Source organism: Triturus cristatus, chromosome 9 (assembly GCF_964204655.1).
Source record: "Triturus cristatus chromosome 9, aTriCri1.1, whole genome shotgun sequence".
Classification (NCBI taxonomy): Eukaryota; Metazoa; Chordata; class Amphibia; order Caudata; family Salamandridae; genus Triturus; species Triturus cristatus.
This window is the reverse complement of record NC_140592.1, coordinates 887543602-887615690: the sequence shown is the minus strand read 5'-3', so window position 1 is coordinate 887615690 and position 72089 is coordinate 887543602.

The window sequence follows — 72089 nt, the reverse complement described above, 5'->3', positions numbered from 1 at the left end:
AATACACGGCAACGAGACGCACCAGCTTGCAGTGGGTATGAGACGGAGCAACAAGCAGCGTGTACGACATGAACACATCTTGCAGCCCATCGCGCAGGTCATACCAGTACTCTACATCTATGACCGGCTCAGGAACCGATGCCGACGACGCAGGCGGTAAGTCAGACACCTACCACATAAACAAACGTCACGTACCCGCAAAATGGCACACACTCACACAGGGGATCCACATCCTGGTCACTAACAACAGCCCACCATAGGGATTGCATGGCCAGCACCACTAACACCCCCACCCATAGGGGACCTGTTGCCCATCACTACTGCCACCCCCAGCCATAGGGCACATGTTGCCCATCACCCCTGCCACCGCCAGCCATAGGGCTTATGTTGCCCATCACCCCTGCCCCCCCCACCCATAGGGGACCTGTTGCCCATCACTACTGCCACCCCCAGCCATAGGGAACCTGTTGCCCATCACTACTGCCACCCCCACCCATAGGGACTATGTTGCCCATCACTACTGCCACCCCCAGCCATAGGGACTATGTTGCCCATCACTACTGCCACCCCCAGCCATAGGGCTTATGTTGCCCATCACTACTGCCACCCCCACCCATAGGGGACCTGTTGCCCATCACTACTACCACCCCCACCCATAGGGCATATGTTGCTCATCTCTACTGCCACCCACACCCGTAGGGGACTTGTTGCCCATCACTACTGCCACCCCAGCCATAGGTACTATGTTGACCATCACTACTGCCACCCCCACCCATAGGGGACCTGTTGCCCATCACCCCTGCCACCCCCACCCATAGGGACTATGTTGCCCATCACCCCTGCCACCCCCCGCCATAGGGCTTATGTTGCCCATCACTACTGCAACCCCCACCCATAGGGCATATGTTGCCCATCACCCCTGCCACCCACACCCATAGGGGACCTGTTGCCCATCACTACTGCCACCCCCAGCCATAGGGCTTATGTTGCCCATCACTACTGCCACCCCCAGCTATAGGATGGGTGATGCGCAACACATCCAGCATACTCCAACATCAGGTATGTCAGCAAAATACAGCCCCCTAACATCATGACAACAGTGTGTAGTCTGTGACAAATGCCCACAACAGTGTTTATGACTACGGACATAAAATGTAAGTAACAGCACATGTGTGACCAACACATGAGTGTGACATACACAAGGCAAACATCACCATAGCACTGTGGCAATGTAAAAAGAACACCCCCTCACTGTGTGGAACAGAAGTTAAGTGGGGGCTTCCAAAATGCAGCAGATGTTGAGCATTGTGGTGATGGGGACTAAACCCCCCCACATCACAGTGACCAAAAGGTAAGTGCCATCATGGTCAAAGCTGCAAATAACAAACAGCATGTATGATCCCTGCTCCCAACACATTAAACACTTCTAGGGCAAACTAGTGGTTGTGTCCCCTTCCCACAGAGATGTGGTGAGGCTAACAGTGCTGTGAAAACATAACACACTCTCGGCCATGTGCAGACAAGCACCACACATGGGGGCTGACAATGCATACAGTGTACAATAACACAAGAGCAGAAGTGACCATCACCAAGCATGCACACATCTCGAAAATAGACACACCAATCAAAACAACATGTGTAGACTGTAGGTGTCAGCTCACAAACACACATTCCATGCCAGCAATGGCACCTAACAACCATGATGAATGTGCACAGTGATGTGATATGACTCACAGGGACAGCAGGCAAAATCACAGAAACACCATCCAGACAAAGGCCCACAACAGCAATACCAATGCACTGGTGCAGATACACAAACACAAACATGCAACCTCACACTGCACATCTGACACAGCATGTGTGTGTGTGTCACAGTATCCCCAGGCAACAACACAACACATGAGGGGGGCTGAACCACAGTGGCACAGATGTGGACACAGTGCCACACAAAAGTAAACCATCATTGGGACACCCTCAGTGGGCAATCAGGCATTGGGAGATGAGAGGGAGCACAACAGACACATGTGACACAAGCTGGAATGAACACAAACGTACACAACAAGAGACTGACACACAACACCACTACCCCCAGGGACCAGACATTGGGGTGACACAAGCATGCATGACACCTCCACTGTGATGACAAAGGTAGATGTCGTACAAACTGGGAAACCCAGACATGTGTCCTGTGCCACAAATGTACATCACACATACACAAACACAAATCACTCAGCATGGCCCTTCATCCATGGACAAACGGGAGCTAGGGGACCATCCATGCAAACATTTAATCAGTCCACCCACAACACCACACACCATGAACTGCAACAATGTGCATCTGTGAAGCTCACATGGACAGGTGATAGTGCACATGCACCTATGACAAACACAGGAATGTTGGGAGGAACTAAGGTGCACAGACACATCACACAACGACCGTTTACAACCATGGGGAATGACAGACATACTGCACAGTATGCGGTACATGGCCATGACCTCAAAGCTCACGTAACTTTCAGAATCCCTGCCACAGTCCCAGGACAATGCAGAAGCCAAGGAGAACCACAAGGCACACATGCTGACACCTGCCAGCATCGCAGCCATGAACCCGACAAGTAGGAGCAGTCACACACACATACAAATGTCTCAATCACTGAAAGGTACCGCCCAGGGACAACTACATGATTTAGCAAATAAACAGGTGCCTTGGGGAACCCTGACTGTGTCCCATCTGTGTCTGACAACATCATCACCACTCAGGACTGACAAATCCCAATGATGATACACCAATTAACAGTAGTGTGTCATGCACCCACACATCTGGTAGCCCATTGGAAAAGTAGTGGGATGAACCCAGTACCACTCAGCAAGCATCAACAACAGAAACATATCAAGGGAACACTGTCTGTGCATGAACAGGGATGTGGACACACACACATGCTCATATAACACACACCATGGGCCCAGGCCATGTCACTGGACAACACACTTACCTGAGGGGACCCAGCACCTGTGGAAGCCCAGCTGTGCCAAACATATTCCCCGCACGTCTCACTCATGTCTGCAGAAAACTTGGTCAGTCAGCCATCAGTTACCACACAATGAAGGCTCTGGTCACAACAGCCTGGGTACGTGAGTCTCCCCTAAGTCATCTGCACATACCCAAAACATATGTCTAGCAAGTTGCAAAGAGGACCCAGTTGCTCCCATACCAATGATGCCCACACCTGTAGGTCCAGTGTTGAGGAGCACAAAGTCTGTTGAAGTGACAAATTGGACAATGGGAAGCACATCATATGTGCAGGGGTGCAAGCCACAGATGTGACCATGCAAATGAAATGTTCACAAAGATGTCCACAAATAGTTGATCCTGACACACCCAGGTAGCTGCAAAGTGTGACATGGATACCCACCAGAATAGGATACATATCTCATGGACCACAGGGAGTACCTCACAGCAACACATCAGTATTCAACATTGGAAACCAAGCATCACAGGTGCAAGGGCATGTTAAACATCATCAACATAATGTACAGCTAAATCAAGTTCACAGGGATAAAGAAAAAAGCTTTATTCAGCATATTAAAAGTTAAACGTCTGTTCAAACAAAAGGCCAATGGCCAGTCCATGTCCAAATGCCAAGGAGTGAAGTAGAGTGACAACTGTCACACCTTGCTTGCCTGCACTACTAAGGACCGGGGTCATCCCCTCGGAGGGGCATGCCAGGCACCGCAGGCACAGGATCAGGGTGCAGCAGAAGGGGGCAGTGAAGGGGTGATGGATGCAGGCGAGACACTTGCAACTGCAGTGGAGCTGACTGAAGTGGTGGGTGCTGTCACAACTGTGGGGCACAAGTCAGATGAGGTGGGTGACGGCACAACTCCAGTGGGCAGGTCAGATGGAGTGGATTGGGTCACCACTGCAGTGCCCAAGTCAGAAGGGGTGGTCAATGACTCCAATGCAGTGCCTACATCCATGGGAGTGGAATGGGGGGCAGGTGAGGTCGGCAGGGCAGGGGGGGGACACGGTCCCCATATCAGTGGCACTAACTGTCTGACCAGGTGTGGAGGAGCAAGTGCCAGGGAGGGAGGGCCTTAGCATTTTGGGGATGGTGTATCTGTGGGTGGGGGAACCCGGGGCAGGGAGTGGTGGTGGAACCTCTGGAGTTGTGGCCTGGGGGATGGAGGACTGAGACTTTGCCTTGGAGCTGCGTTGTGGCAGGGGGGTCTTGCTCTTCTGGCGCTGGGGGGACTTGCGGATGGGGGTCTCTGTCTGACTGCCCCTGGGGGAGGGTGTCCAGGTGTGAGGGGCACTCCCCTCTGTGTGTGGGGACTTTCTCTTCCCCTTGTAATCAGGATCTGCTGGGTCAGTGGGGAAGAGGCCAGGGTCACAGAAGAAGAGCTTCTGGGGAGGTTGGCTTGTAGGTGATGCAAGGGAAGGGGGCTGGGAGGGAGAGGTCTCAGAGGACTGCAGAGTGGTTGTGGATGACTGTGTATGTGTCTGCAATCCAGCCCCTGTGAGTGTGTCATCAGTCCCCTGTGCTTGCTTGTGTGCACGTCTAGACATTGGTTTGGGTGTTTCTGTGCTTGGGACAGGTAGGCTGCTAGAAATCGTGGGTGGTGCAGGGGTAGGAGGGGTGCGGGACTGTTGGAGGAGGGACACTGCTGCCGTCAGGGAGGAGGCTCCGGCCTGATTGGTCCTCTGTAGGGCAGACATGCCCGAGGAAATGCCCTCCATGAATGACACCAGTTGTGTCAACAGACCCGTGTGTGCATGGAGGACCTTCAGCATTGACGCCTGCCCTACATGGATCTGTCCAAGTAAGTCCACAGACTCCTCACTCAGGGCAGCAGGGGACACAGGGGCAGGGGGTGCGGTGCCGGGCACGAAGGAGACATGCTCACGAACACGGGAGCCCACAGGGACCTCTGGGATGTGAGCCGATGGGAGGGTGGTGGTGGTGGCGGTGGTGGCGGGGACAGCCTCACTAGCTGGGGTTTGGTGGCTGCTGACACCCGCCTCCACAAGGGAGTCATCCTCAGAGCTGCTGTGGCCCTCAGCTGGGGGGGATGGTGCTGACGACTCCTCTGTGTGACCCCACTCGCCATCCGCGCCACTGGGTCCACCTGACTCCTCTCCTTCTGTGCCTGTAAGGCTCTGTGGCTCCTTCTGGTCCGTGGAGCTGTCCCCTCCTGTGGCCGTGGATGTATCTGGATAGGAATAGGAAGTAAGAGAACAACATCAGTCACCTGCACCGACTGCACACACCACAGTGAGTACATCACATCACAGAGCAAGCCCTGGCCTCATCAGCTGAACACAGCTCAAAGTGCCAACACTGTTTAGGATAAGCCAATTGTCATTCTCAACATCAATCATGGCACACATATCCCTCCTTGACTTTCACACATATGTCTGTTGCATGTTGGATGCTAACACCCCAATGTGCTAACATGCACCACCCACACATTAGTTGGACATGCAAGTGAACATGTAGGAGTATGTCACTATACACACAGCACATCTCTTGCTACTGACTCAGTACAGGTGTCCGGATGAAGGGATGGGCAGAGACTCATTTCACATACTTGTGATGCATGCCAGCAACACACACTATAATGTTCTCATGTCCTGATGGGCAATTCCACAATGGTGTGCATGGTGCACACTTGAACACAATGCAGGATCACTCATAGCAAGTTAAATTCCATGGCACTGGGATGCCCTGAAAGTCAGTCAACACTGTCCCCTGTCACAGGGGCAGGGCATCCAGACAACAACAATATGCACTGACTCACAATCCTAGCTCATCGGTAAAGCTAACTCTGCAGATGACCGGTGCACTTGCCCATCCCATGCAAACAACATGTCCAGGAGCCAGAAGACCCCACATCATGCAAATCAGACATCTGAGTCTCTGCAAACACAAATCCCTGTACATTAACACGTCACAGTCTGCCATGCATGTAACCCAGCTGCCTGAAGGACACAGTTGCATACACATTTATGTGCTGTCAGATGATCACACACCTATATGTCACGCAGGTCTTGTCTCTCAAAGTCACATCTCAGATGTCATGCTGACCCTCTCAATCATGGACACCCCTGTTGTATGTAACAACAAGCCACACCCTAATGACACAGAGGCAGACACCTGAGGGCACATGTCACTAAGCACAACCTGCAATTTCATACACAGGAGTGGGATTACAGAGTGTTTCTAAATGCCCTTGAGGAGGCATGACTGGCAAGGTCTACGTGAAACAGTGTTTAGCCCTGGACAGTAGTCAGGTGGCTAAGCAAGTGTGACATACTCGATATACATGCTCCTGAAGCCCAGAAATTGGAGTCCCCTGCTGCATGGGTTTGTTTGTAATACCCCAGTCACATGTTGCGAGGCAGACCAGCAATTGGAACACATCTCAAGGGCACACACATATCACATGTCAGATCTCAGGCATTGTGTAAACATTTGACCCCCCCCATGAAACACACAACAGAGTCACAGGAACAGATGCTGACCGGTAGCTGAAGCATAGCTGACTGCAGGGACACAGTGCCCTAGTGACACAAGCAACAGACTGTAGGGGCCACACCTGTGGAACATATGAGGAGGGTGCATCACACAATTGAGGGACATGAGTATTGGACTTCAAGACCTACGTAATGTGGAAGTGTGACCAGGCCAAAAGACTGCTATTAGCATGTCAGACATAGTACACAGATCAGGCATGGACTTACCCCCTTCCTGCTGCTGTCTGGACTTCAGCTGCCTATCCAGGTATGGGAAGACCACCGCAAGTATCCGGAGCATGTGGGGAGTCAGGGTCCGGTGTCCGCCCCTCCTGCGTGGAGGTGACAGCTTCAGCTGGACTCTAGCTATCCTCCAGGACCAGCCCCGAAGGTCCTGCCACCTCTTCTGGCAGTTGCGGATCCGGCGCTTGTAGACCCCCACCGAACGAACAGCCCGGGCGATGGTCAGCCAGATCTCCTGCTTCTGGTGGGCATCAACCTGTGAGGATGACAAAGTGAAAAGTACATTAACACACATGCCCCAGATTTGTGCAGCACACATTTGGATATACATGTCATCATCACAAAGGGAAATGAATTACACAGGTAGTGCAACCATGGGGAAGGACAAATCACCTGCATGTCTGCCATGTTAACAATGCCTGGATAGTTTAAGCTTGTACTAATGCACTTTAGCAGCAGGAAACCTATTCATTACATGTACCTACACACTTTGGGTGATGAAAGTATTCAGTGAGAATGCTTGCCACTGGTGTACACACTGCTAGTCCTGCTAGTCAGACAACATGCATGATTAGGAAGACAGTGGACAGCACACTCACCTGCTCCCCTGGTTTCCCATAGAGCTTGCTGTACTGTGGAAGGAGCCCGTCCAGCAGGGCCCGGTTCTCCTCCTCAGTGAAGGCTGGGGCCCTCTCCAGAGTACATGCCATAGCAGGAGCCAGAGGATGCAGAGACAGCAGCAGTGGTAGCAGGGATGTGGTCCAGTAGTACGTAGTGCAGGCAAGTGAGCTCCCTGGGGGCTAGCCAGCCTTATATCTGTGCTGCAGAGGCAGACTCTGTGCCATGTGTCCCAAGTGATAGGTCCAACACGGTTGCATTCTATGAATCTGGCCAATCCATTTAAATGTACGACTCGTACATGCCTTCCGCATTGTTCAAATCTTCACCTTCATGGAACACTTGAAATTGCAACATTGTTGTAGGCATCCAACTGAATTTCCAGTGCACAACTCGTACAGGTTTTGAATCCGCATCCGTCTCCATGACAGTCCGGAGCCAATGGGTGCGCCCGGCTCGTTCAACTGACTGTACAACGTGTATTTTGAATATACACATGCACCCGTCTCCATACGATTCAATGACGCACGGCTCGGACATGACCCGTGCAACGCGTACGCATTGTCACCCACATCGTACCTCATTGCATTCAATGACAAAGCGTACGCACGGCTCGGACATGACCCGTGCAATGCGTACGCATTGTCACCTGCGTTGGACCTCATTGCATTCAATGACAAAGCGTACGCACAGCTCGGACATGACCAGTGCAATGCGTACGCATTGTCACCCGCGTCGGACCTCATTGCATGCAATGACAAAGCATACGCACCGCTTGGACATGACCCATGCAATGCGTATGCATTGTCACCCGCGTCGGACCTCACTGGTGTGACTATTATACGGCTGCAACACACATATACTGGCCAGGGACACCTGTTCACACCTACCACATTACAGCATTGGCCACACAGTGTCCCATGGCATGTAAGGCTGCATTCCCTGCGTGTTTGGGGGGGGCCACATCTGTTTTTTTGGCTGGCACTTTGTGCAGCCACTCCCAGGCTGTGCACGTGTACATGGGGGCAGAATCCTTTGTGTGTTGTGCACATTACCACTGTGATGTGCAATTGTACAGTAATGGGCATGAGTCACGGACACAGTGTCAGGTTGGATATGTTTAGGACATGTCACATACACCCTGAGTCCTGGGGGTGATGGCATGTACGTCACAGTGAGACCTGTAGCCACAATACTGATATGCACCCACAGTCTGTGTGCATGTTGTGTCTCATATGTGTCTGATCAAATGTGCCCAATGGGTGACAGTCTCCACATCCATGTGGTATATGCATCACCCTTGATGGGGTGGGTATCTAAGAGACGTACATGTAGGGCCGGCAGGAACAATAGTGGCTACTACCTGTGGGACTTCTGCTTGCCTTGTGGTGTGTACGTGCTACGCCATGTCCATTGCTGTGTTGATGTGGCAATACAGGGACCCTGGGTTTCTGCATGGCAAAGATCTGTGATGCCTGGGACACATGAGGCCTCACTTGTCACTGTGGTGTGTGGTTGGAATGTTGCAGCAGCACATAAGTTGGGTGACACAGCCAGATGATTGGCCATTGCACTACATGGGACTCATGTCAACATATGGAATTGAGATGTGAGGTGGTGGTCTTGTAGGTGACATATGTGTCCATGCCCAATAGCACACACCTCAGTACATTGTATAATGTAATGATCTAGCAGGTGATATTGATCGTGGTCATGGCCACATGGGTCAATCTTCCTTTGTGCATCTCTGTACTGCAGGGTACCAGCTGTCCATCGGCCATTCCCAGACCTTGCAACCATGCAGGAACGTGACTGCATCAGACGGTACCGCTTCACCAGGCCACTGATTGCGGAGTTGGCGGAGCAGTTGGCGCCACATCTGCTACCTGGCCGGACATACCCTACAGCACTGACCCCAGAGGTGAAGGTGATGGCAGCCCAGCACTACTTTGCTACTGGTACCTTCCAGCACACTGCGGCTACTGCTGGGGGGATGTCGCAAACAATGTTTAGTCGGGTGCTACGCGATGTCTTGGAGGGGATGTTGCAATTCCTAGACCTGTATATCAAGTTACCTTGCCCAGCTGAACTCCCTGAAATAAAGGATGCCTTTTATACACTGGGGAGGATGCCGGACGTCATTGGATCTATTGATGGGACACATGTTGCCCTGATACCACCACAGGCACATGAGCAGGCATACCGTAACAGGAAGCACTACCATTCGATCAATGCTCTGGTGGTCTGTCTTGCCGACATGTCGATCACACATGTGTGTGCACGGTTCCCTGGTTCTGCACACGATGCCTACATTATGAGGAGTAGTCGCATTGCAACGCTGATGTCACAGATGCCAGCTCAGCATGCCTGGCTTGTCGGTGTATACTGACTGTTTCTCATTGTGTGTGTTTGTCAATGTTGTATTCCGCACTCCTACAAAACTCAGCTACTTGTTCATTTTTGTGTGTTTAGGTGACTCCTGATACCCCAACATGCTGTGGTTGCTGACACCCCTCAGGAACCCTGTGACACCAGCCGTGCTGCGCTACAATGAGGCACATGGTCGGAGCAGGAGGGTGATTGAGCAGACATTCGGCCTCCTGAAAAGGTGGTGTGTACTCCACAATAGGGTAGTACTGCTAACTAGTGTTTGTGTAGGTGTCTTGCAACATGTTTTGTGCATGTGTGTTGCATTTCTCTCCTGTTCTTCTGTGCTTTTGACTGTCTCTTGTCTGTTCTTCCCAGGGTACTTTGCCTGTTGTGTGGTCAACACTGACCCCCAACACCCAGAAGCCAACACCAGTGTGGAAGTTGACAATTCCCATCAACTGATGTACCACACATCCCTGGACTTCCATTCTCCAACACATTGAGAGTGTGTGTCCACTGTTACGTAGAATTACCGTGCAACTATTGTGAAATAAACGTGTTGGTGATGTGTAATGAACCTGGACTACGCTTTGTTATGTGCATTGTCTGTCTTCCCACATCTGAGTGACATCTGCTTACCTCAACTGTGGACTTGTTACCACTGACTGGGGTTGGTGTTGTGTCTGTGCATGCCAATGCATTTCAGGTCAACATCATTGTGTATGATGAGTAACATGGCCATGGTGAGTATGTTTTGTGTTGCCATAGTGGTGTGTCTACCTCACATGTGTCACATCACCATGACTCACCTTACTTTGGTCACATTGTTGCATTATTTGGCATGCACTGTGTTGTGTAGCAGATCGACATCTCCCTGAATATGACTAGTTGGAATCACAACAGAGGCAAGTATGGTGTACTGGTGAGTTTATTTACAAACATGTGTGAGGGAAGTGCACAGGATGGTGGGTGCTGTACATTGGTTTGGGAATCCAAAGTTCACATTGGAGTTGGAAGTGCTGGTAGATGAAATGTCCAGAGTAAATTCCACAGTCATCTGATACATTGGCCCAACATGAACCCTCCATGTCATGTGGGCGAGTTGTGTGCGATTGGACAAGGTGAACGGGTTGCGCACAAAGGACATTGTCCAGAACAGGTTTAGAGGCCCTGGGGGATGTGCTGGGACATCTGCCTATCACATGTCCTTCTTCGGACGACCCCTCTTCTTCCGGGGGGGGGGATCCTCATGTGCAGGGGACTCTCCACCAGAGTCCTCCTCCCTCCCTGTGGTGCTGGCAGATGGTGTTGCGACAGATGTTGTGGCCACACAGGGGGGTGTGGACAGGTTGGTGTTGAGCTGTCGGAGGCATTGGAGTATGTCCCGATGCACCGCAGTAATGTCATCCCACTTGGCCTCCATGCGGGCATGGTGGGCGACCTGCTCGTGGTGCAGGTCCTTGAGGATCCCCACTACATGGCCAAATCCTCCGGTGCTATCCTGGTACTCATCTAAGATGCGTGCCAGTTGGGGGTCATCATGCAGCCCAGACCCCTCTGCAAGGTGCGCCCCTGTGCCTCCCACCCCTCCCAGCACCCCTCTCCACACGGGCAGGACCAGTGGCGGGACGCACAGGTGACACTGGGACCCCTTGGGTGGTGTTGCTGGCGGTGTTTGGTGTAGCTTCCGGGGGTCCTGTGTCCCTGTGCTGTGGGTGTTGATTGGCCTTGGTCTGTCCATGTTGGTGGGGGTGCCCTGTCGGTGTCCAGATGCTGGAGGCATGGGTACAGGGGCTGCAGATGTTGATGCTGCTGGTGCTGCATGATGGCTCACACCGGAGGGGCCAGGTTGGTCGTCGTCATCCGAAGAGGACAGAGAGAGAGTCAGACCAGAGAGCTCAGTGTCCGCCAGAGTCTGGGACTGGTTATCCTCATCGTTTGGTGCTGGGTGCTTAGCACCACCTGTGTTTGAAAGAGACACACAATGTGAGTTATGTTTCTACATGCATCGATGGTTCACAAACATGACATTTTCTACTTTTCGAACAGATGCCTGCATGTACGCTGCTTTTCCCTGCTTGTCACGGACAGAGTTTGATATTGTTGTTGGCCATTTCCCAGCATGTTCTTGTGCTCCCCACGACAGAGCCCAGTGTCATACATCTTGTCAGTCCCTTCCCACTCCCTGTGAGGTGAGTATAGTTCAGTGTGAGCTTGCTGGGCAATGTGGGTGGGTGTAGATTGTCTGTGACTGCGACTCCCATCATACTCTTGGCTACACCCCCTTCCCAGCATGCCCATACTTCCTCCCTCTTGACTCTGCTTCCCTGTGAGGGGGTGTGACAGCAGTGGCAAGATGGCTGACTGTGTAGTCCTGGTGTTTGTTGTTGGCCATTTCCCAGCATGGCCTTGTGCTCCCCACAACAGAGCCCAGTGTCAGACTTCTTGTCAGTCCCTTCCCACTCCCTGTGAGGCGAGTATGGTTCAGTGTGAGCTTCCCTGTGAGGGGATGTGACAGCAGTGGCAAGATGGCTGACTGTGAAATCTTGGTGTTTGTTTGGCTACAAGTCAGGAGGGGGAACATTATCTGTGACTACAGGCCCCATCATGCTTTTGGATACACTCACTTCACCTGCATACCCACTATTCCTTCCTGACAGTCAGCTGCACTGTGAGGTGGTGTGTTTGTGGTGGCAAACCGTCTGGCAGGGTCTATTTGGCTTTGTGCCTCTGGCTTGCTATATTTGTTTGTAGGTTGGTGCATGTCATGACACAGTTCCCAGTCACTATGAGATGGCAGGTATTGTGTTTGTCTGACTGGCATACACATCTTGGGCTGTTTATCTATTGGTTAGTGTAGCTTTGCTTGCGGTGCATGGTTTCACTGTCCCCTTGCCACACAATCTTGGGTATGTTGTTTGTGTACTCACCAGGCTCTGGTATGTCTGTTAGGCCATGGACGCTCTCTGGTGGTAGGATGTCCCGCACCTTCTCCTCCCAGGTCCTGAAGTAGACTGGTTTGGCAGAAGGGCCACCGCCGGTGAACTGACTCAGGGCGTGATCTTTTTCGATGAGTTTCTTGACCCTCCTGCGCACGTCATACCACCTGTTCTGGATATCGTCCTTTGTGCGCCTTGCTGGTGCTTGAGCATTCACCTTGTCCACAATCCTCGCCCACATCTTGGTTTTCTGTGAGATGGGGGTCCTTTGGACCAATGTACCAAACAAATGTGGCTCTACTCTGATGATCTCGTCTACCAGCACTTCTAACTCACTATCTGTGAACTTTGGATTCTTCTTTGGGGGCATGGTGAAGGGTGGTGGTGGTGAGGGATGTGTGTGTGTGAGGGTGCAAGTGAGGGTGGTTTGGTGTTGGTTTTGCTGGGTGTATGTGTGTGTGCCTTTGTATGAGGTGCTGATGGTGTGTGAGTTGTGTGATGGGGGAGTTGTGAGTGTGTCTGTGGTTGCTGTGTACTGGTGTTTGCTGCTGGCTGTGTCTCCTGTTTGCAAGGGATGATGGTAGTGATTGTAGTCCTTTATATAGTTGGAGTTGTGGGTGTGTCTTTGTCCCATGTTTTTTTCTTTGGTATTTATTGGCTTTGTCATTGCTTGTTTGGTCCTTTTTTTGTCATTTTTACTTTGGGTTTTGTAGGCATGAAGGAGACGTTCATGTGACGGAAACGGACGCTGCTGTTGTCTCGTGCGGGCTTCTCCACCTCGTTCACGCTGCCTATCTTCTGTGTTTGGTACGCATCGGTCACGGCGGTCTCTATTGCTTGTGTGCCGGGTTGTCTGTGCGTGTTGGTCATGCGGCTTGGTCTCCGTGCGAGTCGGTCTGGTTTTACACGCATTGCATCTTACTGCGCAAATCGTACATCGTGGGTACGGGTCGGTCGGGTTCATTTCGGGTTCGTGTAGGTCGGTGAAAATCGCGTCAGTTTTCCGTCCGGATCACTGTTTTCCCTATGGCTCGGTTGTACGGCTTGTATTTCGTACGTGTCGGTTGAAATTCACACGTGTTGCATCGTACTACACGGGTCGTACGGCGCTGGTACGTGACGGTCGGTATTCGATCCGGGTCCGTGTCGGTCGGTTCGTTTTGCGTCCGGAATCGGAATCGGCCCCTTAATAGTTAACCACTTTTGTGCCCAATACAAGCACATTTTTAAAAGGTAATTTCTCAAAAACTACTACTGATAGGATTGACATTAATCCGAAAAAGCATAATCCGTGAGTAAAGGTTTACCTTTGTGTCAAGTTCCTTGCAATTCCGTTCAGCTGTTTTTTCTATATCAAAAAGCAAACTACCCTATGGGAATGAAAATGGGAAATCACACTTTTGGGGCCCTTTTCCTTGGCCCTTGGCTGACGGAAGACCCAACGTTTTTTAATTAAAAAAAAAGTTTCATGCCCCCAAAGTAATTTTTTTTTTTAAATTGATTTTCCTATGGAAAGTCTGACTTGACCATAACTGCATCTATTCCCACCAGCGTAAAATATACGTTTTGTTCAGATTCTTCGAATGGCCCTAAAGTTATTAAGAAAATAAAAACCCCTTTCCCATGGGAATTGTGACTCATAACTACATCGGTGTTATCACCCCTAGTGTAATATATATGTATAAAGCTGAAAACCCTAAATGAGGAGGCAATCGAGTTTCGGGGGTAAAAACTGTTAAATGTAAAAATGATAAATTTGTATTTATAAGTTAATATACTGTTGATGTTATTCATGTGTTGCAGTCATTATAATGGGTTTTGCTTATAACTTTAAGAGTGAACCTGATTAAACAGTGGTCATAAAAAGTACATGAAGCATTTGATGGGCGGGCCAAGCAAAATGCCTGGCAAATTTTTGGGGTGAAGAGGTACATACAGGAGTATGCAAAGTATTGATGTAATAAGTAAGGTTATAGATATAGGATTATAAATGTTAATTAAGTGCAGTATTCTTTTGCTAAATGTGAATGGGATCCTGATCAAACCAAAATATGGAGCTCTAATTAGATGGCTAGCCTCCTTTTCACCCCAAGTACTATTTCTTCAGGAGACACATTTAAAAACTAATTCTCCTAGATTATTCCTACCAAGATGGTGCTCGCATGCCTTTTTTGCTTCTGCAGGACTGGCTAAAAGAGGAGTTGCGATATATTTCTGCCGGGGTCTCCCATGGGAGTTTCGCCAAGTAAAGAGAGATCCCCAGGGGAGATGGATATGGGTTAAGGCTAAATTAAATGGCATGGTATTGCATTTTATCAACTACTATGGCCCCATTGTGGATGACACCACTGCCCAATGCAGAATTAGTGAGCTACTAAGGGGGGTCCCCGGCAAAATAATTATGGGAGGTGATTTTAACTTCATTCAGAACTTAAAGAAAGATTCCTCGAATAAAAATGAAAAAGAGCTTCAGCCCAAAACTAAAAAGGTGATAGAGGTTTTAAGACAGGAGCATATCTGGATGGATCCCTGGCGTGTTGCCAATCCATCAAAATTGGAATTTTCTTGCTATTCGAACCAATTCCATACGGCTTCTCGAATTGGTTTCTTTTTAATATCACAAACCCTGGGTTGTACTACCTCTGAAATAGCAAAACCAAAGGGGATGATGGACGGAGTGTTGAACAATGCAAGCACCTACCCCCAGTCAACTGATCTGGGTTTAATCCATCATCAAGCTTTAGCTCACTCCGCCAGAAATAGACATTAATCCATTCTCCGATCATTCTCTTATTAAACTTAATATAGAAATAGGGGTAAGCAGGAGGCCAAGATCCAGGTGGCAGATGGATCGACTCCTTCTGCAGGACCAGCAATGGGTGGCTGACACCAAAGAGTGGATTGTGGAATTTTTTAAGATCAATGAGAACACGGCAGAAATTTTCTCAGTCTGGGGGGGGGGGGTTTAAGGCCGCCCTTCGCAGGCGAATGATTGCACTATCCGCATCTCAAGTCAAATTGAGGAAAGAGAAAATTTTGAAACTTCAGCAGGTTGTAGTAGAAGCAACAAAATGTAGATATGTACAGTCTGCAGGGATGGGGGACGCCAAAGCAAAGCTAGATAGGGCCAAATATGAGTTAAAGGAGTTTTCTATTTTTGAATAGACTGCCAGCTCCAGAACATATCTACAGCGAGTATATGAGGAGAGTCAGATGGTCGGCAAGATGCTTGCCGGTAGCACCAAAACTAAACAGGAGGCAGCCACCATTACGGAAATTATTGACCCCAAAACTAGATTGTCTTTAACAGGTAAAGAGGAGATTGCTCAAGTCTTTCTTGACCATTACTCTCAGCTATACACCACTAGATATGAAGTTGGAGCGACTCAAATTGACAACTATTTTGATGGGGTCGAGCTCCCCATTCTTCTAGGGCCTATTGTGGAACAGCTGTTGCTAGACATATCTGAAGAAGAAATTGTGAACGTAATAAAATCTATTGTAGGAGCAAAAGCTTGTGGAGCCGATGGTCTTCCAATTGAATTTTATAAAACCTTTTGGAGATAGCTGACCCCTTTTCTGGTAAACCTTTTTAATAATATTACTCAGGGAGGCTGTGATCCCCCTAGTTTTAAGGAATCCATTTTGGTTAGTTTTGTCAAAAAGGGGAAAAATGGTAAAGACATTAATTCGTATAGGCCCATCAGTCTTCGCAATGCTGATTTTAAAATATTAATGAAAATTTAGGCACAACGTTTTACTCCCATCGCCCAGGAGTTAATTCACTGTGACCAAACCGGGTTCGTAGCGGGAAGGTCCATGTCCTCTAATACCAGGTTTTTAATTCAAGCCCTTGATTATGTGACAAATTATAAAATACCTATTTTTATTACCATGGTCGATGCTGAAAAGGCATTCGACCTGTTAAACTGGGACGCACTGTATTTTGGCTTAGGTAAATCTGGCATCCCGGTAAGTCCTAAATATGCTGAAAAATATTTACCAAGGTGCTCAAGCCCGGGTGATAGTTAATGGAGACTCAATAGGGACCGTGGACATAAATCGCGGCACTAGACAAGGGTGTCCGATGTCTCCCCTACTTTTTACTTTTTTCATCGAACCTCTAGCTGTGAGAATCCGTGGAAATCCCCTAATTAGAGGTCCATGCGAAGGGATGTCTAAGTTAAAACTATTCGCGGATGATATAATTATGTATCTCGGCCCGGATAAACAGATCGTAGAAGAAGCTCTTTTAGAATTTAGTAAATTCGAACAAATAGGAGGCTATAAAATAAACCAAAACAAAACTGAGATTTTAGTACTTATTACGGACTGCAACTTTTTACCCACGATCTTAAGAACCCAGGCCCTGAAAGAGGAGCCTATTAGATATTTGGGTATTTATGTTTCGAGTCACATAGATCAATTATTTAACTTGAACTACCTAGCTGTGCGAAATAAAATTAAAACCCTATTGGACAAGTGGTCCCTTCTACCACTGACTTTGATCGGTCGTGTAGCACTTTTAAAAATGTCAATTCTCCCGCTTTTAATATTTTTGTTTGTTAACGTCCCCTTAAAAATCAATGCTAAATATTTCAAGGAAATTGACTCTATGTTTGGGGAATTTGTTTGGAATAAAAAGTCGTCAAGGGTTAAACTGTCCATACTACCACTAGAGACAAATCAAGGGGGTCTAGCCTTACCAAATATCCGTTCCTACTATGAGGCAGCGTTACTAGATCTTACAGCACGTCTATTGGAACCCAACGACCAGATGGACACATATTTTTTTGAAAGAATGATCGATGAGTCCGATACACAAATTCCAGTTTTTCTAAAGACATCTGAATTACCCAAAAAGTCCCGTTATAAGACTGTTCGTAACTATTCCGATCGACTCTAGTCCTTTTTTAAACAAGCAAACTCGTCTGGGTTTGCTTTTTCAAAATTGGAGGAATGTAGGGGGTTTGGCCTGCAAACTCATTCCAGTCGTCTTAGGAGATGGAAGGGCATTGGCTTCGAAAATCTGGGCCATTTTTTCATGGTAAATACAGTGATTTCCTGGGAAGGAGTACTAGGTAGAGCAGGGAATCGAATGAAGCCAGGGTTCGTGGAATACATACAGATTATTAACTTTATTAAAAATATAATCTCCTGCCAAGCGGGGTTCCAATTGCCCTGGTTAATGCTCTATATAAAGTAAAATTAAAGGGAATAGGAAATTGGTACTCCTTAATAATGAAACAAAAGGTTCTCCCCCGGTTGATGAATTTTGGGGAAAAATAACTCGGGAGACTACCTGTTCCTTCACTCATCAGCAATGGCAGGCTATAGCCCGGGCAAGGCTCTGAGAGTAGCTAGTTTTAAAAGGATGCCTTCTTATCACGGTGGCTGGCCTATTATACTCCAAAAAAGCTAAACAAATGTCATGCGGAAGTGGAGAATAAATGCCTTTGATGTCTCTCACACGGTGGGGGAGACTGGCTTCATATATTTTTTACTTGCCCGAAGCTTGAAGCCTTTTGGAGAAACATTTTTTTAGCAATGAGTCAGTCTATTAAAAAAAAGATTGACCCCGAGACAGAAGTGGCTCTCTTCGGGCTCTCTAAAGTTGGGCCAGATTTGACTAAAGCCGAAGAGACGTTCATCTCAATTTGTTCTTCAGTAGTACGCTCATTAGTTCTCCAAAATTGGAGGTCGGAAGAGATTCCATCTTACCCGAAATGGATAAATAAAATGTCAAGGATAAGGAGATTTGAGGAAGTTTATGCTAAATGGGTTGGCGCATCAAAAAAGTTTGTGGTGGTTTGGAAGTTTTTTGATAATTTGACTGTATCGTTGGAATCTTAGCACTTTAGCACACTGCACTTTAGAAAACCTGGCACTTTAATGCACTGCACTTTAAGCCCCTAACTTAAAGGAAAGGAAAGAGAGGAAGAAAAAGTACTGTATTAATGCTAAGATTTTGTACATGAAAAATAAGTGGTAGATAATCCAACTGACTTTTATTGTAATCTTAATGATTATTTGGCACAAGACACTTCAAGGTTTTTTAGGATGGGGAAGGTGCAATGGCTCTTTTGATGTTGATGTAAATATGATATTCCTGACTTTTTTTGTATCGCTTTGATTAAGGATGTGTCCATCCCTGTTTTAAGGGTTTCAGATGTTACATCTATATATTGTGCATTTGCGTCAAAGACGGATTGATGATGGCTGTTGTTTGTTCTTTTGCTTTGCTCCTAACGATCAATGATTTGTTATTTTTGTTTCCTGCTCTGCTCACTAAAAATAAAAATAAAATAAAAAAAGAAGAGGTACATACTGAATAAAAGATTTAAAAAAAAGTTATTTCTGAAACAGTTTTGGTTTTTATTGATCACTGTAGCCAATAAAGCCTAGGACCTTGAATGTACATATCTGTTCTCCTGACAGGATAAAAAGGTATATCAGTGGAATGCGGGAAAGCACCAAAATGGCCATAGGCAAGGCAAGTGATAGGAACAACTCAAAGACATGTTTATCCCCCGGCATAGTGGAGCTAAAACCTGCTACCTCTCTCATGTATCTGTGAGGTGCCTTCTGAACGGGGCCAAATATTTCCATCCTTCAACAGCACTGATGAAGCCCTAAGGGCTAGGGACAGTTGCGGCTCGTAGTGGGAGTGCTGCGGGGTGGTGGGGCGGGGCGGGGAGGGGCAGGGTGGGGGGTAGTAAACTCCGGCATACGGCTGACCGGAGGTAAGTACATAAATAAATACATAAAACGAATTACATTGCGTGCGCTGCAACGCGTGGTCAAACCTGGCCGCCTCATAGCGCTTTATTTTTAATTACTTCAAGCCACCCTGTTGCACATCAGCGTGCGCTGCTGTGCAACATTGTGAAAAAATATTAACAAAGCCAAATAGCTTGTGCAGAGCTATTTGGCTTTGTTAATATTTTTTTAAGATGTTGTGCAGAAGCGCAGGCTGCTGTGCAACATGGCTTAAAGTAAACCAGCAAAAGCGCTATTATGTGGGCAACGCTGGCCACACCATAGCACTTTGTTTTTATTTACTTTGATCCATGTTGCATAGAAGCCTGCGCTGCTGTGCAGCATCCTTAAAAAACATTGACAATGCCATTAGGTCTCGCATAGGCGAAACTTACTGGCTTGCCAATGCTCTTTCTATGAATTTCTATGCTGACATCATCAGCATGCTCTATTTTAATACGATATATAGCATGAGGTTTTTTTATCCTTCACGCAATCCAGTGCTTCGGATTTTCATGCCCCCCTGTTCTGTGTGACACTTAGTAAATCTGGGACATGTACCTGTACTTGGAAGCCATAGAGTGGCTGTGAAATCGTTTATTATTTATTGGAATGTTTTGCTTTGCACCCACACTAGCTCTCGGCTGCATCAGAATGCTAGAGCATTGGAGGGATGGGGGTTGGCAGTGGAAAGACAGGGACAACAAACCAAGACTGTATGGGGCATATTCACAAGGAGCCATCGCCGAGTTAACGCACATTATCGCAGTCAATGTTGCGATAAAGTTATTGCCCCAATCACAAGCTGGTGTTAACAACCCACAGCACCAGTTTACCCACGATAGCAGCCGCACAAAACATCGGCACAGACGACCCCCGCAACCATCGCTAATGAGATGCAGAGTAGGCGTTCCCGTGCTAAAAGCCACAACAATACCACATCTCAACATTCTCAATGACCAGCCAGATTGGCGATAAGAACACAAAACAGGCGATAAGGCGCGTTAGCACCAAGAAACTAACACCTGCTCTGACCTGGTGCAAATTCAGATGGCAGCCCGCACCACAAAAGGGAGTACAGCCCACAGCCACACCTGAAGAACAACAGATGCACCCGGGCAACTGAACATGCAGCCCGGAGGGCCGAAAGGGCAACAATACCCCCGCAACCACACCCAGGACTCCCCCTCCTCGGCACCCCCCGACCACAGACATGCCACATCAGTAACACATAAACATGTACAAGATAATCCGCATGAAGTCGCACAATCACAACTGGTGACATGCATGTGTCGTCACAAAAATGAGCATCACACATTCAATTCCGAAGCAACAAATGAAACTTTATTAAAAGGAACACAGAACTGAAATGAAGACACATGGCGGCTCCCCTCAGGACAATCCATAGGTCACAGACTGCAAGACAAAAACCATGATGAGAAGGTGTGTCCTGCGCACATCAAATGACAGAGAGAGAGCGAAGGAGAGAGGAAGAGAGGGAGAGAGAGAGAAGAAGAGAGGGGGAGAGAGAGAGAAGAGAGGGGAGAAAGAGAGAAGAAGAGAGGGGAGAGAGAGAGAAGAAAATAGGGGGAGAGAGAGAGAGAGAGAAGAAGAGAGGGGGAGAGAGAGAGAGAAGAAGAGGGGAGAGAGAGAGTGCCGCCCCTGAGCACCCAGGCCACACTGCTCACCTGCTGCCACCGGTGTGTCTCCAACCACTTGCCGGTATGTATTGCAATCCACCAGGTCACACATACGAGACAGACCCATCATCTGAAACAGAGTCCAGATACATGATTGGCACAGTACACACAATTGCACAAGACAACATCGCCTTCCCGCCCCTGAGCACCCAGGCAGGTGCACCACAGCCCCTCCCGCCGCATATCGGAGCATGCCCGCCCATTCACACCCAGGCAGATGCACCCCAGCCCCTCCCGCAGCCCAGCGGTGCATGCCCGGCCATGCACACCCAGGCCTCACTGCTCACCTTCCACCACCGGGGTACATGAAAGAGGTTCCACCACATGCCACTGCAAGCCACAAGCCCGGGCCCACTGACATGGCACCCTCCACATCTTGCAACCCCGCTCTGCAGGCCACCAGGTCTAACGTTTGGTGCTGGGTCTTGATTACTCCATGGCAGAGGACATACCAGTGCACAGGGCATAAACGCAGGCTGCACACCCGCTCAGCCTAATAGGTGCCACTAACTCTGTGATCCCAGACGTGACACCACGTGGTGGTAGGCCCACGCTGCCCGCTTGCTCTGGCCTACACTGCGGTCCATCAGGCCACACAAAACCTGAGCTGTCCGGACCGCCGGGACGGGGCATCATCGCAGGCTGCACACCCGCTCAGCACTTCAGGTGCCCCTACCTCAGTGCACCCAAAGTCACCTTCCCGTGGCGGGGTGCCTGTGCCGGCTGCAAAGCTTCTGGTGCCACTAACCCTGTACAACCCCAGTCAGCACCACGTGGTGGTAGGCCCATGCCGGCTGCAAGGCCTCGGGTGCCACTAACCCTGTGCAACCCCAATCAGCGCCATGCGGTGGTGGGCCCGTGCCGGCCGCAAGGCCTCGGCTGCCACTAACTCTGTGCAATCACACTCAGTGCCACGTGGTGGTGGGCCCATGCCGGCCACAAGGCCTCGGGTGCCACTAACCCTGTGCAACTCCAGTCAGCGCCACATGGTGGTGGGTCCATGCTGGCCGCAAGGCCTCGGGTGCCACTAACCCTGTGCGCAACAACTCATGGGCTCTTTATGATTGAGAACCGTGAATCGTCTGTCATCCAGTCAACACTGGCAGAGGGGAATGTGACATCGTCTGCCCCTTATGTTGGCGGAGTCACATGGTCTGTGACGCCTGTGCCGGATGGATGTGGTGTGTGTGCAAACCTGCCCTCAGAGAGTGGCTGTGACATGCTGACAACTAGACCAGTGACCTGCACACCACCAACGAGTACGCCTGCTACGGGTAGCAATGATGGCTCCCCTCGGAGCGTAAGCGGAGTGGTCTGACCTGCCGTATGCCGGATCAGCGAAGGGCTTGCAACAATGACTTGCGGGCTCTGGACGTGGTTCAGTCCATGTTCGGACAAGGAAGTGACTGATGCGTGTGTCCCTGTTGTAGTGTCCACGGCACCCGGAACACAATAGGCAATGTATCACCCTCTGACTGGCATCCCACAGGATGAGCATCATTGACGCAAGGGAAATCATTGTCTCTACATTCATCCCCACATTCATACATGGTTGATGAAAGACATAATACAGCAGTTTGTTACTGAATGTTTATTGCACATCCAGTTTTCCAGCTGGAGCGGTACAGGGCCATGCCAAGCACACTACACAATATGGCCACATGGAGGGCCAGCCAGAGTCCATCCGGGGATGACAATTACTGTGGGAGAGGAAGGGTACAGTCCGTCATCAAACAGGATATGGCAGTACATGTTGATGTCCAAGGTGAGTGCATCGGAGTGTATCGGGGGTCAGTGGAAGGTCATTGGGCCATGTGCGGCACCAAGAAGAAACAGGCCAGGTGGCAGAAATGAATGCTAGTGCCTCCTTCTGAACACAAACCCATCCATGTCCTCGTCCCCAGATGTGTGCTCTGCCCCACCTGTGGGTGTTGCAGTACCGGCTGAAGCACTGTGTGCCACTGACACATCAGGGACCGGAGGAGGATTGTCGGCCGCACTGTGTGCCACTGACACATCAGGGGACGGAGGAGGATTGTCGGCCACACTATGTGGCATTTACACATCAGGTGCTGGAGTGGATGTGCTTGCCACACTGTGAGGCACTGGCACACCAGTGAGGGAGATGTGGATGGTGTGGGGGCAGCAGCATTCAACAGCACCACACCTTGTGGGAGAAATGCCATGATGAGGATCTGCAGGGCATGGTAGATCCCAGCTACATTTTGCTGATGTGCAGCGGTGGCTGCCATCCTTTCCACCTCTATCCGCACCATGTCCTCCATGAGCCTCTGCAGATGTGCCAGCTCACGGTTGGCATCGCTGGAGCCCCTCTGAGCAGACAGGTGTTCTTCTCTCTGCCGCATGACTCCAGCAATGTCAGTCAGGGCTTGTTGAAGACCATGGAGCGGGCCTAGACTCCCAAGGATGGCATCCATTTTGGTAGCCATGAGGTCGAACCCCACCTGCACCTGCTCAGCCGACTCCCTCTGGCCCTCCAGCACATGGCGTTGGAAGGCCGTGTGTTGTTCCTGGGGGTCTTAGAGACTGCCGGGGTCGTGGGTGCCTCCTGCTGGGTGGTTTGGGTGGTGGGTGGGGTGTCCACAATGCAGCTGGGCTGCCCTGATCCTGGAGGTGAGTCGCGGATGATGTCGATGTCTAGGAGGGCTTGTGCATCGATGCTGGGGTTGTCCTCGTCACCAGTGAAGAGTGGCTGGGACTGCTATGCAGGGGGTGTTGACGGTGGCCCTGCAATGTGAAGGGGAGATGGTATATTACAATGTGTCCTCATGTATGTGGCCGCATGGTACATGTTGACATTCAGATAGCATGGCATTGTACATTGTGACAGTCTGTAGATCTGGGCGATGACCCAGAGTCATTGAGGGTGTGCATTGTGCTCTGCTTGATTGTGCATGTGTGCCATTGTGGCCATCTCCACCCATCCCCCCAGTACCTGGTGGTCACTCACCCTGTTGCGGTTGTGTTGTGTCCTGTCGAGCAGTGCCCGATCCCCCGACTCTGGCCACAGTATCCACACTGATGACTGTCGACACCAGCTCCTCCATGTCATCCAGCACGAGCTGTGGCGCTGGGCTCCCACCTCCAGTCTGCATTGCTGCCTTCTGGTTGGCTGCGAGTTTCTCCTTGGTCTTTCACTTGATGTAATTCCATCGCCTCTTGACCTCATCCATTGTCCTCTTGTGCTCTCCGACGGCATTGACCTTGTCCACTATGTCCCGTCATATTCCATTTTTGGTGCCCAATGACACGTTGGAGGTGACAAACAGTTGTTGATGGTGTTTCATCACCTCCGTGACTATGATCCTGTTTGCCTGCGGACTGAACTTCGTCTTCCTCGTCTTCTTGTCCTTGCCCTTCCCTGTCCCCGAGGTCCTGGGCTGGTCGTCCGGGGTGCTTGTGGGGTTGCGCTCATCCTCTGCGCCTGCTCCGGCTGCCTCCATGGTGCTAGGGTGTTGGTCAGTTTGTGTTTGGGTGTTTTTTCTACTTTTATGGTGATTTTTCCCACCTGCCAGGTGTGTGTTGCAGGCCTGGTGCTGCCTATCGCTGATTTCCTCATCGCGCTTTGGCCCATCGCAGATTTTTTTGTGTTGTGGTTTGTGTTTTCATCTCCGAGGTAGTTGTATCGTGGCCATTGTCCGCGGTGTCGGTAGACTATCGCATGGTACCACCTTGTTGTGAATTCCACGTTGACACGGGGTTATTTTCCTGCGAGCCTGCGATGTGTAAAGTTGCGTTAATATTTTTGGTGTTGTTTAGCACACGTTCTTGTGAATATACCCTTATGTTTTTTAGGAGTAGACTGGCCTGTATGCTTGTGGATGGATAGTTTGAATACTTTTCAAAGTCTTAAGGGTCAGCAACGTATGGAGAAAGTTCCAGAGAGAAGAGCCTTGGGAGTGAAATGAGCACTCGCCGAAACGTGTGTAACACACTGTGAGGAGGGACAATCTGTTTTATGCTGTCTTGCTGTAGTTCCAGTATTTTATGAACTGGAGTATTCAGCGCTCTTTGTGATGTAACAATGTTGCCCACAGAGGTGTCTGTGAGTAGTTTGTTGGAATTAACTCAGGTTTGTGCCTTGATTCTTAACTGAAAACTCTATATAGAAGTCTATATTAAAATGCCGTGTGTTGTGAGAGGGATCTACTGTACACTTTCATTAAAACCAATCGGAAATCAGGAATGAGAATGGACCTCTAATCAGAACCCATTTGAGTTTTTTAAAGAATTTTTATTATAAACATGACTTCTTTAAAAAATATGCAGAAGTCTTTTTGCTGGACGTTTAAAATAAAAGACCGGTTCTCAAGACAGTGTCAGATTTTCATTTTGATAAATGTTTCCTCCTTTTCTGCTTTATTTCCTGGTTGGTATTTTTTCTCTGAAGCACGCTGGCCTGTTGCGTCACAGCGCAGGTCGCTAAATAACAGGGACGACGACCTTGCCCCACTTATTCCAGCTGAAAAAACACCAAAAAGATGAATGAAAACCAGGGAGCGTGGATTATGACAGGCCCAGCGCTGCAGTAACTTCAAATTTGGACATTATGTGCACAATTACAGGAGCACTTACCACATTACTCCTCACTATGGAGTGAATGCAATACTGCTGCCCATCCATCAGGCTGACTCCCAGAATAATGCAGTTTAAAGTCTACCTTATTTGCCAGTGTCTGAACGGTGTAATGGCAAGTGCTCACAGGTGTGTGTGCATGCATGTGTCTATAGGTACGTGTGTATACTTGCACATGCATGCATTGTGTGTCTGTGTGTGCGTTTGTGTGTGTGGGGTGTGTGTGTGTATGTGCATGGGTGTGTGTGGGTGTGTGTGTGTACATGCATGCATGTGTCTATAGGTACGTGTTTATGCTTGCACATGCATGCATTGTGTGTCTGTGTGTGCGTTTGTGTGTGTGGGGTGTGTGTGTATATGTGCATACATGTGTCCATAGGTACGTGTTTATACTTGTACATACATGGATTGTGTGTGTGCATGTGTGTGTGTGTGCATGGGTGGGTGTGTGTAGGTGGGTGGGTGTGTGTGTACATGCATGCATGTGTCTGTAGGCACGTGAGTATGCTTGCACATGCATGGATTGTGTGTGTTTGTGTGTGTGTGAGTGTGTGCGCATATGTGTACTTGATTGAGGTCCTAATGGCCGCTTCTCAGAAACAACGGCAGGTGTGTAGCACATTTTATTTAATTCATCTCCCTGCTGATCTTTTAAGGTTTAGTTTTTGGCATGTTAGGAGCTTGCTGTTAGTGCCTATCCTTGTTCAATGTTTAATAAGCTGGATTCCGCTTAATATTTTCTGCAGTCGATTCAAATGTTTTACCTGGTCTCCATTGGACATGGCTTACAGATGTTCTCAGCATCACTGTATCCAGCCTCGTTTTGCTGCGCTGCGCTGTAATAGGCACAGTCAAGGATACAAGTGTGGTGGAAGGGTTACAGGCACAGACACTTGACTGAGGTGGCTGGGGGAGATAAGTGCTTATGTCGTGTAAGAGGGAGCAATATGAAAGGTTAAGTGGGAGACACGTGGAGCTTTAGGGGAACTATAGAAGCCTTATGTGGAGAGAAGGCAGCTGTTGAGCTGGAGATGAAGGTTGCAGAGGGTTGATAACCACCGCCTTCATTATCTATACAAAACGTTATAAATAAATACGTGAATTTGCTAACATCATACAGTACAGCAGACATTTACATTGCATGCTTAGTGATGTTCATGTTTGTGATTCACATTATATTTCAGGGATCTGGTCATGAAGACAGGCATTTAAGAAACAAAACTCCCTTCATAAGTTCCAAGTGATAGTGGTTCTGCTTGCAAGAAGTTGTCACCAACAAAAGAAACCCTGCAGAAAGGAAAGGATGGCTGTAAGTATTGTAAAGGGGATGGTGTCAACAATGTGAAGATAGTTTAGAGGAGGTCGGAGAATGTGTCAACTGGTTACCCAATAGCCCAGGAATACATGGAGGGAACTTGGCTTTACTGTAGTCTGGGCAGAATAACCGTTCTTTTTGTGGTTGGGACAAAGATGTATCGCTTTGCTGACGTAAAAGAGCCATGATATTCTGATAATCACTTTACCCAAAGAAGCACTCACTACCATAGTTATCATGCTGGTGTAGTAAAACAAACTGCGCATGCTTGGAGCTTGACAGGGTGTTCCCCATATGGAGACCTTCCAGATTAAAAATGTAAGAAAACATCCTGAAGTTTTTGCCAAAATATTTGCCAAAAACACATCCTTACCAGAAGCCAAAAGCCAGCATAGTCTTACCCAAACCAAGAATATCCTTCTGTCAGAAACAAAAAGGGCAATACCTTGAAGTGCTGGGTTCAATCAAACCTTTCGCACACTCTGGCCGCTCATCGCAGAAAACCCTTTTTTTTAAGACAATCTTTGCTAAGACTGATTCCAGGATTTAATTTGAGGAATGATGAACAAGAGGACCAGTCTATTGACTTGGATGTTGTTCTAACAAAATATTGAGAAAAAATATATTGTGATGCAGAGATATCGAGTTGAACATATCGTGATGCAGAAATATTTTGTGCAAAAATATCGTTGACAAGAATATCAACTTTTAAGGTAAGTAATATAGATGCTAAAAATATCTATGTTGTTAAAATCATTTACTAAAATATTGTTGCTAATAATGTTGTTTTTTAATTATTGTATGTATTTTAGTATATATTCTAGCTGTATATGTTATAAATTGTTTGTATAGTTATTGTTAATGCTTTTTAATATAGTTTGTACTTTGTTGTTGTTTTTAGATTTAATTTAATAGTTTATTGTTATCTTTAGTTTTGTAGTGGGTTTTGGGGTTTATAGGGTTACAGAGTGGGAAGTAAATTAATTATAATTAATTTTTCAATATTGATTATTTAATTGATTATTAATTAAGTACATTTTGTAATTAATCCATGTCATTTAAGTTATATATCAGGTGTGGGTTGTTGGGTATGTAGGGGTATAGGGTGGGAAGTTATTTAAGTAATAATAAATATAAAAAGAGTTTTTCATTTATTAACAGTTGTTCTATTTATGATATGTTTTAATTGTATTATGCTTTTTAATTGTAAATAAGATTATAATTGATGGTTTTTATGATTTTGAAAATATAGTGCATTATTGTAATTAGATTAATATTATTTGTTTAAATGTATATTATTAATTGAACATTGTAATAAAATGCATTATTTATATATATAACATTTTAATATTTAAATATTTATATTTTTGTTATTTCATAAGTTGTCAAAATATTTTACTTGTTTGAAGTTAAATACTTTCTATTGTTGCACAGACTGGAGTGGGAATAGCAGATTTTACCTCTCCACAATCCAACACTTTCCCTACTGTTGCACTGACTGGAGTGGGAATAGTACATTTTAACCCTGAGTCCACCGCTTTCACTACTGTTGCACAGACTGAAGTGGGAATAGTAAATTTTACCCCTTCGCAATCCAACACTTTCCCACCTGTTGCACTGACTGGAGTGGAAACAGTTGTGGCCCGTGCAGGTAAGCACAGTGGGGCAGGGTAGGGCTGGACTAGGTGAGTGACAAACGATTGAATAGGGGCTAAACAAATAAATAAAACCACTTACCTTGCACTCACCACATCACCGAGTCAGCAATGTGGCAAGGTAAGTGGTTTTATTTCTGTTTTTATTGTATTTTCCTTTTTCCGTTATTTGTCACTTCCACCCCTGCCCCACCACCCCACCGCACCACCCCACCACACTTACCTGCACGGGCTGCCACTGAGTGGGAATAGTAATTTTACCCCTTCTGTGTCCAACGCTTTCCTTATTGTTGCACAGACTGGAGTGGTCATAGTAAATTTTACCCCTCCGCAATCCAACACACTCCCTACTGTTGCAGTGACTGGAGTAGGAATTATAAATTTTACCCCTCCGCAGTCCAACACTTTCCCTACTGTTGCACTGACTTGGGTGGGAATAGTAATTTGTATCCCTCCTGAGTCCATCGCTTTCCCTACTGTTGCACAGACTGGAGTGGGAATAGAACATTTCACCCCTCCGCAATCCAACACTTTCCCTACTGTTGCACTGACTGGAGTGGGAATAGCAACTTTTACCTCTCCACAATCCAACACTTTCCCTACTGTTGCACTGACTGGCGTGGGAATAGTACATTTTGCCCCTGAGTCCACCGCTTTCACTACTGTTTCACAGACTGAAGTGGGAATAGTAAATCTTATCCCTTCCAAATCCAACACTTTCCCACCTGTTGCACTGACTGGAGTGGGAACAGTCGTGGCCCGTGCAGGTAAGCACAGTGAGGCAGGGTGGGGCTGGACTGGAGGAGTGACAAATGAGTGAATAGGGGCTAAACAAATAAATAAAACCACTTACCTTACACTCACCACATCACAGAGTCAGCGATGTGACAAGGTAAGTGGTTTTATTTCTTTTTTTCTTTTATTTTCCTTTTTCCGTTATTTGTCACTTCCACCCCTGCCCCACCGCACCACCCCAGCAAACTTACCTGCACGGGCTGCCACTGAATGGGAATAGTAATTTTACCCCTTCTGTGTCCAACGCTTTCCCTATTGTTGCACAGACTGGAGTGGTCATAGTAAATTTTACCCCTCCACAATCCAACACATTCCCTACTGTTGCAGTGACTGGAGTAGGAATTGTAAATGTTACCCCTCCGCAGTCCAACACTTTCCCTACTGTTGCACTGACTTGGGTGGGAATAGTAATTTTGATCCCTCCCAAGTCCATCGCTTTCCCTACTGTTGCACAGACTGGAGTGGGAATAGAACATTTCACCCCTCCGCAATCCAAAACTTTCCCTACTGTTGCACTGACTGGAATGGGAATGGTAAATTTTACTCTTTGTGTGTCAAACGCTTTCTCTACTGTCACACAGACTTAAGTAGGAATATTAATTTTTATCCCTCCACAGTCCAACACTTTCCCCACTGTTGCATCGACTGCACTGGGAATAGTATTTGTACTATTCCTACAATTTTATAGTTTTGTTTACAGTGTTTACATTTTCATTATTATTATTATGTTTCAGTGTTTTTTAAATTATAGTATTTTCAATTATATTATTTTTAATTAGTAATGTTTGTAATGTGTAATATATTTTTAATAAAATGTTATTTTTTACAGTGTTTATGTGTAATTAATTTGGTATTTTTTTAAAATCCAGTTTATTTGTTACCGTTTTTAATTTATTGTATAAATAAATATTTTAAAACTATATATAAATGTTTCACCTTTTTTTAAAAAACACACACATATATATGTATGTGTGTATATTTATTTACAAGTATATAATTTAAAACAGATTAAAATCATAATTTTCATTTATACTATAATTTACAATTTTTTTAAACATTAATAATATACCAAATATACATATATATATATATATCAAGGGCGGTGGTTACGCCCAAACGCGTTTGGCTTTGTATTTATGCCAGAGGTGTTAAACTGACTGCAATCCCTGGATTAAATGGTTTAAGCTCATCTGGTGTGGCTTCCTCGTTGTGGGCAACCATTTTGTGTTTATATATATATATATTCACTGAAAAAACCATAGGTTTCACACATGTTATAGTTAGCGGAAATTTTACTGATAAAAAACCAATGAAATTCCCCCGTTATAGTTAGTGCAGGCAACTATAACTCACGCGACCGCAATCCTCTGCTGATGCTAATACTGTATTTAGACACTTATTTGCCCATGTCTTCTTCCATACATTTTTAGCTATACATATATTACAAATATTTTTTTTTCATAAAGACACATATGTCATCAGCAGAAGATTGCGGTCGCGTGAGTTATAGTTGCCTGCACTAACTATAACGGGGGAATTTCATTGGTTTTTTATCAGTAAAATTTCCGCTAACTATAACATGTGTGAAACCTATGGTTTTTTCAGTGAATTTGCAAGGTTTTTTAAATGCTAATTCCTAACTATCACGTGTGTGAAACCTATGGTTTTTTCAGTGAATTTGTACGTTTTTTTAATTGCTAAGTTACTTTACGCCATTCGTGGCGTGCGCGCCCACTTAACGCAGTTCGTTCCGTGCGCGCACGGTGCGCACCGCGCGCCCACTTTACGCAGTTAGTGCCGTGCACGCACGGTGGGCACGCGGTGCGCTACGTGCACCGCGTGCCCACATTATGCTAGATGGGCCATGTACGCACGATGCGCTTCGCGCACCGTGCGCACATGGAGGACATATGATGCACTTCGTTTTGAAAGGTAATATTTAAATTTTTCGTATATGTTATAAGCCATGCACAAATGGTGCCCTTCGGGCACCATTTGCACACGGGGTGGAGAGAGTGTGGATTATTTTTTTTTTTATTATTTTTTTTTTAAATATTTTAGTTTAACTCATCTTTAATAAGCCATGCACAATTTTCGGGCACCAATTGCACACGGGGTGGGGAGAGTGTGGATAATTATTTTTATTTTATAATTTTTTACCGTACGCGTACGGTAAGCGTAATCGGCGAAATTAGCGAAAAAATTAAAATTCCGTTTTTGGCCTTGGGGGATCTTTGGGGACTCCCTCAACATTGCTATGTGTGTGGGAGCTGTCTAAACAGCCCCTCTACATGTTTTTGTGCTTTATATTTTAAACATCACTCTCAGTGCGAGAGAGAAAATGGCGGCCGCCGCTTCCTGGTTTCGGCCGATTCGAATGTTTACTAAGATCTAAGAGCCAATCAGAATCGCGCTCGCGCACGCCACCGTACGCGTACGGTAAGCGTACCGTAAGCGCACCGTAAGCTGGCTCAGATATATATATTGATTTAAAGGCTATTTTCTCAGAATCTACTGAACAGATTTACACCAAACCTACAAAAGGCACTTCCTTGACCTGAGGACTACCTCTCTGCCAAATTTCAAGTAATTCTGTTCAGCCGTTCGGGCTGTAGCCCTGTCTAAAGGTCCTATGGAAAAATGCATGGGAAAAATGCGTTTTGGGACCCCCCTTTTATCTCAGCCCCCGCTTGACGAATCCCCCCGAGACTTTCAGGGAAGGAGCGGAGCGTAGCGCCCCACCTATTTCGAAAAATTCGCGAGGATTCGTCGACCGGCGCCAAAGTTATTCAAAATAGAATGTTGCGGATTTCCTATGGAAACGTGGTCCTAACTATAACTACCTACTGGCGACCGCCAGTAGGTAGTTATAGTTATATATATATATATATATATAGGTAATATAATATATATATATATATATATATATATATATATATATATATACACGTCCAAATACCAAGTTGCCCTGCAATAGAGACGCCTACACAGTTGAAATTATCTCCTTTATATTTATTTATTGTGGACAAAGGCACAGCGCATTCTCCCTCCATCAGGAATGCCAGATGCGTTTCGGGCTCCATGCCCTTGGTCACTGGCACATTGCTAACACGTCCCAACAGCTGTGTTGGCTTTAAGCAGTCAGGCCCTGCACTAGTGGGACTTCACTTTACAGAGTTGCTTAAGGGGTCCTGTAGTCCGTTACATTACCAAAGTGGGTGTTGTGGAGCTTCATGCAAACAAACTGTATTCCCCCAGTGGGTTCTGTGGAGGGGGAACCTCGTCGTACCATTTGTAATCGTTCTTCCACAATACCGGCATTTCAACTCCTCGAAGCGCCCGTATTTATGGGCGCTGCAGGGCTGCTGAAAGAGCAGCGGCGCATCTCCCCGGCGAGGCGCGCCGCAAATTCAATGTCCAAACACCAAGTTGCCCTGCAATAGAGACGCCTACACATTTGAAACTATCTCCTTAATTTATTGTGGATAAAAGACACAGCGCATTCTCCCTCCATTAGGAATGCCAGACGCGTTTCGGGCTCCATGCCCTTGGTCACTGGCACATTGCAAACAAGTCCCAACAGCTGTGTGGGCTTTAAGCAGTCATATATATATATATGACCAAGACCAAGACCACGGATGTGGTTGAAATGCGTCTTTTTGTCATGCAACAATAAACAACTAACGATACCTGACCAGTGGGTTAGTGAGGTGCTCTTTCTTCACTTCATTTAGTTCTGGAGTATACATATATATATCTATATATATATATCTATATATATATATATATATATATATATATATATATCAACGCTACCAACAAAGTCCACACTTTCGGACAAAGTACAGCACTCAGGGAGTATTCCGTAGATTTGTTTATTTAGCAACAAACAAAAGACAGACGCGTTTCAGGTTATCCTTCTTCAGTGTCTAGTTGCGCTAGCCGCGCGAGAGCATTTTGAAATCAAAAGGCCATTGACGTCACTTCCCCCACCAGTACAACTAATGCAATATTCATCTATCACATGGCGGCCATCTTAACAGGGTGAAGTTAACGTACCAACTTATATGGATAAACACATTTTCTTGTTTATCGCTCGACATTCAAGAGTGAAATCAACAACGTCAAGACTACACAATTGTTACACATCATGAATGCAATCAAGATATGATTAACTAAACATATTGTAAATGTCGCTTGACAATTGTGTGTCATGAACAGCTACATATGTACATAAAATTAAGCCGTGGATCGGCGTACATATTGTGGCAAAAAACTCCATATCATTCAATTGATATATTTATGGATTAAATAATTCATTAAACAATCAAAGCCGTGTATCAGCGTAAGCATATTATGTATGATTGAGAATATCCAATAGAATCTATAAGACTATACATTCACTACTGTTAGAAAGAGTCATAACATGCTCAGTAAAAACACATATAGGTGACTAGAATTGTTCTTACACCTTATCGTCCCTGAGCTTCCTGAGTAACAAAGAAGGAAAACGAGAAAAGAAGAAAAAGAAGACAATTATGTTTCAGAATCTCCTTGATTACCTCCCCAAATGTACAGCTAATTCCTCTCCGCTGTTCAGCCCAAAGGGTGTTTTGGTGTGCAAATCAATAATGTAGCGGGATTCAAGTCTCCGCAAGCGTTGCACTCTATCCCCACCCCTTGGATTAGTAAATACACAGTCCAAACCAAAATACTGTAACAGTTCCCTGTTGCTGTTATGTTTGAGGGCGAAATGTCTGGCTACAGGGTAGTTGCTGTCATTATTTATAATCGCACGCTGGTGTTCCAAGATGCGCATTTTTACACTATGAATAGTGCTGCCAATGTACTTAAGTCCACAGGGACACAAGAGGCAGTAAACTACATGAGTGGTGGTACAGGTGATAAATTTATCTATGGGTTTAGGTCTTTTAATCCCATCAATAGTGTAGCTCAGGGTTCTTTTACTGTTACAACAAGCTTTACATTTCCCACATGGGAAAAAACCTTTCATATCTTTCAGAACACCTTTAGAGTGACTTACAGGTTGTAGGTAGCTCTGAACCAGTTTATCCCTCAAAGACCGTGATTTACGGAAAGTAATCAATGGCACTGCCGGGATATCTTTACCCATTATGGAATCAGTTTGCAATATATGCCAATTCCTTTTCATTATTCTCCTCAAAATATTGGCATCATCTGAGAAGGTTGTTATCATCCGAAGTTTGCTACCTTCTAAGTTAGTACTTTTTTTGCTGTTAGTCTGGATGTCATTTCGGATCAACAGATCCTTCCTCTTAATATTGTTGACTCTCACTAATGCTGCATTAAGAACTTCCTGACTATAGCCCCTAGTTAAAAATCTTGTCATACAATTTGAAGCAGCAGACACAAAATCAGCCTCTCTGGAGCAATTTCGTTTAAGCCGGAGAAGTTCCCCATAGGGTATACTGTTTATCAGCTTGGGGGGGTGATTGCTACTGCCATGTAAGATTGAATTACCGGCAGTTGGTTTCCGATATAATTCGGTTCCAAGGTTGCCATCCCTCACCTGCACCTTCAGGTCTAGATAGTTGACTTCCGTGGTGCTAATTTCATATGTGAACCCAAGATTAAGATTATTCTTGTTGAGTTCAGAAATTAAATCCTTTGCTTGTTCAATTGAACCTCTCCAAACTATAAAAAGATCGTCGATGTAACGGTGCCACACAACTATGTGTTCGGCCCATTTTTGTCTTTCGTCACTAAGGGCCACCTGCTCCTCCCACCAGCCTACAAAAAGATTCGCATAGCTGGGGGCGAAGCAGGTGCCCATAGCTGTTCCAGAGATTTGTTTAAACAATTGCCCCTGAAATAAGAAAATGTTATTATGGAGACAGAATTCGATGAATTCAAGCAGCATGATACTGTGTTCTGCAAATTTTAGGGGCCTTTTATTTAGGAAGTGTTACATTGCCATTATACCCTGGTGATGATCGATACAGGTGTATAGGCTAGTAATATCCATAGCAATTAGTTTGAAGGTAGGTTCCCAGTGAATGTCCATCAGATGAAGAATAAAATCTTTAGTGTCCTTGACATATGACTTGAGTTGTACAACAAATGGATGAAGAAAACTGTCTATATACATGGACATGTTCTCTGCCAGACTGTCCTTTGAAGAGACTATCGGTCTCCCAGGTGGATCAACTTTGTCTTTGTGTATTTTCGGTAATTGGTAGAACGTAGGTGTGACTGGTTCATTGTTGCGTAGAAAGAGAAATTCATTAATGTCAAGCAACCCTAGATTATGCCATTTAGCAATCAAGGCATGATACTGGGTGATGCTAGTTTGGTACAGTTCTTTATTGGTTTTTTCATAGAACCTGATGTTGTTCAACTGCCGGTAAGATTCTCGACAATATTGTTCTCTTGTGAGTAACACTACGTTGCCACCTTTGTCCGAAGGTTTACAAATTATATTTTCATCCATAGCCAAATTTTTAAGGATCACTTCTTGTTCATGGATTAAGTTCCTCTGTTGTTTCGGTGTGCAGGAAGAAGTCTTGATTCTGAATTTCTGAAGATTATGAAGTACTGCATCGGAAAACGAGTCTATGGCATCATATGGCATTTGCGGATTGAAGATAGAGGGAGGCTTAAAGGTGGTTGAAGGTGTTTCTTGTTCAATCCCCGCCCGATGTACTCTCAGGACTAAATCCTCACTCTGTGTGGTTGCGGTTGCTTCTTCTGCCCGTAATTCTTCCAGCAATTCAATTGTATTCAGATCCTGGACCGTTAAGACATCTGTTACCTTATGCCTAGGTTTGTGCTTCAGTCTTCTCGCTTCAGTTATGGAAGGTTTTAATTTGAAATATTTCTGTAATTTGATTTTGCGGATAAATTTAAATAAGTCGATGCGTGTCTGCGTGTATTCTAAGCGGTCGCTCGGGCAGAATGATAGTCCTAGTTTCAGGGCTGCCTCTTCAGCTTCGCTTAATACACGTGGCGTAAGGTTAATGATGGTCAGATCATTTGTTTCTTCTACCACCGTTTTCCCCTGTTGCTGCGCTTCGCTCGAGATGCGCTCCTGCCTCTTCCTCTGCTTCGTGCGCCACCAGCCGCCTCTCCTTGTCCGTCTGCGTTTTCCGGAGGCTTGCTCTTTCCGCCTCTCAGCCACGTTTGCCGTATCAGATCGAACTCCAAGTGAAAAGGATTTTTCGTTTTATCACTCTGAGGGGCAGTCGTGTCTTCTCCCGATAGTTCACTTTCCGTGACCTCAGATTCGGAAGTTTCTATTCTATCTGACGGTACCAGAGATTTCTTCTTGTGGATGGCTTTTCGTGGTTCATCAAATTTTCTTGCGAAGGTCAGGATCCTCCCTTGGGCGTAATCGCGTTCATCACGTTCAAATTTGTCCTGCTTATGTTGTCGTATCTTCAATTTATATTTTTGTAAACGTTTCTTCATTTCTTCCTTTAGCTCTTCCTGTTTAGCTTTGTCATCATCGTTAGCAATTTCTTTCTCCAGATTCGCAATTTCCACCAATGCCTTTTCTCTGTCACTCCACGCGAATTTCACCAGGATTGCGAGCATGCCTTTGCATGACGCTGCTGTATATTCAGACCATTCTTCCAGGAGACAAGGATCCGGGTTTTCATAGGCGGGCACAGTGTAGATCTGTAGGCCCCTAGGCACTCTGTCGACATCCATGTAACTTTGGAGGGAGGTGGCTTCCCACCATTTTCTCACCTCTCTTTCATAGAGTCTTTCGAGTTTGGTGAAAAGTGTTCGCAAGGTTTTGCGAGTGTTTGACTTATTCGATACAGCCTGTGGGTTCTCTAATGACGATGTTGTTGTTTTCTTGAAAATGTCATGAGCTGCCTCGCGACGATCTGCTTCGTCAAACATTGCTTGTCGTTTGCTCTATGAAAGAGAGGTGAGAAAATGGTGGGAAGCCACCTCCCTCCAAAGTTACATGGATGTCGACAGAGTGCCTAGGGGCCTACGGATCTACACTGTGCCCGCCTATGAAAACCCGGATCCTTGTCTCCTGGAAGAATGGTCTGAATATACAGCAGCGTCATGCAAAGGCATGCTCGCAATCCTGGTTAAATTCGCGTGGAGTGACAGAGAAAAGGCATTGGTGGAAATTGCGAATCTGGAGAAAGAAATTGCTAACGATGATGACAAAGCTAAACAGGAAGAGCTAAAGGAAGAAATGAAGAAACGTTTACAAAAATATCAATTGAAGATACGACAACGTAAGCAGGACAAATTTGAACGTGATGAACGCGATTACGCCCAAGGGAGGATCCTGACCTTCGCAAGAAAATTTGATGAACCACGAAAAGCCATCCACAAGAAGAAATCTCCGGTACCGTCAGATAGAATAGAAACTTCCGAATCTGAGGTCACGGAAAGTGAACTATCGGGAGAAGACACGACTGCCCCTCAGAGTGATAAAACGAAAAATCCTTTTCACTTGGAGTTCGATCTGATACGGCAAACGTGGCTGAGAGGAGGAAAGAGCAAGCCTCCGGAAAACGCAGACGGACAAGGAGAGGCGGCTGGTGGCGCATGAAGCAGAGGAAGAGGCAGGGGCGCATCTCGAGCGAAGCGCAGCAACAGGGGAAAACGGTGGTAGAAGAAACAAATGATCTGACCATCATTAACCTTACGCCACGTGTATTAAGCGAAGCTGAAGAGGCAGCCCTAAAACTAGGACTATCATTCTGCCCGAGCGACCGCTTAGAATACACGCAGATGCGCATCGACTTATTTAAATTTATCCGCAAAATCAAATTACAGAAATATTTCAAATTAAAACCTTCCATAACTGAAGCGAGAAGACTGAAGCACAAACCTAGGCATAAGGTAACAGATGTCTTAACGGTCCAGGATCTGAATACAATTGAATTGCTGGAAGAATTACGGGCAGAAGAAGCAACCGCAACCACACAGAGTGAGGATTTAGTCCTGAGAGTACATCGGGCGGGGATTGAACAAGAAACACCTTCAACCACCTTTAAGCCTCCCTCTATCTTCAATCCGCAAATGCCATATGATGCCATAGACTCGTTTTCCGATGCAGTACTTCATGATCTTCAGAAATTCAGAATCAAGACTTCTTCCTGCACACCGAAACAACAGAGGAACTTAACCCATGAACAAGAAGTGATCCTTAAAAATTTGCTATGGATGAAAATATAATTTGTAAACCTTCGGACAAAGGTGGCAACGTAGTGTTACTCACAAGAGAACAATATTGTCGAGAATCTTACCGGCAGTTGAACGACATCAGGTTCTATGAAAAAACCAATAAAGAACTGTACCAAAGTAGCATCACCCAGTATCATGCCTTGATTGCTAAATGGCATAATCTAGGGTTGCTTGACATTAATGAATTTCTCTTTCTACGCAACAATGAACCAGTCACACCTACGTTCTACCAATTACCGAAAATACACAAAGACAAAGTTGATCCACCTGGGAGACCGATAGTCTCTTCAAAGGACAGTCTGGCAGAGAACATGTCCATGTATATAGACAGTTTTCTTCATCCATTTGTTGTACAACTCAAGTCATATGTCAAGGACACTAAAGATTTTATTCTTCATCTGATGGACATTCACTGGGAACCTACCTTCAAACTAATTGCTATGGATATTACTAGCCTATACACCTGTATCGATCATCACCAGGGTATAATGGCAATGCAATACTTCCTAAATAAAAGGCCCCTAAAATTTGCAGAACACAGTATCATGCTGCTTGAATTCATCGAATTCTGTCTCCATAATAACATTTTCTTATTTCAGGGGCAATTGTTTAAACAAATCTCTGGAACAGCTATGGGCACCTGCTTCGCCCCCAGCTATGCAAATCTTTTTGTAGGCTGGTGGGAGGAGCAGGTGGCCCTTAGTGACGAAAGACAAAAATGGGCCGAACACATAGTTGTGTGGCACCGTTACATCGACGATCTTTTTATAGTTTGGAGAGGTTCACTTGAACAAGCAAAGGATTTCATTTCTGAACTCAACAAGAATAATCTTAATCTTGGGTTCACATATGAAATTAGCACCACGGAAGTCAACTATCTAGACCTGAAGGTGCAGGTGAGGGATGGCAACCTTGGAACCGAATTATATCGGAAACCAACTGCCGGTAATTCAATCTTACATGGCAGTAGCAATCCCTCCCCCAAGCTGATAAACAGTATACCCTATGGGGAACTTCTCCGGCTTAAACGAAATTGCTCCAGAGAGGCTGATTTTGTGTCTGCTGCTTCAAATTGTATGACAAGATTTTTAACTAGGGGCTATAGTCAGGAAGTTCTTAATGCAGCATTAGTGAGAGTCAACAATATTAAGAGGAAGGATCTGTTGATCCGAAATGACATCCAGACTAACAGCAAAAAAAGTATTAACTTAGAAGGTAGCAAACTTCGGATGATAACAACCTTCTCAGATGATGCCAATATTTTGAGGAGAATAATGAAAAGGAATTGGCATATATTGCAAACTGATTCCATAATGGGTAAAGATATCCCGGCAGTGCCATTGATTACTTTCCGTAAATCACGGTCTTTGAGGGATAAACTGGTTCAGAGCTACCTACAACCTGTAAGTCACTCTAAAGGTGTTCTGAAAGATATGAAAGGTTTTTTCCCATGTGGGAAATGTAAAGCTTGTTGTAACAGTAAAAGAACCCTGAGCTACACTATTGATGGGATTAAAAGACCTAAACCCATAGATAAATTTATCACCTGTACCACCACTCATGTAGTTTACTGCCTCTTGTGTCCCTGTGGACTTAAGTACATTGGCAGCACTATTCATAGTGTAAAAATGCGCATCTTGGAACACCAGCGTGCGATTATGAATAATGACAGCAACTACCCTGTAGCCAGACATTTCGCCCTCAAACATAACAGCAACAGGGAACTGTTACAGTATTTTGGTTTGGACTGTGTATTTACTAATCCAAGGGGTGGGGATAGAGTGCAACGCTTGCGGAGACTTGAATCCCGCTACATTATTGATTTGCACACCAAAACACCCTTTGGGCTGAACAGCGGAGAGGAATTAGCTGTACATTTGGGGAGGTAATCAAGGAGATTCTGAAACATAACTACAGTATTTTGGTTTGGACTGTGTATTTACTAATCCAAGGGGTGGGGATAGAGTGCAACGCTTGCGGAGACTTGAATCCCGCTACATTATTGATTTGCACACCAAAACACCCTTTGGGCTGAACAGCGGAGAGGAATTACCTGTACATTTGGGGAGGTAATCAAGGAGATTCTGAAACATAATTGTCTTCTTTTTCTTCTTTTCTCGTTTTCCTTCTTTGTTACTCAGGAAGCTCAGGGACGATAAGGTGTAAGAACAATTCTAGTCACCTATATGTGTTTTTACTGAGCATGTTATGACTCTTTCTAACAGTAGTGAATGTATAGTCTTATAGATTCTATTGGATATTCTCAATCATACATAATATGCTTACGCTGATACACAGCTTTGATTGTTTAATGAATTATTTAATCCATAAATATATCAATTGAATGATATGGAGTTTTTTGCCACAATATGTACGCCGATCCACGGCTTAATTTTATGTACATATGTAGCTGTTCATGACACACAATTGTCAAGCGACATTTACAATATGTTTAGTTAATCATATCTTGATTGCATTCATGATGTGTAACAATTGTGTAGTCTTGACGTTGTTGATTTCACTCTTGAATGTCGAGCGATAAACAAGAAAATGTGTTTATCCATATAAGTTGGTACGTTAACTTCACCCTGTTAAGATGGCCGCCATGTGATAGATGAATATTGCATTAGTTGTACTGGTGGGGGAAGTGACGTCAATGGCCTTTTGATTTCAAAATGCTCTCGCGCGGCTAGCGCAACTAGACACTGAAGAAGGATAACCTGAAACGCGTCTGTCTTTTGTTTGTTGCTGAATAAACAAATCTACGGAATACTCCCTGAGTGCTGTACTTTGTCCGAAAGTGTGGACTTTGTTGGTAGCGTTGATTTGAACGCGGGCACCACCGCGTAACAGCACCCGCCTACGAGTGCCTTGGCTTTTGGTGCAACTTGGTAGCGATATATATATATATATATATATATATATATATATAAATATATATATATAGATATATATATAGATATATATATATATTGATATATATATAAATATACTCACTGAAAAAAAACATAGGTTATAGGGGTGGTATAGTTAGCTGGACATTTCACTCATACAAAACCACTGAAATTCCTCTGTTATAGTTTGTGCAGCTAACTATAACTCGTGTGCCCACAATGCACTGATGATGACGTCACATAGTACATCACTCATGACATGGTCAGTGACATCACTCATGACATCGCTGATGATATCTCAAATGACATCACTCATGACATCACTGATTACATCATTCAGTGAATGTGTCTTTCTGAAAATTAAATATTTTTTATATATGTATATCTGAAGCTCGATGGAAGAATAAATGAGTAAATAAGTGTCTAAATGGATGGTTTTTTTTGTAAAATTGTTTGTATAACTGACTGATTAAGTGTATCTTACTGAATACATGGGTTAGCGAGTAATGTTTAAATATGTAAATATCTGTATCAGTCTCTCACTTTGTGTATAAGTGGCTGCATGGGTTGGTGAGTAGCTACATGAGTGTCTATATGGGTTATTAGTTGGTTTTTTGAGTATCAGTATGAGTGTCTGAGTGTCTGTATTGTTCGGTGGGGGTATTACTTAGCGCATAGATGCATGAATGAGTGACTCACTGTTTGTATGTGTTGAAGACAGCATGTGTGCAGGACTGTATGGGTGGATGAGTGTGTGTATGGGTGTGTTAGTGAGTGAATGACTGTCTCAATAGTGTCTTTATGAGTAACGACATATGTTTTAAACTAGTATATGTGAGTATTGGTGTAAATAAGTGAGTATATGTGAGAGTGAGAGATTGGAAGAGTTACTGTATAAATAATTATGTGTTTCTATAAGTGATTGTTTACGTTTCTGTAGAAGTAAGTGTAGTGGTGTGTGTATAACTGTATATGAAAGTAAATGGATGTTTGATTCTTTATTAGCATGAGTGACTATGTGTGTGAGTAACTCTATGAATGAGTGGCGGTGTGTAACCGGATGTATAGGTGTATGAGTACATATGAAGAGTGAGTACATGTATGAGTGACTATATAGGACTGTTGGTGAATGAGTGGATGTGTATGTAGATCTTGGAATTACTGAATAGGTTGTTGTAACTGGTGTTGGTATGTACATTTTTTAGAAAATTTTAGTTTCTATTTTTGAATGTGTGTATTGAAGGTTATATTAAGGTGAGAGGAGGTCTGCCACTCTATCACAAGGATGATGTCATTAGCGATGTCATTTGAAATGTCATCAGTGATGTCATGAGTGATGTCACTGACCATGTCATGAGTGATGTAATATGTGACATCATCATCAGTGCATTGCGGGCGCACGAGTTATAGTTAGCTGAACTAACTATAACAGAGGAATTTCAATGGTTTTGTACGAGTGAAATGTCAAGTTAACTATAACACCCCTAAAACCTATGGTTTTTTCAGTGAATTCCTAAGGTTTTTTAAATGCTAATTCCTAACCATAACATGTCTGAAACCTATGTTTGTTTCAGTGAATTTCGAATGTTTTTTAAATACTAATTCCTAACTATAACATGTCTGAAACCTATGCTTTTTTCAGTGAATTTCAAAGGTTTTGTAAATGACAATTTTTAAATGTATTAATTGTTATATTATTTTTTTTGATACTGATTTACTCCATTTTTTTAAACTATTTATTTTTAGATATTTTATTTTTGAAATGACATTATAATTACATTATACATTACATTACAAAATATACTTTCTCAGAATGAATTACTTTAGTTTAAATACTTTGCAAATAAGCAATAGACTTTTAAGTACAGTAGTTACAGTTATTGCAATGGGCAACACAATCTCAAACACAATGCAACATCCAGCTCAATGGGAATTTCTAGTTAAATGCAAATAGTTACTTTATGGATTACTTTTCTAACCACAGGACTGGATCCTAGATTCAGTCCTGGGACATCTCCTGTAAACAGTTGAGTAAAAGCGTTTTGGTAACAGTAGTGATTTTTAAGGAATATTATTGTATTTTAAAAGTTGACACTTAGAAACTTTTTGACATAGAATCACCAATGTTATCCTATGGGAGGAAATTCACTTAGCAGGTAAGTAGTGTTATCGTTACTTTTTCTTAATCAGTGGTGGATCCTGGTCCAGCACTGGTGCATCTCCTGTAAACAGTTGAAAGAATGCGTTTAAGTCATACATGTGATTTTTAAGGAATATTTGTAGTTTGTGAAAATCGACACCGAAACTTTTCTGGTGAAAAACAGACAATGGATTCCTATGGAAGGAAATACAAGTTACTGGTAAGTACGGTTAGAAGTACTTTTCAGGGTTAGTGCTAGGCAAAAAGATGCAGCACTGGGTTCTCTCTTGATAACAGGTGAGTAAATCGGAATTCGTTGTTTGGATGATTTTAGGTGAATATTTTAAAGTTCCAAAACTCCACACTTAGAAGAATTTCCAAGTGAAACAAATCAATGTTAGCCTATGGAAGGAAATTCAAGTTACTGGTAAGTACGGTTAGAATTACTTTTCAGGATCAGTACTGGGCTCAAAGATGCAGCACTGATGTCTCTCCTGATAACAGGTGAGTAAATCGGAATTCGTAGTTCAGCTGATTTTAGAGGAATATTTTAAAATTCCAAAACTCCACACTTAGAAGAATTTCCAAGTGAAACAAATCAATGTTAGCCTATGGAAGGAAATTCAAGTTACTGGTAAGTACAGTTAGAATTACTTTTCAGGATCAGTACTGGGCTCAAAGATGCAGCACTGAGGTCTCTCCTGATAACAGGTGAGTAAATCGGAATTCGTAGTTCGGCTGATTTTATTTCGGTCCAGTATATATAGAGCCACTTTCCTACACCATCCCCTCCCTTCATCACTGTGCAAACACGCCCTGTAACGCGTTTTACGATGGGGAAATTATTCCCCTTCAATCCTGAGGGTCCCTAGAGTCCAACTAGCTCACTAGGTACATCCAGTAAGCGCCACAGAGCTGCGCTGCAGAGAGGTGTAAAAAGGGGCATGGCCTCTGAACACCTGTCTGCAACGCAGCTCCCTGGCCCATACTGGAGATACCTGTTGGGCTATTTGGCCTTCAGGGACCCTCAGTATTGAAAGAGAATTAATTCCCCAACTTAAAACGTGCCACAGGGCGTGTTTGCACAGTGGTGAAGGAAGGGGGCGTGGCCTGAGGTGACATGTCTGCAAACACGCCCTGTGGTGCGTTTTAAGTTAGAGAATTAATTCCTCCTCAATCCTGTGGGTCCCTGGGGGTCAACTAGCCCACCAGGTACCTCCAGTATGCGCCAGGGGGCTGCGTTGCAGAGAGGTGTTCAGAGGCCACGCCCCTTTTAACAACACTCTGCAACGCAGCTCCATGGTGCTTACTGGAGTTACCTGGTGGGCTAGTTGGCCCCCAGGGACCCTCAGGATTGACAAGGAATTAATTCCCCAACTTAAACCGCGCCACAGGATGTGTTAGCACACATGTGAGCTCAGGCCCCGCCCCCTCCTTTCACCACTGTGCAAACGCGCCCTGTGGTGCATTTTAAGTTGGGGGATTAACTCCCCTTGAATACTGAGGATCCCTGGGGTGCAACTAGCCCACCAGCTACCTCCAGAAAGCACCACAGAGCTGCGTTGCAGAGAGGTGTAAAAAGGGGCGTGGCCTCAGACCAACTCTCTGCAATGCAGCCCCCTGGCGCTTACTGGAGGTTTCTGGTGGGCTAGTTGGCCCCCAGGGACCCCCAGTATTCAAGGGGAATTTGTTCCCCCTCTGCAAACGCGCCAGGGGGCGTGTTTGCAGAGTGCTACAAGAAGGGGGCGTGGCCTCCGGCGCGATGCCGGTCTTTTTCTTTTCTTTTTTTTAAGAAGGGGGCTGTGTGGCCCCCCTTCTTTTCCTAATATTTTGGCCCTGGGGACCCCATCCCCCAGAACCTGCCCCCTAATTTGAATTAAAAATTCGGGAAGGGGGCCACGTGGCCCCCCTCCCGACCCCATCCCCAGGGCCGGCCTTTTTTTTTTTTTTAATTACATTTTGGGGAGGGGGGTGCTTGGACCCCGTCCCGGGCCACTTGTAGCCCCGGGGCTGGCCTTCTCCGTTGGGGACCATGGGGGGGTCCCCAATCCCCCTACGGTCCCACCGGCTCCCCACCTCCTGCAGGAGCCGGCATTGCTTTTTCACACGGGGAGCTGCTAAGATGCAGCTCCCCCTGTGGAAAAGCAGTTTGCTTTGCTATTTGGAAGAGAGAGCAGGTTTCCTGCTCTCTCTTCCAAATAGCAAAGCAGTTTGCTATGACAGGGCGGGAGCCGCGAGGCTCCCGCACTGCCATAGCAAACTACAGTGTCCCGGGGTGGGCACCCCGGGACACTGCAGAAGCTGGCCCTGGGGGGTGGCGGTCCCCAGGGCCACAACAAGGCTCCAGAAGGGGGGCCGCGCGGCCCCACTCCCATATTTTACAAAGCCCCGGGGGTGGTGGTCCCCGGGGCGTGTGGGGGGGCTTGAGCCCCCCCACACAGGGTATTTATTTATTTTTAAAAGCCCCAGGGTGGCGGTCCCCGGGGCTGCGGAGGGCTGTGTGCCCCCCCCCGAAATGTTAATAAGGTCGAGCACCAGGGGGTGGTGGTCCCCGGGGCTCAGGGTGGCTTTAGAGGCCCCCCACATTAAACTATTAAGCCCCGGGGGTGGCGGTCCCCGGGGCTGCAGGGGGGCCGTGTGACCCCCGCAATTATTCATGCTTTGCCCCGGGGATGGAGGTCCCTGGGGCAGTATGGGGGGATTGGGACCCCCCACACTTTATTTTTAACATGCCCCCGGGATTTCCCCCCCCCCCGGGGGCTAATTAGCATAGAAGCGCGCATTTTTTTTGGGATCGGCAGGATCCGTGCACCCAGCGTGGATTTTGCCGATTTAAAAAATAAATAAAAATTGGGGGGCCTTGGGGGTCCTTGTTGGACCCCCTGAGCAGGCCTAGGGGTCAGGGTGTTTCTACCCTGCCCCCTTTTCGCATTTTGTGCTTTTTTTATTAGGTTTCTTGTGCCTCGGTTCTACCGAGGCACAAGATGGCTGCCAACACTTCCTGATTTGGAGTGTTGACAGCCAATTAGAATACAGCTCGTGCACGGCAGGGTGCGCTTAGGGAGCACAGATCCAGCGCGGCCATAGATATATATGTGATTTTGATTTTCTCAGGAACTACTGAACGGATTTACACCATTTAAGCCAAAGGCACGACTCTGAACCAAGGTCTACCTTTCTGCCAAATTTGGTGTAATTCCGTTCAGCAGTTCGGACTGTAGCTGCGACTAATGGTCCCTATGGAAAATTGCATGGGGAAAACACGTTTTGGGACCCCCCTTTTTCTCGGCCCCCGCTTGACGAATCACCCCGCAGAAATAGGGTGCAGGCTTTTTAGTAGCCTCCCCATATTTTATTAATATTGTTTTATAGTTGGAGAATGTGGAATGATGTTTTATGGATTCGTAAATCTGTTGAACCATTTGGATGACATACTTTTTACTGTGCGTATGTGCCAATTGTTGTACTATTTATATTTATGAATTATTATCATCTTTTTTTTAGTGAGCTTTTTGTTTTGTGTAACTGTAATTATTTGCATTATGAAATTATGTCCTGTGCTTTGATGGTTTTAAAATTTTTAACCGAATAAAGCTGATTTTTGACTTGACTTGACTTGAATCACCCCGAGACTTTCAGGATAGGAGCGGACCAGTGCGGGCCATGAGTTTTGAAAATTTCGCGAAGATTCGTTAACCGGCAGCAAAGTTATTCCTTTTTTTTTTTTTTTTTTTTAATATTTTTTTTATTTTCATCATCACAAATGACACATAAGTACTATAATACAAGAACATAAAAAGGAAAAGAAAGAGTTTTACATCCCCTTAATAATAAATCAAAAGAACAGAAAGAATTACAAAGAGAGGGAGAGCGACAATCATACATTAGTCAAAGAGGACAATATAAGCAAAGTTTCATATAACACTTGAGTAGTATAAAGTTATATAATCAAAAAGACATAGGTCGCCACAGTACTTCAAATTTGACTAAAGAACGAGTTTCCCTCGCCTTTGCTAGGGCAGCCTCTAAACCATAAGTTTCTTTAATTATGACCCAACAATCCTCAACCAACGGAGGTGTAGGAGAAATCCATACCCTGGCTATAGTTAATCTAGCAGAAGCCATCAAAATTGAAAAAAGACGTGCTATAGCTGGATTATTCTCCCTATATCCCAACATAATTTCTAAATCAGTAAGTGGTTGATCAAACCCAAGTTTAGACTGTAATAGTTGTTCCATTTTCTGCCATTAATGCTGGGCATGATATGAACATGTGTAGTAAATTAGCAGCATATAATCCACATTTAGGGCAGTGTTTTTTATCACCCATCACATTTCCTTGGGCCCATTTAGCTATTTTAGCCGGTGTATAATACAGCATACAAACAGTACGTAATTGCTAAAGTTGCAAATTAACAGAATGGACCAACTCTTTCAAATTCCCTAATGCTTGTTTGATCATGCTAGGTGAGACCGCTATGCCCAAGGTTTGACTCCAACATTCGGCTAATTTTTTGCTACCATCTAATTTAAAACCATGTAAATGTGTATACATCAGCCCTATTAGAGATTTGGTCTTTCTTCCATATATACAATCCCAAACGTTTGACTGCATAAACTCAGTGGTCCCAAGATTTGAAGTCAAGTAGTCTCTTACTTGCAAATATTTTTTTAAAAAATGTGATGGTAAATTATAAATTAAACACAAATTTTCAAATGATTTGATTCCTTTCTCATTATAAATCTCGCCCAAACATGTAATTCCATACTTAGCCCAAGATTTACCAGCCTGATCCTGAAAAACCTCGGGGAAAAAAGGATTCCCCCACAATGGGCATTTGTTATGAAATATTGATAATTTACACTTAGAAGACATATCTCTCCAAATATACACAGTATCCCTCACAGTCTTAAACTTAACTCTTTTAAAGTAATTAGGGTCATTTATTCCATACAAAAACATATCCCGTTGATTACCTAAAATAAACTTAAAGAATGAATCTGTCTGGTCCAAACCCAACAAACAACGAAAACGTCCGGTAAATGAGGCCCAAAAATACATTTTGAAGTCCGGGAAACCTAGTCCGCCTTGTTCATATGAGGATTTAAGTAGCTCAATTGCCCTCCTGGGTTTCTTATAACCCCATATAAAGCTACTACAGATACCCTCAAGTTTTTAAAAAAAAGTATTAGGAATTTTCAAAGGAATTGAACGAAATAAATATAAAAATTTGGGAAGTATTTTCATTTTAATTAAGTTACATCTGCCAAGCAGTCCTAAGTGAAGCCTATGCCAGACTTTGAGCAGCTTAGTAATCGCCTGTAAGAGTGGTACATAATTAAGATCATTAATCTGATTAACTTTAGCTGCTATCTTTACCCCTAGATAGGTCACGGTTGTATATGCCCCAGGAATAGATTTGTGAATCCCGGCTGTAGTAAGCACTTGAGTTTTATTAACATTCAATTTATAGCCTGAAACATTACCATATTTCTCAGCTTCTTGCTTAATCCTCATCACAGCCTCACTTGGGTTAGTTGCATAGACCGCTATATCGTCAGCATATGCCGTGAGTTTGAGTTTGAAAGTACCCGATTCCAGCGGATTAATGTATGCACAAGATTGTAAGGTACGCAAAAATGGCTCTATGTATAAAGCAAAAAGTAGTGGAGACAGAGGGCAACCCTGTCAAGTCCCACATAAAATCCTAAATGATGCTGATCGGGATCCCATATAGGAAAGATTGGCTTGTGGATTACAATATAAGGCCTGTATGCAAGATTGAAACTGCGTACCTATACCAATCTTAGATAGCACTGCCCATAAAAACTCCCACCTTACACGGTCGAACGCCTTTTCGGCGTCTAATAAAATCATTCCAAAATCTATTTTCCTTTGCTCTGCATAGTCGAATGCTCCAATAGCCATATTCACGTGAGCAGTGGTATCCCTCCCTAGTATAAATCCGTGTTGTCTTTCAGAAACTAGATCCGGCATAAGCGGAGCTAAACGGGTTGCCAAGATCTTTGAAAATATTTTTGCGTCTGCATTAATAAGAGAAATTGGCCGGTATGACCCACATTCAGTTGGTGGTTTATCCTTTTTTTAAAAGAACACAATCTGTGTCTGATTCCATGAAGTCGGCACCTCTCCATTAACAGCTACAGATTGTATTACACTAGTAAGTGGCAATAGCAAAGTCTTCATAAAGGTTCTGTAAAATTCCAGCGGCAGTGAATCAGTGCCAGTAGCTTTCCCAGTAGGTAATGTTAGTGCCGCCTCAACCTCTTCCAACAAAACCATTTCATCCAAAGTAGCAATTCTCTCGCTATCTGCCACTGGAAGATCACTATTATTGATGTAGCATAGTACCTCATCTTGATTAGAGGCCCATGTAAGGGAGTAGAGCTGTTGATAAAATGATAGACATTGCTCCAGGATATCTGAAGATTCAGTATATATTAGCCCGTTTACTCCTTTAATAGAGTTAATCTTAGTTTTCGCTTTTGTTTCTGCAGTCTGATATGCCAATACGTGTCCTATATGCTCCCCATATTCATATTTTTCTAAACGATGCTTACAATAATTAGCAGCCATTTTATCCCTTAAAAACTGTTTAACTAAAATTCTTGCGTCAATTAGTGAAGAAAACACCCTATCCTGGGCCATTAAATCCTTTTTTTTAACTGCTTCCACATGTTGACTCTCCATATCTCGCAAATTATATACCAAAGTCTCCATCTCACTTTTTCGTTTTTTATTCTGTAAGAAAATATATTTTTGTGTAATGCCACGAACATACGCCTTCATAGTATCCCACACAATTACTGGGGATGCAGATCCAGCGTTTATTTTGAAAAATTCCTCCAATTGCTGAGTGGTATATACCAAATATTCTTTATCCTTCAGCAAGTATCTAGGAAAGGAAAATGGCCTAAGTTCTTTTTTCTCAATTTTAACCCGAAAAGAAAAAATAATAGGATTGTGGTCAGAGGTTACCCGAGGGCATACTTCCATTTTTGATGTTAAGAGTAGACTATCAGACACAAGGGCCATATCAATCCTAGAATATGATTTATGAGGAGCCGAGTAATAAGTATAGCCTGGTATTGAAGGATATATATATCTCCAGGCATCTTTAATAGACTGGAGTCTCATCATTTGTAGGATTGCTCCGCGGGTTTTATGCATTCTTAAATTAGAACTTTTCCCAGTGGAGTCTATTCTATAATCTATGGCACAATTAAAATCCCCCATCACCAATTTTTTCTGGGAGGGGGAAAAATCGGCAGCAAAGTTATTCCAAATATAATGTTGCGGATTTCCTATGGATAATAGGTCCTAACTATAACTACCTACTGGCGACCACCAGTAGGTAGTTATAGTTAGGACCTATTATCCATAGGAAAAGCGTTTTTTGATTTGCCAATATCTTTGGCACCGTATGACGAATCTTTGCAACATTTTCAAAACTAATGGTTCAATCAGGTCAGCTCCTGTCTTGAAAAATTGGGGGTGATTCGTCAAGTGGGGGGTGAGAAAAATGGGGGTCCCAAAACACGTTTTCTCAATGTAAATTTCCATAGGAATTTTTAAACAGGCTACAACTCGAAATGCTGAACGGAATTACACTAACATTTGGCAAAAAGGTAGGTTTTGGTCCAGAAAGTGTGCTTTTTTTAAAATGGTGTAAATCCGTTCAGTAGTTCCTGGGAAATTCAAAAAAGTAAAAATATCAATATCTGAGCACTGAGGAGGGTTCGCGAACCGTCCCGGGCACAAGCTTCACTTTGATTGGCTGCCAACACTCTAAACCAGAATGTGTTGGCAGCCATCTTGTGACTTGGTAACCGAGTGACAAGAAAAAGGTAAAAAACAAGAAAAAATGCAGGGTATAAACACTCTGACAACCTAGTCCTGTTCAGGGGGTCCAACAAGGACCCCCAGACCTCAAAAAAACATTTTTTTTTCAATTATTTCAGCCGAACTGGCACTGTGTGTGCGAATCCAGCTGAAATTCTTAGAAAAAAATGAAGCGCGTTCTCCCGCGCTTTGTTTGTTAAAAAGCCCCCGGGTGGGCTAGGTCCCAGGGGCAATTCTAAATTATGGCGTGGGGGCCCGTGGGGGCCTCCACAGCCCCAGGGACTGCCATCTCCCCTGGGCTTTATGATTTATGCGTGGGGGCACGTGGCCCCCCTGCAGCCCCGGGGACCGCCACCTCCCTGCGCTTCATTTAAATAAGGGCGGGGGCCTCATGGGCCCCCCCAAGCCCGGGGCTGTAACTAATAATTAGTGTGGGGGGGCTCGAGCCCCCCCACACTGCCCCGGAGACCACCACCTCCCCAGGGCATCGAATATGTAAATACGGGGGTCCATTGCGGACCCCTGGCCCTGGGGACCACCACCTCTCTGGGGCTATTAACATGTTGGATGGGGGGCTGCGCGGCCACGTCGTGAAGCCTTTTATAGCTCTGGGGACCACCACCCCCCAGGGCTGGCTCCTGCAATGTCCCGGGGTGCCCATCCCCGGGACATTACTGTTTGCTATTGCAGAGCGGGAGCACGGCTCCCGCCGTGTCATAGCAAACCCTCCTTTGCTTCGTTGAAGAGAGATCAGGAAACCTGCTCTCGCTTCAACAAAGCAAAGAAGATTGCTTTTGGACAAGGGGAGCTGCATGTCAGAAGCTCCCCTTGTCCAAAAGCAATGCTGGCTCCTGCAGGAGGTGGGTAGGCATTGGGGTTCCCCCCACAGTCCCCAACGCTGAGGGCCGGCACCGGGGGATGGGGTCCCCAGGGCCAGAAGTGGCCCGGGAGGGGGCCACTCAGCCTCCCTCCCATTTAATTTTTTTTTTTTTAAAGAGTCCAGCCCCGTTGGATGGGGTCCCCGGGGCCAATAGGGGCCTAGGGAAGGGGGGTCCACACAGCCCCCCTTTCCAATATATATATATTTTTTTAAAAGAGGCCATGCCCCGGGGGATGGGGTCCCTGGGGCCAAAAGTGGCCCAGGGAAGTGGGGCCACGTGGCCCCCCTTCCCTATTAATATATTTTTAAAAAGGAGGCCATGCCCTGGGGGATGGGGTCCCCAGGGTCACAAAAATACTAAAAGAAGGGGGGCCACACAGCCCCCTTCTAAAAATATATATTAAAAAAGCTGGCATCTTGCCCCAGGCCACACCCCCTCCTTGTACCACTCTGCAAACGCGCCCCCTGGCGCCTTCTAAGTTGAGGAATTAAGTCCCCTTGAATACTGAGGGTCCCTGGGGGACAACTAGCCCACCAGATACCTCCAGTAAGCGCCACACAGCTGGATTGCAGAGAGGTGGTCCGAGGCCACGTCCCTTTTTACACCACTTTGCAAACACGCCTCTTGGTGCACTGCTGGTGGGGCGATGAGGTCCTCTTTGTTATATTATTAACGTTTAAAAAAATAGTAAATTATAGTATAGATAAAAATTATTATTTTAATATGTTTTAATATATATATATGTGTAAATATACACACATACACATATATGTGGTTTTTTTTAAAAAAGTAAATCATTTATATATAGTTTTAAATTATTTATTTTATTTAAATTCGTTAAATTATTTATATTTAATTTATATTATATTACTTTTCCATGTTAATAAATGCAATGTTAACTATTTTTAAATATATATACACATATATATATATATGTGTTAAAAAATATATGTTTGTAATCGATCTTAGTATATAACAATATTTTTGTCATTTACATAAGTATAGGAAAACGATATTATTGTGTTCGATATCTTTGACTCGATATTTATGTCCCACGATATTTGTGGTCTTAATATTTTGTCAGTGAACCAACTTGGATTCTAACCACCCATGTGTTCCCCTTATTACCCTGTGTATGATCATTTTCTTTATTTTATTTTTGTATTCACTGTAGCGCTCCAAAAATAACAATGCAAAAGCTAGGGGGGCGTGGCTTGAAAGCATGGCCATGTAGATGTGCTCTGTAAGAGCTCCATGTGACGGCGGACGATAAATAAAGATCCTGCAGAATCCTGGCTCTCAAACACACACAAACTGATCCCCTGGGACCCGTGAGACTTTTTGCTGCCACACGATCGAGGAAGTGTGTTGCGAGCCCCCGCGACGACGAAAACAGAGCCCTGAATCGAGAGAAGCTCCGGTGAGATCGGTGGAGACGCCGGGCCTGACAATTTACTCGTCCCCCGCTAAGAGACGGAAAGCGGGTTGCGGCACTGAAGAGGGAGGAGGCACCCTGTGAAGGTGACCAAACTGGTAAACGGACTCACGCCGACTGTGGGAAGACCCCAGTTCTGCGGCGGCTGGACACCGACTGGGCCCTGGAAACTTCCTGGTGTACGGCAAAGGGTTGGGAACCCAATTCGGCCCCCGCTGAAGTGCCGCAACCATTGTGCTGCGACCGTTTGGCACCCCTCCGTGAGGGCCGGATCATGCCAGAAACAGTGAAAGGGTAAACCATGCTGCTGCGAGTGGAGGCATGATGCACACTGCCTGAGGTGTGATGGACCACAGGAGGTGAGAGCAGCTGCAGGGGCCTGGAGTGGGTCTGCCTTGGCTCTGCTTGACTGGGGCAGTGGGCCCTGTTGAGAAAGGCAGTGTCTGGCGTCTATGGACCCCGGGAGTAGGGGGACGGCCCGATACCCCAAATTGGATCTGAAAAAAAGAAAGGAAGAATTGTAGGGGGTCCCCCCCTGGGAGCCTATTCTGAAGGACCACGGGCGGCAGCCCAGACCTGGTGGACCGAGAGTTGGAGGTCCGACGCTGCAAGATGAACCTTGTTCAAAATACATGCAGCCCAGACTAATACTGAAAACTCCACATATGTTAGGGCTGGAAGAGGGGTCCCCACGCGCAAGAGGAAGTTGCACCCTTATCGGATTATAGTCGCTGGGGAGAGACACTTTTGGCATCCTCCAGAAAGAGAGTGGCATACAGGGCACACGTCATCGCAGTTGACTGGGCAATATGGGGAAAGACAAAACGGCGAAACCGCAATCCAATAAAATATCGAATTATGCCCAGCCGATATCCCACTGCCCAGAGAATCAAAACGAAGATCAAGCAGTGGACAAGGGAACACTGGAGGGAGATGATGAAGATGCCCCAATGCTGATGGATGTTATCGTGCTGTTCAGATGACTAGGGACGAGATGATTAGGAAGATTGATGCGGTGGCCATAGATGTTAATTTACTAAGATGTGATCTCAAGAAAGTTTCTGACAGAGAGACAGTCACTGAGAAGGATACCGGTGCATTTAAGGAAGACGTCAAGAACCTTAGTGCCTCGGTGGTGGAGTGGAAACGTCAGGTGATTAAGCTTGATGACCAAGCAGAAGATTCAGAAGGTCTGTCAAGACGGGGGAACCTAAGATTTGTGGGATTTCATGAAAAAGTGGAGGGCCCCGCTGTGGAACTGTTTTTGGAGGCTTAGATCACTCGAGAAATGGCTCCTAAACAGTTGTTGAAGTTCTTCAGTGTTGAGCGAGCACACAGAGAGCTGGTGGCCTCCCCGAGGCCTGGGGCAACCCCTTGAGCTATCAGTGCAAAGATATTCTACTTCAGGGGCAGGGACCTTTTGCTCCAGCTTTCTCGCAGCGGAAGACGGTTCTTCTTCAAGGGACACTCCATAACAGTGTATCCGCATTATATACAAAGGGTCCAGGAACAGAGGAAGACCTTCATCGCAGTTAAATGGCCACTTAGAGACTTGAACTTGAAATATAGCCTTACGTTCCGGGTGAAACTCGGGGTGGAAAGTGAAGGTTGCACCGTGTTCTTTTTATCGGCCGAGGAAGCGAGAGACTGGTTGGATGCCAGGGGTCCAGATGGGAGGCACCTGGTCCCTTCCACGAGTTCCACCGGGACGCCTTCTTCACAATCCTCTGTGAGGGGCCGCAGACAGACTACATGACAAAAACAGCAAAAGAGAATGATGAGTCTGGGCCGTATCACAGTCCTCCGGGATGGTACATTACAGGCTTCAGATTTGGAGGTGGTCTCAGATTCGGCGGAGACAACACCAGACATTGCACAGGACGATGGAGGACCAGGCAGTGATCATGTATGACATTAGGTGTTGAACACTGAAACGCTGAACTGTACAGATAAGTTAACACTTTATAGTTGGTGGGGAGGGTTCACTTTGGGGGTTCCTGGGAGGCCTATAATCTGGATTGTGGGTGTGGTTTCCCGACCTCCTTGATATGGGATTTCTCTTGTTTACTCCTAATTCAAACTATAGTGTAGGTCAAGAGCCATGGCGATACACAGATGGTTTGGGAGTAAGGACAGCCACTGGACTAGCGCCACCCCCACTAGAGACTAGTTCCGTCAGGGAATCTTGAGAGCAATCCGCGCTCCGACATCACCAGCTCTCTCGCACAGCACTCAATGGATATCTGCATTGGCATTTCAGATAAGACTGGACCAGGCCGAGGCCCTCGGCCTGGTGTCCGGACATTGCAGAGCTTGAGGAAGGGGGTGAGGTGGAGGCTTTGGGCGATGTGTACTGTTTCTTATAGAAATCGAAAGATGCATATACAGATCTATACTGCTGCCCATGGTTGGGGGGAGGGTAGTTGAATGTTCAGTTGTTCGAACTTGGTTTGTTAGTTGGGGATGTTTCAGGGTCACAAAGGGTCATGCCATGACACACAGATTTTGGAGCAGACAGGAGAGATACACTAGAGGGAGGGACACACGTCGGACACTTAACATCACATTGACATGGCGGTACAAACGTTGAAGTTTCTTAACTGGAACGTCCGAGGGATGACAGCCCTAGATAAGCGCCAAACAATACATGCCTTCCTGAAGAGATATAGGATAGCAATCGCGGGATTACAAGAAACACACATATGGGGGAACACAATAGCGAGCTTACGTAAACGGTGGAGGGGACAGATATATGCCACGTCATATTTTGGTTTTGCAAGAGGGGCACTAGTGTGGGTGGCACCGGGGGTCCCATTCCAACACATTCAACATGTTCTGGACCCTGATGGGCGGTATGTTATCCTGTTTGGGAGGTGGGAAGGGAGGGAACTGTGCATTATCAATGTCTATGCACCCAATTTGGACTGCCCCGATGTTTACCCAGCAGTCCTGAAAGCGGCAACGCAGTATATGGGTGCCGAAATCCTTCTTTGCGGAGACTTCATCTGTGTATTCGATGGGAAATTGGATAGAGAGCACCTAGAGAGAATACTAGGGCCCATATGCTGAACTCCCTTACAGATACCCTACAGGGAATGCAATTGAGGGACGAGTGGATAGCGTGCAACCCCACCAAAAGAGAGTTCTCTTGCTTTACCCCCACGGCTAACACCTTCTCCCGAATTGACAATTGTTGCCTGTCGGCCGGCCTTTCTGTTACAACAGAAGTCATTTCCTATTTACCACGATATTTGTCTGATCATGCGCCATTACTGCTGACTCTGTCCAACGGACCAGTATGGCCTTTACAGACCCCCATATGTGCAGACGCTGGAGGAGGCCCTACGACATCACTTTGTCGAAAACTGGAGATCCACAGTTACTGGATCCACTGAATGGGAGGCTATAGAAAGTTGTTATTAGGGGGGTCTGCATGAGGACTACATACGGCGTCCAACAACAACTCAACACCGACATTGATACCTTAGAAAAACAAATAAAGACCAGAGTACAGTATATAAGACTCCGACTGATATGGCGGAATGGACGCAGGTTCGAGGGGAGCTACTTGAGGCTTGGTCATGGTTGGAGAAACACAAATATACTACTTACAGGCAGAGACTATATAAATATATGGAGGGAGACAGATCGGGAGCACTTTTGGCCCGACTCATCCGTGCTGAGACGGAACAGACACCGGTGTTACAGCTTCGTAACACTAAGGGGGACGTGCTGCATACGCACAAGAGGCGATTATAAAAGAATTTGCGACTCACCTACAACAGACATGCTGGACTACCACCCAAGCTAGACCGGATGCTGACACAAGACTGTCTTAACAAAATAACACTACCTAACCTCGAGGAGGAGGAGGCTGAAGCCATGGGGGGGTCACTTACTACAGAGAAAGTGCTAACAGCAATTAAGAAGCTGAAGTCGGAGAAATGTCCAGGGAGCGACAACCTCGCCACTGGATTTTATAGAACATTTGCCTCACAGCTATTGGAACACCTCTTCAAGGTGTTTAACGAAGCTCTGACTAGGAGGGCGCTTCCTGGCACCATGTTGGAGGCACTAATTTCCATGATTCTCAAGCCAAACAGGGATCCCCTGTCCCCGGGCTCCTATAGGCCCATCTTGTCAGGAACTGCAGTTAATAGCGCCTACCTGACCTCGGACTACATGTCCCAGAAGGCCTGCAAAGGTAAAGGCGGAGCCTGTGTCCATATTAGTACGATCACATGCGTAATTCTGATTTTTGGCTTGGCTGTCGGCTGAGTGCGGATTTGGACGCGATAGAGCACAGCGTTCTGTTGTTGGTGAGCACCGCGTTCCGTTGCCTTTGACTTCACCGCCTTGATTGGTGCTCGGCTGTGCACCTCCAGTACTCTGTGTTTCCCTGAGTGCAGTCCTGGTGATCGGTGGAAAGGATTCCAGGTATTTACTCGGATGGGCGTTGCAAGCCCGAAGGATCGATTTAAGCGAAGCGGTGAGGAAACCGCTAACTGTGTTCAGAGCAATCATACTCCGAGGAAGGAGTACAGTGTCCTTCCTATTTGCTAAATTGTTTAAGGAAAGTTCAATTGTAGGAATTATTCTTCCGAGTGGAACTTATTTTTTCGTGGCTGGATTATCGTTTGGAGTGCTTACTACCTCGTATAGTGCACAAGACATTTGCTTAATATTTTGGGGATTTCCGGACTATGACATTGCTGAATTTCAAGCTTTGTTTGTTTTCTCGTATTTTTTTCCCCAACCACAAATAGAACCGGTATGTATGGAGGGCTAATGAAGTGTTGAATGCTCTGTTTCAAGGTCTGTGTAGGATGTTAATCTGTTGTTTTCCTTTGTGTTTCTAGAAACAGCTCCAGTTTTGACTGATTATTGGGTTTGGTTCCTGAAGCTAGGGACTGTTATGATATACGTCAAAATGGACAAGGTAGGTTATAACCTAGTGAGACCAATTGAGAGTAGTGTTGCATGGACTTGAATTCACCTCTGTGTTCTTGTCTTTTAGGTTCTTCTCCCCGCTGTCCCCATCCTACCCTTCCCTCATTTGATGGCCCTAAGACTCCGTATTATTTAAGAGGAGTTGGGGATGTCGAAAGGTGGATGACCCCTTATTGCATCATCCGGACCCTGAGGAGTACAACCCTGACACATCTCTTTTCTGAATATAGATGAGAAGATACTGAGTGGAGTGCTGGCCGCACGACTCCTGCCATTTTTAACCCGACTGGTTCACCCGAACCAGGCTGGGTTTATTCCCGGTCGGAACACCACACATAATTTACGACGGCTCGTGCATGTCTGGCATTCACCAGACTTGCAGGAGGCGGATTGGGCCCTGGGTCTCTTAGACATTCGAATGGGATTATATGTGGTCAGTACTTGCTCGAATGGGATTGGGGGACAAATATCTGATTTGGTTGAAACTGCTTTACGCTAAACCGGCGGCTCGTGTCCGCCTTCGCAACCAGGTATCTGATAGCTTGGAGCTTCAGAGAGGTACCCGACAGGGTTGCTCCCTGTCCCCACTCCTTTTCGCTCTAGCGATGGAACCGTTGGCGATTACACTTAGAAGCAGGATGGTTCCGTGGGGCATTCAGTTGGGTCCAACAGTGCACGTGGTGTTGATGTACGCTGATGATACACTGGTGTACCTTCTGCATCCTAGGGAGGCAGTTCCGGCATTCCTCGGGGAGTTGACTGGCTTTGGCGAGATATCAGGATTCTGCCTTAATCCATGAAAGTCTAAACTCTTTCCTATGGGAAGCCTGAGGGATAGAGAGGAGGACGAGCTACCCATTGTGGGGATGACCTGGATCAGAGACACGGTGCGCTACCTTGGGGTTAAGCTGGCACACATGCAGGTGGTCGAGTTCTGGCAAGATCTGCCCTTGTCCCTGATGGGGCGGGTTGCCCTAATAAAAATGGTGATCTTTCCGCGGTGCTTATATGTTATGCAGAACTCCCTCTATCGCATACCACGGGCGTACTTTCACCAGTTGGACCGCCTGTTGGTCGAGCTACTATGGGGACCAAAAGGAAAAGGGTGAAATTGGATACATTACAGAGAACATCGGAGCGGGGAGGACTTGAGGTCCCTAGGTTGGACTTTTACTATATGGCAACACAGCTTCAACATGCTGTAAAATGGCTAGACTAGAGCGATAATTGGGAGAAGCGGCTACTGTTGGGTACTCACCAGGGGACCCCGCTCCCTGATCTCCTTATGCTGGGATTGTGGGTGCCCGAACGGCTCCTATATATTACTAGACATGTGGCCTCAACCTGGGAATCCGCAAATAAAATCGCGGTGCGAGTGTGCCCTATGCCCCCGAGGCCCCGCTCTGGGCAGTGGTACCGTTTAAGCAAATAAGCCAAACTCTGACCATTACTAGATGGATAGAGGGGGGCTGCCACATAATGGGGGATCTGTATTCGGGACAATGATTCCTTACAAGGGAGGTGGCGGAATCAATGTTTGAGTTGGGTAGAGGCCAGTACCTTCAATACGCAAAGATTTCGGCAGTGGCGCGTGAGTTGTGGCCGGCGTTCCCGGAGGAGCCGCACACTACCGCCATCCTTCGGGCCCTTGTGACCTTGATAGGGGGTCATAGGCTGGTGTCTCACATTTACAGGGCGCTAAGAGGGGATCTTGATACACACCCGCTCCCGGTTCAGGCCACATGGGATGCTGTACTGTAGGAACCCCTAACAGACTCCGAATGGAAAAGGGTGCATGAAGGGGTTAAGCAGATTAGTACCAATACCAGATTTAGACTAACCCAATTTATTATTGTCCACCAGACCTACCTGACTCACTGAGTACTCCATAAAATATACCCGAATAGCCCTTCACACTGTCCCAAATGTGGTTAAAACGAGGCTCAATTCTTCCATATGATATGGGAATGCCCGGAGCTGCGACTCTTTTGGGGGTCGATACTGGAACGCTTACGGCAGGTAACGAGGTGGACGCTTCCCCAATCTATTAGGGAGACGCTTCTGGGTCTTCTCCCCTGGCCTAAAGGGAAAAAGCTTACACATAGGTTCCTCCAACTGGGGCTGGTGTTTGCTACGAGAAGGATCGCAATTAGCTGGATGAGTTCGAAGCCCCCCACAGTGGAAAATTGGGCCAAAGACTTTAGGGAATGGGCAACAACGGAACTAATTTGAATGAAGTGAGTCCGAAGAGAAGAAAAGTTAGAAGAGGATGCGAGGGCCTGGCATCTTATAATTTTGGAAATCCCCATAAGAGAGGTCCCCACCACGCAGCTGTCGGAGGGAACACAAGCTGACCAAGATGGATCAGAAGTGGGGATGCGGCGGGAGGGCAATCCTAGCCCGAGAAGAGTGTAGTACACCTGTCAAGAGATGGAGCCATGCAAAGGATGCATGGCGGAAGGGGACAATTCTTATGTCTGTGACTCGGGTAGGGGGGGGGGGCAGTTAGAAGTTCATTGCTACGTTTGGTTTTCCTGAGATTCACCTGTTCGAAGCCGAACGCAGTGCGATGCGTATTAACACAGATTTCAGCAGTAGACATATCCTTTTTTTGACAGGATCGTATCTTTTCTTTAAATGTTTACCATTCAACCAAGATTATTTGAAAAAATGAGAATACTGCTATGTCTATGCTGCATTGTGATTCTGAACAATTACACTGTACTTTGATTCTGCTGTTAATGTACTATTTTAATATCCTGTACAATTTAAAACCACAATAAAAAATGTAATTAAAAAAAAAAAACACTGCAAAATCTTCTTCCGAAAACATCTAAAGAAATTTAAGAATTCTAAATAAGAACAAAATTGTTGACCTTTACAATAAAAGTGACACCTACTCCAGGGCCGTACTGGTCGTAGTGGGCACCGGGCGTTTTCCCGGTGGGCTGGAAAGATGGGGGCAGTTTTGGAGCGGTGGGGGCCGCATTTGTTACATTGATCCGCTTTTGCAGCAGTGCTACAACATAGGCCCCCTGTTCAAAAAAGCGGCAGCAGTGATTCACACTCGGAATCCCCCCCCCCCCCCTTCCCCCCACTCCCTCCCCGTGGCCAGTGCTTTTCACTGCACCCCCTAGGGCCTGTCCTGCTGAATTGACAGGGCTGGTTTGTGTTCCCAGTCCGGCCCTGGCCTACTCCACAATAGAGCATAATGTAATGGGAAACAGATGGCCATATATTTGAGGATATGAATATACACCTTTGCTTTCGTAAATTGTAAGACGTGCAAGCTCTGACCGTTTTCATTGCAGCAAACGAAGTGTGTGTGTGTGTTTGTTTGCGTCTTTATGCATTGACGCAAACGTTTCCTTATGAACAAAAACACCTCTACTTTTCTTGCCATAAGAATGGTTCACACCTTATACATTTCGATTGCACACTTTGCAGAGTATGGAAATGCAGCTGCCATTACTAGCTATTGTAAAGTTAATTTTGAAGATAAGGATGACTGTCTACTGTCAAATGGAAAAAGAATGTTAACCCATTTCCCGTTGCCACAAAGAATAGCCACCTGGCCATTGTGTTTTGATGACTTTAGTGGTAGGCCAGATTCGAACTTGTGACCTTGAAGTTACACATATTACACATAAACAAAACCTCTGTTCTACCGGTAATGTAAATCAGAACAAAGCTGATTTCCAGATTAAGTGAGCGTTGCATACCAGTGGATGTAAGATGTACAAAGTTGTGTTTACGAAGGCCGTGTTACCACGTAGTAACAAAGACATCACTATGTCCCGCATCAGATGTCCCCTCAGGTGCCTTGGCCCAGCACCCTTTTTCCACCTGCATTGTGTGAGGTTTGACCACTCAGATTATCTCCTTGGGTCAGCCCTGCTCTCTGCTTTCACTGACATGACTACTGTGTGGCACTGCCAGAGCCTGTGCATTCACCGCTTCATTCCACCCTTGAAGAGGGTGCACTTAAACCATGCTCACACTGTTCAATCTTTTCACTTGCTGTCACTCTGCCACTTGGGTGGTTGCCAAAGAAACATGAATTTAATTCAGCGTGCTCATAACATTTGCAATTCCCGCCCCATGCACGATTTCATGAGGAGAATAGAGACATAAAAATAACTGTTAATTGACCGAGTTGTTCAAAAAGTGAAGTCTTGTCTCCACTCTCAAGTCATTACATGTAAGAGTTTCCTGTCAACCTATCATTCACTCTCCAGTATCACAAAGTACGCATTGCTCCTGTCCTTCTCACGACTTCCCACTCACGCCCATCAAAATCAACCTGCGCTCACTGATTAGATACAGAAGTAAGTGTTTAAGCATTCAGCACAATGTAATGTATGCATTTAGCACTGAGTGGGAGCACTTTATTTTCTCCCTCCTAACATGCTCTCTCTTGGAAGTGATTGGGGGCCCCTTGAGATTGGCTTTTTTTGCTCCTGCCTTACCCACTTCCTGCTGCAATTTGCAACTTCTTCCTTGGGCACTGGAATTTACCGCAGTGTAGTATTTTCAAAAATGTGCTCCATTGTAAAAAAAAAGCACTGTCTCTACAGTAGGCCAATGCATGATTTTGGTTATGCCAGTGAAATATGTGAATTTTGTGAATGTGAAATTGGAGGGATTTCACATTACACAGAATTTTGCTTAATTTTACTGGACAATTGACCAAATTTAAAGAGAAACATTATACAGTTTTGCACAACTCTTCAACACCTAGGTCCTGCAAGGCCTTACATTAATATCTGTAGTTTATTGCCCAGATCCAGGAACATGCAAAGGAATAAACCACACGCGGAGCTCTGGATTGCATGTCTTTATTCCTCAGCATACAGTCACGCACTGCTCTCTCATTAAGTCATTAGCATTAACCCCTTCCCTGCTCATGACTGAACCACTCCGTCATGAGCCACGGGCGCCATGTGCTCATGACGGAGTGGTTCCGTCATGCTGCGGCTGTTGGCGGCCGCTCCGCCCACGCGGTGCTGATTCCCCGCCTGTGCGGGTGATTAGCGCGAGTGGGCGGAGTCGTGACGGAACCACTCCGTCATGAGCACAGCGCGCCCGTGGCTCATGACGGAGTGGTTCCGTCACGAGCATGGCGGCGCCGCGCTGCCCCCAACCCCCCCAAGCGCCGCGGCAAAATTCGTGCCGCGGCGAAGGGGTTAATAACCACACCTTAATACCTCCCAGCAAGATATGTAGGGGCATATTACCAACAACGTGCGCTAAATATCGCGATGCACGAGTAGCGCGATTTTACTTATCGCCGGCTATCGCTGGATTTTATCGCCCGGGTAGCGTGTGATCAACAACGCTTATCACCCAGGCGATAAAAATCAAGCGATAGCTGGCAAAATGCAAGAATATTGCTGGAAATCCAGCGATATTCCTGCAGCGATAGGGAATTACTTGTAAATAGCCCATGGTGGTTGTAGCCTGAGATTTCACCCCCCAATATACATATAGCTAAGTCTGAATTTCTGCAGACGTTAGCTATCCGCGATAACCCCGGTTAGCACAGGTTTTGACATCACTATGGGTGTCAGGGCAGGCCTTGTAAATACCGCGATGTGAGGTTAGCGACTTATTCCCTGTGGTTTTGCTCGGGAATGCCTACTTTGCATCTTATTAGAGATGCGATGCAAGGCATAAGCAAAACCGTTGCTACGACAAGGAAACACGCGCTAGCTTGTCCTTGCTAATACTGCAATGCCATTATTGCCGCTTTTCGGCCGAAAGCGACCGCTAAAGCGACAATAATGGGCTTATTAATATGCCCCCAGATTCCTTGTTGTTTCCTCCCAGAACTGCATGGGTCCTAGCGCACATAGTCTCACAACACTACATTTCCCGCCTGTTAAATAAAAAGTACAAACAATAGTCACATCATATTTCTTCAAGAAGGCGTAAAGACACTTGCACTAGTTGGCCAGATCGAGTGCTATGAGATGTTTTGAATGCTCCCTGATTGTGCCCTGATGGCACAGGGTCTGATGCTTGATCTGGACTGTCAGGCGGGGTCGTCTCATTAATGAATGCAGGAGCTGACGACTGTCGAGGTAGGTTATTAAAGTGTGACAAGTCCAGCGTGATGGACTTCCTGGTACTATGTGCCGTCACCATATGTACTTTGCACGTCACAACCATCAAGGGATCATCAGCAAATGAAATGTCTATTTTCCACTTTCATTTCTGCTTGACCGGGGCCCAGTCACCTTCATCAATGGCAGTTTCCTGAGCTTGTCGACGATGATCTGCATATGTTTTCATCTGGCACTTCAGAGAAGTGTCTGTGACAGAAACCTTATCCTCAGTCAATGATCTGTCCACTGGGGCAATTTAGGCTCTCTCAAATAGCTAGGTGGCAGGGCTTTCACCAGTCGTGGAGTGAGGAGTTGAACAATAGGCTTCACACAGATCCTGGTTTAACTTAAGACCCTCCATTGATGCTCTTGAATTACCCATTTGAAGGCACCCATGAATCATTCCACAACAACATTAGCTTGGGGCCACAGAGGTGTGCCCTTTTGATGCTCGACATTTAGTGTGACCAGAAATTCCTTGAATTCTTTGCTATTGAACAGCACCATTGTCAGATTTAAGAATCCCATGCTGCCAATATGTCATCCAGTCACTCAATGACCTTGTCCTGGGTAGATGACGATAAGTCGTCTACTAAAGGAAAATGTGACTACTCATCAAATACTACCATGAGATGATGTCCGTTTTGTAATGGTCCAAAGAAATCAACTGCAATTCTTTCCCATGCATGTGTAGTAAGTTCAGACATTGTCGATGCGTGTGTGTTACTTTGAGAGAAAGGCTGCTGCAAAGATGGCACTCTTTTAGTTCCCTCTCCACTTGCTCATCTAGGCGCGGGAACCACACTCTGGGCCTTATTTATGAGAAGTGACAGCAATGCGTCACTTCTCAGTGTGCCCTCCTTGCGACATGATGGATGCGTCATATTTAATGTATGACTCGCAAGGAATGACAGATACGTCAGTATTACTGATGTATCTGTCGGCACAAAACTGGCATATTGCTGGAGTTGTGTTGGTAGTGTGATGCAACTCCAGCAATGCAGGGGGGAGGGCTATTAATATAGCACTGCGTCACCCTTACACCTGCTCTGAGGCAGATGTAAGGATTTGAAGCAATGGCGTCCGAGAATGGCGCACTGAAATATAATAGATTTCAATGCGCCACTTCTACAAGGCTTGAAGGCGGGGGAACGCTCACCCTGCATACATTATACCTGACGGTGGTATAATGTAGTGCAGGGGTTTACAAAGTGACGCATCTGCCTAGATGCGTCACTTTGTAAATAGGGCCCAACATGGCGCATTTTTTACGCCGCCAGTGCAACACAAAAAGTGATGCAGAGCAAATGTGACGCAGGGGTTCATAAATGAGCCCCTCTGTATCTTAGGGCTCTTTTAGTGGCTATAATGCTACGATGTCCTTCACAAGCTAGTTCAATGACTTGCTGTCTTAGGCTCTCAGGTATAGCAATTCATGAGCCTTTCAATACAGCACCTTCCTTGGTAATGGACAGTTCATCCTGTACGCTTTTGAATTTCTGAAATTCAACTTTGTCCACAAAAGGTCGGTAATGCTTCTTCCACGATTGAGTTGAAATGATGTCTTTGAGCATAACCATGTTCTTATCAGCATTAGTAGCAGCAATAATCTGTTCAATGGATAGGGCTGCTGGCGTACTGGACCTCACAATGAAGTTAATGTACTCCCCAGCAGTTTTAGATGTTGAACTGTTCTTCTGTAACCGTACTCATGAGAAATATTCAGCAGGGTCCTGATGTTTACCCGGCTTGTGTACAATGCATAGTTATACTCTTGCAGTCACAACCCCCGCCTCACAGTGCGATGGGTCATATTGGCTTTTGGGTTTCCAAAAACAGTGAGCAACGCTTGGTGATCTGTAATGATAGTGGAACATTTTCCATATAGAAACAAATGAAAATATATGCAGGTCCAAAGGCCAGCCAGACTCTCCTTCCCCACCTGAGGATGGGCGCGTTCTGTGTCAGATAGGCTTCGACTGGCATAGGCCACAATGTGTCTCTGAGCATTTGGATGACCATTATGTTGAGCAAGAATTGTTCCCAGCTCCACCGGGCTCGCATCAACTGTGATCTCAGTATGTAACATAGGGTCAAAATAGGCCATCTCAGGTCAATATTCAATTGAATATTTTATTCTTTTGAAGCTTTGATCACATTCATCTGACCACTGGAAAGGGACATCTCATTTTGCGAAGTCTCTCAATGGGGTACTCACAGTACCAAAGTCACAAATGTACCTTAAGCAATTACTAGCCATGCCTTAGAGGATCGCAGCATGGTGACATCTTGTGGGCGGCAGGTAGCTGACAGTGCTTGCACTTTACCTGAGTCAGGAGTCATTTACCCATCAAAGAATATGTACTCAAAATTTCGAGTTTGGTCTTGTAAAACTCATGTTTTGCTGCATTGAGAGTGAGACCTGCATCAGCAAGTAAATGGCATATTTGCATAAGAGCCTTTTCATGCTCCTTTTTCGTTGCCCCAAATACCAGTATGTCATAACTGTAATTAAAAGCCCATGCTGCAGGTTGAATTGTTCTATGTATAACATCCTGAAATTTTTCTGCAGCTGATGACACGCCAAAACTTAACCTTTTGTATCTGAATAAGCCAACATGAGTCGAAAAAGTAGTGATGTACCTGCAGTTTACTTCCAACTCAAGCTGATAGTATCCCTTGTTCAGATCAAGACGGTAGAAGACTTTGACACTGTTCATCTGCATGATCATGTCCGCTATGTGTGGACCAGGAAGTCTTTCTCTCTAGATTGCTTTGCTTGCCTGACACATATCAACACAGATACACCTCCACTGACTTTTTTGGCACTACCATTATGGGCGAAACCCATGCCGTAGGACCGGTAGAGTGCTCAATTATGTCATGCTTCAACAGGGTTTCTATTTCTTTCTCAACAGCTTCTTGCAGGTGGAAAGTGACTCTGCAGTGCCACTGGACTGCAGGATGAAGGTCCTCATTGATGTGAAGTCATACTTTAATTGTCTTGAGCCTGCTTAGGCCCTGAAATAACAACAGAAACTGACTCACAACTTCAGATTGAGTGAGTAGGTTGTAATTGAAAAATATCAGTCCCATGTCAGCAGCGGTGGCAGAACTGAGCGGGCATGCACTGGATGAAGCTCCTTGAAGAACATGAATTGGCACTTGTACTTGATACTGTTTTATGTTTCATTGTTGCTATGAATGACCCTTGACTCTGGAATCATTTAGAAGTAGCCCTTGTGTATACTTCCGTGTTTGATGGGTTGAGGCATGGCACAGGAGATAGGCTGTTGAACATTTCGGCCGGCCTGATGTTAATTGACACACCACTGTCTATGATTAAGGTTATGTGGCAAACACTAACCGTTATTGTAATCTTGGGGCAATGTCCAAATGAACTCTGTTGATTCATGCACTGGTTTGCCTTTGTCTTTTGTTCTACTTTTCAGGCAGCCAAACCTACATGCGTCTGTCGTTCCTTAGTCGCTATTATCATTGCACATCCATCTCTATCACTGGCGCTTGATAATGACATTGATGAACCTTCATAGGATGAACTTGACAATGATTGCACTTGTCTGGTTTCTACTCGTCATAACATGTTGCTTTTGGGCTTTGTTGGCATGGCGAGAATGCTTCTGGAACATTCTGGTGTCCATTTTCTCTTCTCGCTGTGATGTAGTTCGTTTCTCTTTCACTTTGGTCACCTTTATGAAGTAGCTTTCTTTACCGCAACCTTTGCACATTTGTCCTTTGGCTGGACATTTGCCTTCATGAGGAAATGAAAACCCACATCGGAAACACAATTGTTTCTTCTTTGTAGACGTCGACTTGCATGCATCTACCTTGTACATGTGCTTGCTAGTTACGATCAATGCTGATTCATTTTTCGTTGTTCCAGCTTCCATATCAGCCACTTGTAAATTTGCTCTTTCTTTGGGCTAGCACCTATTAGTACTTTCTCTAAGCTGAGTGTCTCTCTCAACATGTGTCTTCTGAAAGAGTCTGAAAGACAGCCATCGATGACTTGGAGACATATGGCTTCTTCATCATTAAATTCACTAAACTTGCAGTGTTCGATAAGCAAATCAAATCTTTCAACAAAATAATCTATCGTTTCAAAAGCTTGCTATATCGCTTAATTAAAAATGTACCTTTCATAGCCAACATTCGGCAATGGATTGAATTTGGCTGCTAATGCTTCCTTGATGATATAATACTTCATAAAGCTTGTGATTACTTCTTTATCAGTTCTTGTTTTCCATCACCAGCAAGATTCTTTCAGTACTTAATTATTTTCTCATTGTTTGCTTTTTCCAGTGCATCTATGATATAATTGAATGTCTCGATCCATGCAGTCCACCTGGCGTGAATATTCTGCTTCCTAGCAATGTCGAATGGTGGTTGTGGTTCCAGAAACACAGCTGCATTGTACTTTGTGTTTTTTTCTACTTCTGTCAAGAGCATATGCTGGGTGCTTGTACTTGGGTCATCACACCCAATCAGCGGTCGTAAGGCGCCACTTCTTTCTTGACAGTAAGTACCGGTTTCTGTAGTGGGAGGCTAAGCTTTAAGAGTGATGTAAGAGAATCCGCATCCTCCTGATCTGGTTCTTTTTATGCATGGAATGTGTGTTAAGTAGGAGTCCTGCAGAGCGTCGCTGTAAGGGTGGTTGTTAAAAGGAAATATGACTGTTCATGTAGGTGGGGCCTAGGTTTGTTGTGCTTTGACTGTGTGACTGAAATTAGCGCCCTAAAGCAAAGTCGTAATACTGCATTAAGTATAATAGAGCAGCACATTACTGGACAGTAAAGCTGTGCCAACGAACCCCAGAACAAAGAAACCACTAACATGGCAGTTTTGATTACAGAAAAATAACAGAAACACTATTTTCCAAAGGGCCTTTCTTTCACACTAGGGTGTCGTCTGGCAAGATAACCAGAGGCTTTAAGGTTTCACTAGTGGCAGACAGGAGTTAACACCTACATACCTCCAGAACTTTCATGGTACTGAAGCTGGACTTCGTCAAGGATCTTCCTCAACTTCTTGCAAACAAGGTTGCAGCTTTCTGCAAGGTAGCATGTGATACCAAAAAGGATAAGAACGTTTAACTGGGCCAACTCCATTGCCTAATTAGACTGTTTTATGACATGTTCTCTTGCCAACATACAGGGTTTCTCACTCCAGAGAAGAAAAAAGACGAATGCCAGTGGCAAATAGTGTGAATATTGATAGTATGGCTCGTTAATACCAGGCCCTAGTGTCACTTGACCCTTTCAGATTCAAATGATGAGATTTAAAAATCTGGGTATATATCTGTGATAAAAGACTAGGACAGTTCGGAGACTCAAAGGTTTCTTTTGGGTAAGTGGAAATGTATCCTGTTGTTGAGGTATTCGGGTCCACTGTTGTGTAGGCATTTGTAGGCGTGGGCGAGGATTTTGAAGAAGACTCTCTTCTCTACGGGGAACCAGTGGAGTCTCTGCAGGTGTAGGCTGATGTGTTCATGCCGGGGGATACCAAGGACGAGTCTCGCTGCGGTGTTCTGTATTATCTGGAGTGTGCGGAGTAGGGACTTGTTGAAGCCAGCCTAGCGACTGTTCTGTAGTCTAGTCTGCTGGTGATGGGTGTGTGGGTGACCGCCTTCCTTGACTATGGGGGGATCCATTTGAAGGTCTTGCGAAGGATGCTGAGGGTGTTAAAGCAGCTGGAGGTGATGGCGTTCACCAGTCGGTTCATGGCGAGTGATGAATCAAGTACGATGCCGAGGTTCTTGGCGTGGTCTGAGGGGGTAGGTGGGCTTCCGAGGGCAATGGGCCACCAGGGGATGTCCCAGGCTGAGGGGGTGGTTCCAAGGACGAGGACTTCAGTCTTATCGGCGTTGAGTTTTAGGCAGCTTTTGGTCATCCAAACTGCGAAGTCTTTCATTCCTCTCTGGAAGTTGAGTTTTGGGGTGGATGGGTCTCTGGTGAGGGAGAGGATGAGCTGGGTGTCGTTGGCGTAGGATACGATGTTGAGGCCATGTTTTCGGATGATGGCTGCAAGGGGGGCCATATAGATGTTGAAGAGGGTTGGGCTCAGCGATGAGCCCTGCGGGACCCCGCAAGTGATTTCCTTGGGGGCAGAGAGGAAGGGTGGTAGTCTGATCCTTTGGCTACTTCCGGTGAGGAACATCCGATCGGGTTCAGGGCAGTTCCATATATGCCGGCATCATGCAGTCTGGCGACTAGTGTGTGGTGAGAGACGGTGTGGAAGGCTGCAGACAGGTCAAGGAGGATGAGGCAAGCTGAGTGGCTTTGGTCCAGGAGGGTGCGGATGTCATCTGTGGCGGCGAGAACGGCTGTCTCGGTGATGTGGTTGCTTCGGAATCCTGATTGAGATGGGTCGAGGATGGCGCTCTCTTCGATGAATCGTGTCAGTTTCCTGTTGACTACTTGCTCTGCCACTTTGGCTGCGAAGGGGAGGAGCGAGATGGGCCGGTAGTTCTTGAGGTCGGTGGGGTTGGCCGTGGGCTTCTTGAGCAGGGGCCTGACTTCTGCACGCTTCCAGTCGTCTGGGAAGGTGCCTGTTGTGAAGGTGGTGTTGATGGTGCGTTGCAGTTCGGATGCAATGGTGTCCGTTGCTCTGTGGTAGATGTGCGGGGGCAGGGGTCTGAGGGGGCTCCTGAGTGGATGCCTTTCATGGTTCTGGCTGTGTTCTCGGTGGTGATTGGTGGCCAATTGAAGATGGTGGGCTGGCTGGTGTCGCTGGGGTGTGGGGCCGGCTGTGGCGTCTTGTGGATGGTTGGCGAAGTTGTCGTAGAGTGTTCTGATCTTGAGGTGGAAGTAGGCTCCAAGCATGTCGCAGAGGTCTTGGGATGGGGTGACATCTGTGGCTTTGCTGCGTGTGTTGGTGAATTCTTGAATGACACTGAAGAGTTCCTTGGAGTTGGTGGAGTTGGCGATGATTTTGCTGTGGATGAAGTTCCTTTTGGTTGTTCTAATTTGGTTGTGGTAGTCTGTCATGGCGTCCCTGTAGGTGGAGTAGTTATCGGTTGTCTTTGTGTTCCTCCAGTTTTTCTCTAGGCGTCTGCATGTGCGCCTGCGTTCTTGGAGATCGGTGGTGAACCAG